The sequence below is a fragment of the Pan paniscus genome, chromosome 1 (genome assembly GCF_029289425.2).
Source record: "Pan paniscus chromosome 1, NHGRI_mPanPan1-v2.0_pri, whole genome shotgun sequence".
Classification (NCBI taxonomy): Eukaryota; Metazoa; Chordata; class Mammalia; order Primates; family Hominidae; genus Pan; species Pan paniscus.
Genome location: NC_073249.2, coordinates 113367939 through 113439184, shown reverse-complemented (window position 1 = coordinate 113439184; position 71246 = coordinate 113367939). Strand labels below are relative to the sequence as shown.

General features: G+C 44.3%; 1 protein-coding gene, 1 long non-coding RNA gene and 1 other non-coding gene across 3 annotated transcripts; 1 reads left to right on the top strand and 2 right to left on the bottom strand.

Annotated features, from left to right (window-relative positions):
* Positions 1-15829: 15829 nt before the first annotated feature.
* LOC134730803 (neuroblastoma breakpoint family member 12-like) lies at positions 15830-58588 on the top strand. Its single transcript, XM_063606285.1, has 42 exons — positions 15830-16222; positions 18740-18949; positions 20728-20833; positions 21669-21883; positions 22935-22995; positions 23459-23670; positions 24610-24715; positions 25551-25765; positions 26817-26877; positions 27341-27552; positions 28492-28597; positions 29433-29647; positions 30699-30759; positions 31223-31434; positions 32374-32479; positions 33315-33529; positions 34581-34653; positions 35117-35328; positions 36268-36373; positions 37209-37423; positions 38475-38547; positions 39011-39222; positions 40165-40270; positions 41106-41320; positions 42372-42444; positions 42908-43113; positions 44395-44446; positions 46734-46906; positions 47621-47729; positions 48344-48520; positions 48659-48831; positions 49551-49602; positions 50200-50372; positions 51082-51133; positions 51764-51936; positions 52651-52759; positions 53374-53550; positions 53689-53861; positions 54581-54632; positions 55230-55402; positions 56115-56223; positions 56831-58588. Exons 2-42 carry the CDS (start codon positions 18817-18819, stop codon positions 57072-57074), a joined length of 5898 nt encoding a protein of 1965 aa, XP_063462355.1. The 5' UTR covers positions 15830-16222; positions 18740-18816; the 3' UTR covers positions 57075-58588.
* LOC134730812 (uncharacterized) lies at positions 16418-18607 on the bottom strand. The gene is made up of 2 exons (XR_010112780.1): positions 18491-18607; positions 16418-16725 (listed from the first exon to the last, which is right to left on the bottom strand). It is a non-coding gene; the product is annotated as an uncharacterized LOC134730812 (long non-coding RNA).
* A 2095-nt stretch (positions 58589-60683) lies between the features above and the next one.
* Positions 60684-60757, bottom strand: TRNAN-GUU (transfer RNA asparagine (anticodon GUU)). Its single transcript has one exon. It is a non-coding gene; the product is annotated as a tRNA-Asn (tRNA).
* Between the last annotated feature and the right edge of the window lie 10489 nt (positions 60758-71246).

Here is a 71246-nt window from a genome sequence, read left to right as displayed (position 1 = left end):
TGACCCTTTCATGATTCCTTTAGGCAAATGGTCTCTAAGTTTTATTATTTTTATGTATCACATTTTATTGTAATTTTTTTTTACACATATCTCACCTGAATAGATTGTGGGTTTTTCTAGGTGGGTCTGAGCTTTATTCAAAAGTGTTTATTAAATTAGATGAGAAAAGGAGGAACATTCTTCATTTTTTCTCCTGCTTTAAGCACTAAACCAAGAGTTCTATAAATGCAATAAGCAAAAAAGTGAAACATGTACTCAGAAAACTATACTGGATCAGTTAGTGTAGAATACTGTTATATTAATTTTTCATTGTATTAGGGTTCTCTAGAGGGATGGAACTAATGGAATATATATGTATGTATATATATTCCAACCCAAAGTGTCTTGGTGGCAATCTTAATATATATATATTGGCAATCTTTATATATATATAAAGGAGAGTTTGTTAAGTATTAATTCACATGATCACAAGGTCCCACAATAGGCTGTCTGCAGGCTGAGGAGCAAGGAGAGCCAGTCTGAGTTCCAAAACCGAAGAACTTGGGGTTCGATATTTGAGGGCAGGAAACATCCAGCACGGGAAAAAGATGTAGGCTGGGAGGCTAGGCCAGTCTCGCTTTTTCATGTTTTTCTGCCTGCTTTATATTTGCTGACAGATGATCAAATGGTGTCCATCCAGATTAAGGGTGGGTCTGCCTTCCCCAGCCCACTGACTCAAATGTTAATCTCCTTTGGCAACACCTTCACAGACACACCCAAGATCAATACTTTGTATCCTTCAATTCAATCAAGTTGACACACTCAGTTTTAACCACCACAAATCTACCCCTTGTCAACTTGAACCCATACACATCTCCTGAGATCACACATAATCTTCAAATAAAGACAATAATTAGGTCATAATTACACCTAATGTTGTACAACTATTCTTCGTACATCCGGAAACACACCAGTCCCCAACTGAAACACTCTTACATAAAGTTAACGATACTTAAATGCTGATGTGAAGTCAATAAATCTTATGTCACATGATAAAGGAGAAAGGAAATAAAATGAAGATATTTTCTTAGTACAAGTGTGTGCAAGCACAGACATGTTTTTAATAAAAGAAGGAGGAAATACTGAGGACAATTACAGTCCTCATTTCTGCAGCTGGTCACATGGTAGTAGCTGGTATTGATGACTACCTTCTTCTACCCATTTTGTATTCCTTTTGCCTTCAGCAAACACCTCAGCAGGTTGTGTTTTTTTTTTTTTTTTTTTTCCTGATGGAGAGGCCCAAACCTTCATTCATCCAGGCGGGACCATTTGTAGTCCCGCCTGGATTGGGCTGTTGTAGTTGCCCATTGACCTTAATCACAGGGCATGGTAATACTAAGAGACACCCTAATGGATCTCCTGTATTCCATGAATACTCTTTCTTACCTCCGTTCTGGAGGAGTAGACTGATTTCATCTTGATAGCCTGGGTCTTGATAGCCTTGATGTCCCAGCCAACACTGTAACGCCTTTCTTAGCCTGTTTACTTAAAGGTAGGAACCCAAAGTGTCCTGGTGGCAATCTTAACTACCAGTTGAATGGAATTGTTGTTGTGTCTTCTGGTGGCAGCGTTCCTCCATCTGGAACTAAGACCTCTAGGCCAGCAGAACTTAATGTTGCGGGAACAGGAAGCGAACATTTTGCTAGTGGATCACTAGGGGTGATGGTGAGTGGTACCACTTCCATTTCCACCCCTTGATTCCTGGACCTGTGAATCCTGGCTATGGGAGAAACAATACCACATATTGGACGCTGATTCAGAGCATACACAGCCTTCTTGAGAACTTTGCCCCAACCCTGCAAAGTATTCTCACCTAGTTGGCATTGTAATTGTGACTGCAAAAGGCCATTCCACCGTTTTGCTTCAGGATGTTGGGGAACATGGTAAGACCAGTGAATTCCATGAGCATGAGCCCACAGCTGCACTTCTTTAGCCATAAAGTGAATGCCTTGGTCAGAGGCAATGCTGTATGGAATACCATGACAGTGGATAAGGCATTCCATGAGTCCGCGGATGGTAGTCTTGGCAGAACCATTGCATGCAGGATAGGCAAACCCATATCCAGAGTAAGTGTCTATTCCAGTAAGGACAAACATCTGCCCTTTTCACAATGGAAGAAGTCCAACATAATCAACCTGCCACCAAGTAGCTGGCTGATCACCCTGAGGAACAGTGCCATATCAAAGGCGCAGTGTTGGTTTCTGCTGCTGGCAAATTGGGCACTCTGTGGTGGCAGTAGCCAGGTCAGCTTTCCACCGGCCCATCTTGTTTTCTGCACTGGGAAGGTGGGGCATGAGCACAAATGTTAGGACCTGAAAGGTGGTGAACTCTGCCTAGGCAGGGCAAAGCCAAAGGAAACTCTGGTGGAGGTCCGTAGCAGTCCTGATGTGCAAATCGGTCATCCAACCTGGGTGTAGGGGCGAAAGACTAATTGAACCATCTAGTAGCTGGTTCCCTCCAAAGTTTCCCTCGGGATAGCTGGCACTCTCGCAAAAACCCCACTCTTGGTACCAATTTACTGTATTAGTCCATTTTCACGCTGCTGATAAAGATATCCCCGAGACCGGGAAGAAAAGAGGTTTAATTGGACTTACAGTTCCATATGGCTGGGGAGGCCTCAGAATTATGGTGGGAGGCAAAAGGCACTTCTTTCGTGGTGGTGGCAAGAGAAAATTAGGAAGAAGCAAAAGCAGAACCCCTGAGAAACCCATCAGATCTCATGAGACTTATTCACTATCATGAGAATAGCACAGGAAAGACTGGCCCCCATGATACAGTTACCCCACTGGGTCCCTCCCACAACACATGGGAATTCTGGGAGATACAATTCAAGTTGAGATTTGGGTGGGGACACTACCAAACCATATCATTCATCAAAAGGTGTTGGTGGGGTAGACGGTAGTTAGGATGATCCATTATCTCCATCATGACGATGATGGTATTGATGATGTAAGTCACTGAAAATATTTGGTGTTATAAGAATAATTTCTTCCTGATTGTCAGTTTTGAGTTGTTTTGCTATTAGGAGGCAAAGTAGGGGGACATATACCCACTTAAAATATTTTAATTCTGGCTAGTGGAAATGACAGTAATGCCTTCTTCATAATTAAAATGTCACTCTGAAATGGTCCCAAATTAAAACTTTTTCCTTTGTTGTTAAGAAGGATCTCTTCTTGGTGTGTTCTGCAAGATTCTGATCACTTTTTTTTTTTTTTTTTTTTTTTTTTTTGAGATGGAGTATTGCTTTGTCGTCCAGGCTGGAGTGCAGGGCGCAATCTGGGTTCACTGCAAGCTCCACCTCCCGGGTTCACGCCATTCTTCTGCCTCAGCCTCCTGAGTAGCTGGGACTACAGGCACCTACCGCCATGCCCGGCTAATTTTTGTATTTTTAGTAGAAATGGGCTTTCACCTTGTTAGCCAGAATGGTCTGGATCGCCTGACCTCATGATCCACCCACCTCGGCCTCCCAAAGTGCTGGGATTACAGGTGTGAGCCACCACACCCGGCCGATTCTGATCATCTTTTATACATATGCTATTTTTGTCTATCACTTTAGTAATCATCACAGATCAAGGTCATCCTTTTGGTTTTTGTGATAGCGCTATACCTCAGTCAGCTTACTAGCTCATCTCCACTCAGAGATGAAGAAGCAGAGGCAGCAAGTTAGTGCCTATACATAATATATATGGAAACCAAATTCAGGGTTGATTCTTTCTTTCTCCCTTTCTTTCTTTCTTTCTTTCTTTCTTTCTCTCTCTCTCTCTTTCTCTCTTTCTCTCTCTTTCCCTCTCTCTTTCTTTCTTTCTTCTCACTCTGTTGTTTAGTACAGTGGCGCAGTCTCGGCTCACTGCAACCTCCACCTCTTGGGTTCGAGTGATTCTTGTGCCTCAGCCTCCCAGGTAGCTGGGATTACAGGCATGCGCCATGAAGCCCGGCTAATTTTTGTATTTTTAGAAAAGATGGCGTTTTACCATGTTGGCCAGGCTGGTCTCAAACTCCTAACCACAAGTGATCTGCCCACCTCAGCCTCCCAAAGTGCTGGGATTACAGGCATCAGCCACCACTTCCGGCCCAGAGATCTTTCTGTTTCAGTTGTGGGCATCACTCTGAAAATCACACTTGCTAGAAGTGAGCATTTATATCTCTTCTCCACTGTAAATAAGTGCCTCTTAGTGACATGAGTGGAAAGACAAGAAGAATTGCAGTTCCTTCATTTTCTGTCTTAGCTCCCTGAGATGTATATGCTGTGCCTAAATTTGTGTTATAGTTTTCTCCTTTGATTTGACATTCCTTGATAGGCAGAGAGCACTTTTCTGTGCTCATATGTCACATCTCGCATCTTTTTCCCTTATAGAAAAACTCTTGTGTCTCCCATTTACCTTTCTATGAGGTCAGAGATTTAGATACTTTCCTAGACAATCAACTGGAGTATTAACAAATTCAAGGAGTTCTCGCCATCCCATTACTGGGTGTATACCCAAAGAATTATAAATCGTGCTGCTATAAAGACGCATGCACACGTATGTTTATTGCGGCACTATTCACAATAGCAAAGACTTGGAACCAACCCAAATGTCCATCAATGATAGACTGGATTAAGAAAATGTGGCACATATACACCATGGAATAATATTCAGCCATAAAAAATGATGAGTTCATGTCCTTTGTAGGGACATGGATGAAGCTGGAAACCATCCTTCTCTGCAAACTATTGCAAGGACAAAAAACCAAACACCGCATGTTCTCACTCATAGGTGGGAATTGAACAATGAGAACACTTGGACACAGGAAGGGGAACATCACAAACCGGGGCCTGTCATGGGGTGGTGGGATGGGGGAGGGATAGCATTAGGAGATATACCTAATGTAAATGACGAGTTAATGGGTGCAGCACACCAACATGGCACATATATACATATGTAACAAACCTGCATGTTGTGCACGTGTACCCTAGAACTTAAAGTATAATAATAATAATAATAATTCAAGGAGTTCTCATCTCTGTAGTTTAAATAATAAGCGACTTAGACTAATGACAACAAAAAGCCAGCCATGTGAATACCAAATTTACTAGTTCTGTGAGGATATTTTTTTCTCTTTCTCTTTCTGCCTCAAAGAATCTGCTTTGCTTCCCCTGGCATCATGATTTAGTTTTCAACCCGTCAGAGTCTTCCTGCTAGTGCTGGTACTTTCCTACTTGAGAAAGTCCACGGAATACCTTCTAGACCTCTGTCCTCCTGATGGCTTCTATTTCATTTGTTATATAGGGACCCAGAGGTCCTTCATCATTTTCAAACACATCAACAGATATTTATAGCAAGGCCACAATTAATAAAATGTTTCCCAGAATATATGTGTGTGTTACATTTAGAGGAAACAGAAGTAGTATTGACTTGTTTCTATCACCAGAGGCCTATTTAGTAACTATATTTTGTGGAAAATATCGATATATTTTATCCATTCAACAGACATGATTTGAGAGCATACCATGGAGACCCAACCCTGCCAGTGTGGCAGGTCGTATAATGGAAGAAAATAGCAAACTCGGTGTATCTGTGTTTGCGCACATGTATGTATGTGAGGGGCACTAAGGATGACTTTACAGAGGTTGGAACTTTTGAGTAGAGTTGCCAAGATAGGTGAGAGTTCACTAGGAAAACAGAAGGGAAGTTGATTTTTTTTTTTTTTTTGAAATGGAGTCTTGCTGTGTCGCCCAGGCTGGAGTGCAGTGGTACAATCTCAGCTCACTGCAACCTCCGCCTCCTGGGTTCAAGTGATTCTTCTGCCTCAGCCTTCCAAGTAGCTGGGATTACAGGTGCGTGCCACCATGCCCAGCTAATTTTTGTATTTTTAGTAGAGACAGGGTTTCACCATATTGGCCGGGCTGGTCTTGAACTCCTTACCTCATGATCTGCCTGCCTCGGCCTCCCAAAGTGCTGGAATTACAGGTGTGAGCCACTGCTCCTGGCCCGAAAGTTGATATTCAAACAGGAGCAGCATATGCAAAGACAGTGAGCTCTGAGAGAGTAGATGGATCCAGACTCCTATTGCTGATAGCGTCCTGCAGGATTGGGCTTCAATGTGACTAACGTACAATTGCCTCCAGGTGCTCCACCCCACTGAGTCCTTGTGTCTCTGCTGAGGTCCTTGGAGAGTTGCTGGAGAGGGCTCTGTGTCAGATGACCTTGAGGGGCTCTGATTTAGCCTTTTGTAAAATGCAAAGAGTTGAGGTCTTCTCCACGCAAGAGCTCGCTGATGTCAATGAGGTATTGAGGATGGGGCCATCTCCTATTTCTGTGGCCAGTACTGAGTTTTGTTATCCTTCCTTTAGGTAAGGAGTGCCAATGGACCGATGCCTGCCTGTCTCATCCCTGTGCAAATGGAAGTACCTGTACCACTGTGGCCAACCAGTTCTCCTGCAAATGCCTCACAGGCTTCACAGGGCAGAAGTGTGAGACTGATGTCAATGAGTGTGACATTCCAGGACACTGCCAGCATGGTGGCACCTGCCTCAACCTGCCTGGCTCCTACCAGTGCCAGTGCCCTCAGGGCTTCACAGGCCAGTACTGTGACAGCCTGTACGTGCCCTGTGCACCCTCGCCTTGTGTCAATGGAGGCACCTGTCGGCAGACTGGTGACTTCACTTTTGAGTGCAACTGCCTTCCAGGTAAGGAGCTCCCTAGTGTCCCAGGATTAGGGGACAAACCCCTAGCACAGGAGGTAGTGGGTGTGGCTCAATTGCTTTTTTTAGGAAGCGCAAGGAAAAAGGGAAGTGAGAATTTTGTGTGGGGTGGGTTGCTAGTGAGGGAGGAGTTTTATGGGCCCACCGTGGTCCATAAACTGAGCAGGGGATAATTTAGCATGTCAGGGTTTGTGATGATGAGTGGCTAGAAAATTGTTTATTGTCCCTTTTGTAGAAACAGAAATAAGAGGAACAGAGCTCTGGGAAAGAGACAGGCAAGTCTGGAATGGAAAAGAACACGATGAGAATTAGACACTGGAAAATATGTATGTGTGGTTAATAAAGTGCTTTAAACTGAATTGACATTAACAGTAGGTGATCAACTTTCCTATGTGCTTGTGCTTTTGCTTTTGATGGAGTAATTCATTGTTTTCTTATCCACCTAAATGCACCCAGCTGCCCTTGATTTTCTCTGGGCTACTGGCCTTCACAACCCTCTCCCATGTACCCTCTCTGACTTTGGGGTAACCCTCCCCTAACTTAAAGCTAGAGAATTCTGAAACTGAGGAGGGGATCCTCTGTTAATCAGTGAGCACTTTTTGATGAGCTGATAGATGATATATGAGAGACTATGCGTGGCACAATACTTTGTTACACTCTTCACTGATACAAGTGTTCTAGAGTGCACACACAACCCAAAGATAGAAACAAAAAGAGGAGCAGTGTCGGGGAGCTTGGGGCCTGGTGTTCCATGGAGAGGGAGAAAGGAACAAGCCTGGCCAATTCATTCAACTCCTTATAAAAATGATGAGGAGGCTGAAAACCAAGAATTTTGATTGGGAACAGAATACAAGCAGCTGGAGCAGATGAATTACTAAGCAACAAAGATCCTGTTTTTATACAAATATCCTTAGTACAAAAACAAAAGAAGGAAAACTGTAGGGGGGAGTAATGTGCTAAGTAAGCAGAATTGCCTGAAAAAGAAGTTGTTCTAGTTACTCTTTCAGAGTGGGAATCTTAGATTCTGGTATTGTGGATATGGTTCACATATAATGGGATTGTGTGTTTTATTTTGGAGGGATTAAAGGTCATAGGTTGGTCCTCAGTATAAAATCAACTGGTAATTTATTCATTTCATTTGGTAAAAATGTATTGACTGCCTGCTATGTTCTAGGCACCATGCTATGTATTTGGAATACAGCTATACAAAGCATTGTCACATAATTGAAATGAAAACTTTGTATTATTTAAGTCACAAGAACAAGCTATTTAATTATATTACTTTTAGTTTCTCTTTTAATGAAGAATAGATAATGCTATCATTCTAGATACTAAATAAGTGTTTTCTTAACATAATATTACTATCCACTTTATCTTGTAGAAGAAATAACTAAAATACATCTGTCTTCACTCCTGTATTTGTTTGCATTTTAAGGGTTAAAGACAGAAATAGAAATGTAAACAACTTTATTTTGAAAATATTTCAACATTGCAAATATCTCTGGGTCTGATATTCTAGTAATCTAATTGGCTAGTAATTGATGTTAGTGTGATTTATTGTTGAAGGCTAAATGTGTTTTTCAGTTTCAAGAAAATTGCTTTTAATAATTGCCTAGAACAAGAGGTTGATTTGGCAGCAAGATATTGACGGGAAGTTAGAGAAGTCAATAAAGGAAGTTTTTAGCTGAGAGAGAGTGATTATTCACTCCCATAGCCTCTGCATTGTTATCCATTAGCCACGATAAGAACCTTAGGGAATTCTGAGAGTGTGTCCAGGAAAGGATCTGTCAAACTAGAATCGTATCTCCTCCTTGAGAAAGGAAATAACCAAGGATTCCGCAGCTGAGAGGCTGCCAGGGCTAGTGAAATAGAGTAACGAAATCTTGACTGTCTCTTATTCTCTGGTTGTAGTTTAACACAAGACACTTATTTACTCACTGATGGTGTGTGTGTGTGTGGGAGGGGAGATTAGCATGAGGGGTGGGAATGGGGAGATTTGATGAAGAGAAAACTAACATTTTTTTGGTGATTCAGGAACTGTGCCAGGTACTTCCATGCTTATTAGCTCAATTCCACAAAAATCTTGGGACCAGGTATTATTTTTCAAGTCTTCCCACATGAAGTAACTGAAGTTTGGAGATGTTAAGTGATTCACCCAAAGTTGTACAGCTAATATGTGGTTAGGCTGGGTCCTGAAACCGAGGCAGTTTATTTTCAAAGCCTTTGCTTTGTGCATCTTACTGCACCACATTGCACTGCACATCTGCTTCCTGAAAGCACTTTGTAGGTGTGTAAAACTTTTCGTTAAATGCTTTAAGCTGTTTGGGTTAAAAATATATGTTCATGTTATAAGAAAACCAAGACACTCCTAATTATAATCAAATAGTACTTTTTACATATCAATATGTGTGTGTGTGTATATATGTGTGTATATATATATATATATGGCGTTGTGCAGATGTTTAAAAGTAGTTACATAGACTAGTTCTTGCTTTTCAGGGTCCCGTAATCTAAACCAGATGCCTTCAGCTTTGGATAAATATATAGAAGGAAATTTAAAGAGAATTCAAAATAATAGATGATGCAGTGACACTGTGAATAAATGTTATTTATACAGTTTGTAAGATTTCATGCTCATTGTTCGTATGTCCCAGGTGGAGTTCAGAAAATATTCACTTCATTTCCACAAAGGGAAATAGTGCCTAGAGATGGTTTTCTTTTAAAAAGTCCTTTTCATAATGCAGTGCCCTTCCTTCCATTGCCCTTCATTCCATTGCTTCCCATGCTTGTCAAGAGACTAAAATGTTACTTATAGTAATAGTCACTATCTCAATGTAAATAGCACCCTTATTTGATGAGAATTATTATTTCAGTTCTAAAAATGGGGAAACAAAGTCAGCAGGAGGCAAAGTAGCTTGTTAAAGTATTGTGCAACTTTCAAATGGTTGCTTCCACTGCATTTCACGTCTTGGCACTTCTAATTGAGGGTTACTCTAACCACCCTATTTAAAATTGTAACTGTCCCCCACCCCCTTAATTACTAACCCTGGTCTACTTTTTGTTTTCTTTTTCTGTAACTCTTATCTTCTTACTATATAATTTATACTATATAATTTACTTCATTATGTCTATTGTTTATTGTCTGTCTTTTCCAAATTCTACTGCCTCTTACCCTCTCCAGAATGAAAACTAGTATCTTTGTTTTTGTTTACTGATGTAACCCAAACACCTACAAACAGTGCCCAGTATATACTAGGCCCGCAAATATATATTGGCTGACTGACTATATGGTTTAGTATCATGTCATAGTATTGAGACTGTAACTTTGGTCTTCTCATTTTCTTCTTTGTATTGTGCGTCCTAGACTTAGTTTGGCCTCTCCTTTTGTCCTTGTATACTCTTAATACTGGATAAGAATTTTGGAGTCTTTTTCAACTCTGAGTCAGTGAATGCCACATAACTTAGTGACTATATTTAAATGGTTAATTTACAATTCTTTCCCTGCAAAGGATACTGTAGTCACTGTGAGTATTTTAGTATTATTGTAGGACTCAAGAGGGAATTAAAACTACAAAAATGACTCGTCTTGTATGACACAGAAAGAAATGTTTCTTCACAGAGGGAGGAGAAAAATATCTTCAAGAGAGAACTAATAGAATCAAATCAATGAACCATGTCTCATCTTTTTGGATAAGTAACTGTTAGTAATCCAGACACTTCATGAGCTTTCATTATGTAAAGTCTTTAGCAGAAGCTAAAGGAGGGACACCAACCACAGTAATTTTAATTTAAGAACAAAATGGAGCATGAAAATAAATTATTAAATCATTTACTCCCACTATTTTTGGGTTAGGGCCAATAATGGGGAGAGAAAGAGGTAGACTAGTTTTGTGTTTGTGGCTATTTTAATAGAGTAGCACAAGTAATCAAAAAACAGTAGGCTGTTTTGAATTTACTGGCTGTCCCTTATGAGTTCACAGTTAGATTGGACTGTCCTCAATGTACTTTCTTTTTTTTTCTTTCTTTCCCACATATCTTTATTTCTCTGATTTTGTTTAAACTTCATAAAGAGCTCTCTGATCTTTCCTTTCCAAACAATGAAGGTTTATCCTTTGTAAACTACCTCTGTACTCCACAGGCTGATGATATGTGATATCCCTATATCATTAAAGTAAATCCTAAGCACATTCTGTGGCTTTTGTGTCTACTCTGTTGTTGCTGAGCTTATGAACTATTAGAAATAATTCCCTCTTGCATTTTCACACATGGGGAATGTGATGTTCTCTTGGGTATTATGCTAATCGTATTTTGGCAGGTTTCTCTGGAGCAGATGCAGAAATGATCATACCACTTTCCAGGGTGTATTATTTTAGCTCCTTTGACTTGGGCCCTAAGTCTGTTTTACCTGATGTTCCTGAAAGATGTTCCTGATGTCCCTCACTGTTCTTTCATGCTGGATGCTCTTGCCTATGCTGCCTCCTCAGCTATCACCCTCTCTTCCCCTTTTTAATGTAGAACTCATTCTTAATGATTTGTCAAAGGCACCCTATTTCACTGAAATGCCTTCTATATTCCCTACCCTCCAAGTGGATTGTAGACCTTCTAAGGTCTTTTGACATCTGCATATCTCTAGCACAGCACTTATCACGGTGATTATTTATCTGTTCATCTTTCCAAGTAGACACTCTCATTTTAAATCCCTACCCTAGTCGCCAGCATCCCCAGCATAGTGCCTGTCATAAAATGGTGCCACAATGAAAATTTGAAAAATGAATGAATTGAACGTGATAAACATAGATGAGAATCCTATATTCTACAATTTTTTAAATGTACTGAAATTATTCTTTTTGAATCCTCCTATTTATTTCTGTGACTTCTTTGGTGACAAAGTTAGAAAAAAGTGGAGGTCAGTAGGGAGATATGAAGGGACGCCGGTGGGAGCAGTGAGCCTGGGCGGGTGATGGAGTGGGAGATACGTGGCACAGGGGTCAGTGAGTTAATCTGGGCTCATTCAGAGAATGGAAGGTGTGTGCCAAGAAAACTGGTTGGATAGGGATAGGTCAGGGATTCCCTCTTGCATTCTCACACTTGGGGGCTTTTGTCATTTTCTTTTCTTTTTTTTGAGACGGAGCATCGCTCTTTCTCCCAGGCTGGAGTGCAATGGCGCTATCTCGGCTCACTGCAACCTCCACCTCCCGGGTTCAAGCTATTCTCATGTCTCAGCCTTCCAAGTAGCTGGGACTACAGGTGCCTGCCACCATGCTCAGCTAATTTTTGTATTTTTAGTAGAGATGGGGTTTCACCATGTTGGTCAGGTTGGCCTCGAACTCCTGATCTCAGGTGATCCACCTGCCTCGGCTTCTCAAAGTGCTGGGATTCCAGGCATGAGCCACCATGCCTGGCCACATGTGTCATTTTCTTGGGTGTTATACTGATCGTATATTTGCAGGTTTGCTTTTGTGACAGACTTCTTCTGGGGGAAAAAAAGTATCCTTCTATCTTTTTACTTTTGTCCAGTTCCAGGTATCCCTGTTTTTTTCTTCACTCTTCCTTCCTTGTTCATGGGAGTTTTTCTTGAGGACTTCAAGCCCAGCTTCGGAGAATCCTGGTTGTGTCATCTCATCTCCTTTCTGCTCTCTTCTCTACCTAGGCTTTCCACCCTCACACCTCCCGGGGTCTGAAAATGGAAAGATAAGGGTGTTTCCCTGAAAGTTGCTCTTCTGTGTGGGGATGACAGGTTCTAAAGACTCTTTTCTTGTCCCTGCCCTCATTGCCATGATTAATCAGTTAAGTGGCCCGAGGTTTTGTAACAGCACAGTCTTAAAATGCTTCTCCCAAGTTTAATTTCTCTCCATTTGACCTTTTAAGGATGTGAATTGGCTTTAAGCAGTAGACTCCCTTTAGTACGGCACTGTGAGCCTCTCAGTGAATCTGCTACATCCATTCCACCCACGGGTCTGGAAACTTGTCTGTTTACATTTCCCTAAAAACCTAAGATATATTTTTAAGAAGTGCCTTGTAACTTTTCATATAGCCTTTCCCCTACTTTGGGCAGACTGTTTCTTACAGGAATTTGGTAGATCTTTCCAAAGAGCATTCTGTATCTCTATTTTTAAAGCATAAATCCTGTCAACTTTGGAGGAGAAGTGATTTGGCTTGAGTTTTCTCAGACATGGGAACTTTTGACCTAAGTTTGTATTTTACATTGTTGAAAGGGAACTCCAGGATCCCAGAAAACATATGGACTGCAATTGGGTAAAGTTTCTGTTTCAGTACTTATTCCTACTTACTAGCCTTTTAATCTTGGTCAAGTCAGCCATGTGGCTCTCAACTTCCTCATCTGTAACATAAAAGGATTAGAGTAGACAATCTCTAACAAATGCTATAATACCACTGACAAATAAAAATATTAGCTAATATGTGTAAGGCACTGTGTTTAGTGCTTTTTCCCTTAATACAATAGCTTTGAGATATAATTTATATACCATACAATTTACTTCTTAAAAAAGTACACAATTCAGTAATTTTAGTAGATAGGAGTAACCATCACCACAGTCAATTCTAGAATATTTTTATACATCAGAAGAAACCCTTTACCCATTATCAATTACTCTCCATTCCTCCTAACTCCCTCCCAGCCCTAGGCAACTACTAGTCTACTTTCTGTCTTTATTTGCCTCTTCTGGACATTTCATACAAATGGAAACATGCAGCATGTAGTAATTTATGACAGCTTCTTTCACTTAGCATGAGGTTTTCAAAGTTCATTAATGTGGTAGCATTTATCAGTACTCTGTGCCTTTTTATGGCTGAATAATATTTTATCATATGGATTTACCACATTTTATCATTTTATTTATCCATCATCAGTTGATTGACATTTGAGTTGCTTCTACTTTTTGAGTAATATCAATAATTCTGTTATGAACATTCTTGTATAATTTTTTGGTAGACATTTATCTTCATATTTCTTGGATATATACCTAGGAGCAGAATTGCTGCGTCAGATGGTAATGCTGTTTAACCTTTTCAGGAACTGTCAGACTGTTCTGAAGTGGGTACATTATTTTACATTCCAACCAGCAGTGTATGAGAATTCCAGTTTCTCCACATCCTCATCAACAGTTGTTATTGTCTGTCTTTTTTATTATATTCATCTGTAATGTGAAGTGTTTATCTCATTGTGGTTTTGATTTACATTTCCCTGATGGTTGATGATTTTCAACATCTTTTCATATACTTATTAGTCATTATGTATCTTCTTTGGAGAATGTCTGTTCAGATCCTTTACCTACTTTATAGTTGGTTTATCTTTTTAATATTGAACTGTAATAGTTTTTAAAAAATATATCCTAAGTACAAGTCTGTTATCAGATAATATGATTTGCAGATATTTTCTGTCATTCTATGTACTGTCTTTTCACATTCTTGATGATATACTTTTCAGCCCAAATGTTTTTAACTTGATGGGATACAATTTATTTTTTCTTTTGTTGCTTGTGCTTTCAGTCATATTTGTGAAAACTTTGCTTATCCCACATTACAAAGATTTACTATTTCTAAGTGATTTATAATTTTACCACCTACCTTTAGGTCTCTGATCCATTTTGAGTTAATTTTTATGTGCGAGGAGGGAATCTAACTTGATTCTTTTACATGTGGATATTTAGTTGTCCCAGGACCATTTGTTGAATTAAGTGCCCAGAACAAGTACATCTATGTATAGAGAAAGTAGATTAGTGGTTGTCAGAGACTGCAAGAAGGGGGGAATTGGAGAGTGACTGCCCATAGGTACAGGCATGCTTTTTGGCATTATGAAAATATTCTGGAATTAGGTAGTGGTGATGGTTGCAGAACTTTTGGAATATGGTAAAAGACATTGAAATATATGCTTAAAAATGGTGATTTTTGTGATATATGAATTATACTGTAGAAATAATAATAACAGTAATAAAGCAAGGTGTCTTTCCATATCTCCATGCCTTGTATTTTCATTAAAAAAAAAAAAAAGAATTTCAGGGCCAGGCTCAGTGGTTTACTCCTGTAATCCCAGAACTTTTGGAGGCCTAGGTGGGAGGATCGCTTGAGGCCAGAAGTTCAAAACCAGCCTGAGCAACATAGCAAGACCTTGTCTCCATGAAAAATAAAAAATTAGCCAGAAATGGTGATGTGTGCCTAGAGTTCCAACTACTTGGAAAGCTGAGGCAGGAGGATCGCTTGAGCCTAGGAGTTCAAGGTTGCAGTGATCTATAATCACCACTGCACTCCAGCCTGGGTGACAGAACAAGACCCTGTCAAAAAAAAAAAAAAAAAAAAAAGGCATCTCACTTTAATAGTAAGAGGCCAGAATATGATGCTGGCAGCATGTTGTGAGGAAATGTATTAGATGAAAGAAGTTAAATTCCAATTCTCCTTTTTTCAGAAATGAGGTATAGCGGAGAGAAACACGTACTTGGAAAGAGTTGACCCTGCTGAATTGGAAAATGTGGGAAGGGGATGGGGAAGAGGCTGCTCCACCTGAGATCTGGCTCCAGGACTTACAGCAAGGGGAACTTGGGCAAGTTACAGACTCTCTATGCCTCAGTTTCTTTATCAGCAAAACAGAATCATCCCATAAACTATAAGGTCGATGGTATCAGCGGGTCCCCAAACTGACTGCACATCTGAGTCATGTTAACAAACACATTCCAGGCCCCACCTGAGCCCTCTGAATCAGAATCCCTGTAAGGAGGACGATGAACTTGAATTTGCACTGACTTTCCCAGCTGTTTCTTACTCTGATCAACTTGGGGGTAGGACCCATTGAGCTGCATCACATCATTCCAAAGCCAAAACACAACAGCAGGACAAGAATATTTTCAAGGTAGTCTCTAAAGCAGAGGAGAAACTGTTGAGGGAACCTAGAAGTAAAGGAGATCTGGCTTGCTGGGCTCCATTTGAACTTTGAGTACAACAGAGACATGAGCCCTTCGGGACACATGCCTGAGGTAGTGACAGTCCAACTTTGGAAGAGTGGAAGCCCTAGTTTCAAATTCAAGCATGCTTTGAGTAGAAATTAAGTTTACCTCTTTTTGCACAGCAACATGGCCAATCCTTCCTAAGCTGCTCAGCTTACAAGAAAAGGAATCATACTGCTAAGAATTCAAACTTCAGCAGTCATAGGTAAGTAAGGAAGTCTTATAAACCTATTCTAGCCACCTAACCAGAAACTCGAAATTTAGCAGGTTCTTTCAGTTTCAGGACAGTTGTGTTCACTAGATCAGAGGCATTGAGACATGAAGAACAGACCCTTAAAAAGGGAAAGTGTTCCCTTCAGTTTGAGGACATCACTGGAACATTAGGGAAGTGGGAACACAGCTGCTCACTCTACAGTGTGGGTTGCCTTTGTGTCTGGAATGTGTCTGATGTCCTGATCCCTGTGCACATTTCAGGGAGCCTTGGGAGGACCCCAAATCACTGATGGAATTGGGCAGTGCATGGAGATGGCTCAGCAGGACGAGGGTAAATGCAGGGGCAAGTCCAGGTCATACTGAGAGACAATGAGTGGCGCTGATGAGGACAACGATAAAATCAAAAGTTTGTGCTTCATCTTCAAAAACTCAAGCTGATAACAAACTTGGCCTTATGAGAAATAATAAGTATTTTTCTATTTACATGAGAATTTAATCTCAAAACAGAAATCAGAAAAATATGAAGTCCAGGGCATAAAACCTAAAACTATTGCTCATATTTATTGTTTCTAAATAGAGCAAAGTGTAAAATCTTCTCCATAAGACATACATTGTGGTTATAAAAAGGCAAAAGTCTTAGTGAGAATCATTGGTATTCCATAGAAGAGTGAATGAAACACAGCCAAGGGAAGACCCACGTCTCATACTTCTCTTGTACATTCCAAAGTTCCAGGGAAATTCCAGGTGATAGAGGTTATTTCCCATACTGTTAAAGCAAGGTTTCAGACACTTCTGAATTTTGGTCCCAGTACTCTAGAAGGGCACACCTCTGTCCTGGAAAATAATACAGGAATGAATACTCTTCCCGTGACCCATTCTGCTCATTCTTCCAGCATCACAAAAACCAAAAACTGGAAATATGGCCAAATACGTGATTAGCTGTCCCTCATCTTCAGGTTTCTTATCTGTTACTTATAGATGATAGCATTACCTTAAGGATTATGATGAAGATACAATGTCCAAATATAAACACAGTTTTGAGCAAAATACCTTGTACGAATTGGTCAATGAATAATTAGTAAATATGTGAATATTTACTGGATTGTATGGATCCTATGAATAATTACTGAATAATTATTGTGATTGCTTTTATTGGCAGTGCTGAAAACTCATCCCTTTGTGACCTCAAGTAACCCATGACACTTTGTGAACCTGCAGTTTTTTCATGTAGAAACTTGACAGATTTTCATTCTGACACAGAATGTCAGGTCTCCCAGACCCTAGAAAATACATTGACTTAAAGGCTTTGATACATCTCAAAGCAGTATCCTTACAGTGTCACTGGAAGATGGTGCGGGCTGCAGAGAGGGATGCTTTCAAATGGGATTAACCAGTCCTCCTTCCTTCACTTCCACATGAATGCTGGGCAGCCCAGGGTCAACCCACTGCACCCTCAACTCAGGCAAGTCCAGCAGCCAATCTTAGGAGACCTGGGCTACAGAACAGTCTCTCAAGTTCCAGGCTCACAAAACCTAGGTGGGGATGAAAACTGAGAAAGCGAAGAGGTGGTTCAGGGGGTCACTCTTTCCTACTTGTTCCTCTCACCTCAAACTCACCTTCTACTGCACTGCAACACTGAGGATCGCCAAACAACCCTGACCATAACCTTGATCTTGCCATGTTCTGTTAGTGGAATGCAACCCAAAATCAATGGTGTTAGGTCATCTTAACAAAATATATTTCAAACCATATTCCATAAGAACTGCTCGTGGCCCTGTTCTTTTCAGTATATGGGAAAACAAAATGGAAACAACAAAATAGCATGAGGTTTACAAAACTTCCCTAGATAGATGGTCACACATGTTTTCAGGAGACCTCTATATAAATGACTTTGATCACTTGATACCTTGAAAAGAGGTCTTGTGGCACTAGAATGACATCTATAAGTGACAAGTATAAAATGTAGTGCTCAGTGACATTAAAAAACAAATCAACCCACATAGAGGAAGAGCTTTGGACGTAGGGATGTCAAACTGGTGTAGAATGTAATGAAAACCCAAGAAGGTGCCCCAGTAAGAAAGAAGAAATCAGTCTAACAATGGGATGCAGCAGCAAGAATACTGAGACAGGAAAGAAAACATTTAAAAAAAATGAATTATTCACTTTCTAGTGGATACAGAAAAAACTGCAGAAGACCCGGAGGATATCAGGGCAGGCTAAAAGTTTGATATCTTACACTTGTGGAAAAGCCTTAAGCTCTGTTTTAACTGAGAGCAGGTGGGGTGACTTCATGACTACCATTAAGAAAATATAACCTGTTGGGAAACTGTTTCTGCCTTGATGATGTTGTACAGACAAGAGATAAACAGTGAGGAATATGCTTAGATGTATTGGGAAAGACACGGGTCTGTGGCATTGTCACTAGGGTACACGAATACTGAGAGTGAATGCTGAAGGAATGATCCCCATTGGTGGTGACCCTCAGGTGAGACTAGGGTGCCTGTGTTTCAGCAAAGCCTGGGCAATTCGAATGCAGGGCTCCTAAGATTCCGTGACACCCCCACCTTCTAATTCTGTTATGGCAACTGCAGATGGTTACCTGGCACGCTGGCCACATTCTACCTCACTCTTATCAGAGTCTGAGGTACTGGCAGTGCTTTCAGCTCTGTGTTCAGGCACCTCGAACCTTGTTTTTGCGGTGAAGGATCCTAAAGTGTTGTGGGGAGTGATCACATTTTTCACAACAGTAAGTTAAGAATTTCAGTTACTGACATCCCTCAGTCCTGATTAAACCTATTTGATTTCACCAGTTTTTAACCCATCATGTGTTTGCCTTTCTTCTCCCCAGTCCCTGGCCCCACCTCTTCTGCCACAAACGTCAGCATGGTGGTATCAGCTGGCCGTTTGTCCAGCGAGTAGGCAGAGATGAACATTCTAGAAATCAACGAGAAATTGCGCCCCCAGCTGGCAGAGAAGAAACAGCAGTTCAGAAGCCTCCAAGAGAAATGTTTTGTAACTCAACTGGCCAGCTTCCTGGCCAACGGACAGAAGAAATACAGTAAGATCTATAGGCTCACCATCATGAAAGTGATGAATGATGTCCTGTCTTCTCTCTGAGACACTAAATGCTCTCTCCATCAAAAATAATTTCATCCTTCCTGTACTTCTAGGAAAACAGAAATGGGTATTTTAACATTTTGTCAAAGTTGGAAGACAGAGGTACCAAAGTATTTAGCAACTTTCCATGTTTGCAATCAGGTGGGGGTGGGACTAGAGTTAAACTGCCATTTATTGATTTCTGACACAGGCACAGAATGACCTGTTTTCTCCAAGAGGCTCAATCGTGTTTTCAAGAATCGTCTCTGTACCATATAAGATCCTGCAGACAAATAACATCTAGTCTGTTGTTCTAAATGTCTGAGACTAGTGAACTTTTATTCAGTTCAAGTTTCTGTTGAGGCCCAACAGGCAAAGCTCTGTTCTAGTGACTCTGAGGGAAACTTGGTGATAGTAGCCAGTACCTGCTCTGAGGGGCTTCAGGAGGAGTCTACTCCTAATAGAACCTGTGCTGTCTATAAGTGACAGCATCAAGAGCAGGGAGTAGGGGCCGTGCATGGTGGCTCACTCCTGTAATCCCAGCACTTTGGGAGGCTGAGGTGGGCAGATCATGAGGTCAGGAGTTTGAGACCAGCCTGGGCAACATGGAGAAACCACATCTCCGCTAAAAATACAAAAAGTAGATGGGCGTGGTGGCAGGTGACTGTAATCACCCCTGCTCAGGAGGCTGAGGCAGGAGAATCCTTTGAACCCAGGAGGCTGAGGTTGCAGTGAGCCAAGATTTTGCCATTGCACTCCAGCCTGGGCGACAGGGCAAGACTGTTCAAATAATAATAATAATAATGACAAATAAAAATAAGAATAAAAAGCAGAGAGTAGCTTGGTGAGAGTGAGGTCCTGCTTCCTGGGGCACAGAGTCTTGTTGCTAAAGAGGAAGAAAGATCGCACCCGAGAATGTGTGGAGACAGCAGTGCAGTGTACAGAGCAGGGACCGTGGGCCTGTCTCCTGGGCTCCATCCAAGTTGCTTGTCGTGTCTGTCCCTCAGTTACCTCACCTGTTCAGAGGGTACTACAATAATACCTACCTCTGTAAGTTGCTGCAGTGAATTACATGAGCTATTTCTTGTCAATCTCCTAGAACATTTATTGGCACACAGTAAACACTATCAATTAGTTCTTCATTCTGCTGTTTCTAAATTAAAACAAACTTTATTAGCATTTGGGCATATTTCCTTCATGGCCTTATGGTGTTATGTGTCACACTTTATGCTTCAGATATGATTCTTAAAATCATAACTGAAGATATGATTTAAAAATCAAAGATTTTAAAAACCTTTCGCATAGTTGTCCTTGAAATTCCCAGTAAAAGGGAAACCATCAGTCCCATAGTCCTAGGGGCCTTCCCGACTGTACAAGAAATCACTACTCATGCCCCAGTGCAGTGTTTTAGAGGAGAGGCTGCAAGGCTTGGGAAAGTGGCCCCGCATTCAGAGTCAGACCTCAGGGACTGTGAATTCTGACTCCACTTCGTTGTGGTTGAATCATCTTGTCAGCTTCCTTGATGTGCCCTTGAGGTTCTCTTTCTTCATCTCTAAATTTTGGAGGATCAGATGCCAGAAAGGCAGGAGACTGAAGAGTAAAGATGTGGAAATCCCTGTCTAGACCCTGGTACTGGGGAGAGTTTTGTCCTTGGGATGGACCTGGCTCCTGCCCTGTAGGCAATGACCACAGCAGCATGTCCAGCCTTCCACTGAGGCAGGCGTGTCTGTCTTTTCTCAGGATATGAAGAGTGCGAAGACCTCATAAAATCTATGCTGAGGAATGAGCGACGACAGTTCAAGGAGGAGAAGCTTGCGGAGCAGCTCAAGCAAGCGGAGGAGCTCAGGTGAGGGGACCCCATGGGGGCAGGCAGGGGGGCAGGTGTGTACATCTCTGAAGTACAACAGCTCGGTGGGGAGAAATAAGAACGAAGCTGGGCCAGGGGAAGGGCAGGAATTGCCATGGCAGGCTCGCAACACACAAGTATTTATCAAGCAGAGAAGAAGTATAATAAAAATGTATGGGTTGCAGTTGTTTGTCAGGGCCTTGTTTTCTCTTTTTCGAGCAAGTAATTGTTGATGTGAAATTTACATAACACAAAATTAACCAAAGGAGTGTGAACCACACAGCAGCATTCAGTATACTCAAAATGGTGTGCCGTCACCACCCCACTTACCCTGAGTGAGAATCACCTCCTGACTGACTGCGGCTTCTCATTCTTTCACTCAATCAATGTTGCCTTCTCGACCCTGTCATTCTTTTCTTCTTTCGTCTTTTCAATTCGCCCCATCTGCATCTGGCCTCATTTCTGTACATGGCTTTGTATCTAGTGGCCGCAAGATGCACTATGTGTATTTTCACATGGAAATGTCCATGGCCAGAGTGAGGAACTGAAAGGATGTCTTTTTGAAACGGAATTAGGAAGACACCTACTTTTGTTTACAGAAGGGAAAGATGAATGGAACATCATCGAGGATCTTGCAGGAGCCCTCTCTGATACAGAGGAAGCCTGTAAACCATTTTCTATTCTTTCTCTTGGCCACAGACATTCCTTTCAACATGTGCTGACCTTCTGCTTGAAGGTCTCCTTGAGGACATTGTCTCAGAAGGCTCTGTTGCAATATTTGAACGGATCACTCAACCCTTTCTACTCTTAAATTTTCTCTACCGTCTCACCTTAGGCAATATAAAGTCCTGGTTCACTCTCAGGAACGAGAGCTGACCCAGTTAAAGGAGAAGTTACGGGAAGGGAGAGATGCCGCCCGCTCATTGAATGAGCATCTCCAGGCCCTCCTCACTCCGGATGAGCCGGACAAGTCCCAGGGGCAGGACCTCCAAGAACAGCTGGCTGAGGGCTGTAGACTGGCACAGCAACTTGTCCAAAAGCTCAGCCCAGGTAAGGTGGCCATAGGCCCTGATGACCCAAAACCCCAGGCTTATGAGAGGCTCCAGACCTCCATACTTTCACAATGACAGTTGTATCAGTGGGGTTTTTTTCTGCTACACCTATGTGGCCATGACACGACCAGGACTTCCTGGGTAAGAACAGAGATGGGAAACCCATGGGTTTGGAGGTCACAGTATTGCAAGTGTCCCTCCTTCCTTGATGGAAGGTGGTCTTTGGAGCAAGAGGCAGCATCTATCTAGTTTTAAAGGACAGGAAGGAGGCTGTGATGGGAGGGCGCTTGTTGGAGTGAAAAGAGCTCTGGGCTAAGAATGAAGGTTCCCAGGCTGTCTTTTTGGCAATGTTCTTAGTAAGTGTCGGTGAGTGAGTGATTTATCTTTCCAGAGTTTCTCTCTCTCCATGTGCAAAGGCAGACAAATTGTCTCTTGCAAGGGTCTGAAGCATCCAAATATGGGAACACTTACGAATGCTTTTCAAAATGAGATGAAGCCCCTCTCCATGTGGTGTTGGAGAAGGCACTTGATGTGGGGGCATTTGGTGGTAGGAAGTGCTTCAGACTGGAGCACTCCCCATGGATAGAATGTCCCTGAATAACACAGCAGAAGCCACATGGAGGGCCTGTGCAGTCTCATGACGCATAGAGGACTGTGGGACAAGTTTGTCCTCTCCTAAGAGAAAGAATGAGGTTTGAAATGCGAACTGTGACAGGACACCAAGCCTGTTCCTGGGAATCAGATCTGTGGCAGGATGGGGGAGACAGCTGCCAAAGTCCAGAGAGAGGCTGCACAAGCCTCCAGTGATATGGGAAGCAAAAGGTCTTTTCAGTATTTGGCCACATCTTGATGGTGGCCCTCCACATCAGAAATGCATTGCCCGATGGATCAGGAAACCATGCCAGGGCATTTTGTGAAAGATAAAACATGAGAGTTTTCAGTACAATGCTGAACCATACGTAGATGTTCATGTCTCTGTGCACGTTGGGCTGACTGTGCTTGCGGAATGTGAAGTGGGAAATATCTGAACGAACATTTTGTATTTATAGAAAATGACGAAGATGTTCAAGTTGAGGAGGCTGAGAAAGTGCAGAAATCATCTCCCCCCAGGTAACACTGAATACTCAGGAGCAAGTAATGGGTGGTAACACATGAAAATGTCTAGGAGGCACACCCTCTCTGGCATCTATGGTGGGCCAAAAGCCCGCATCCCCTTGGCCACAGTATGTGAAATTGAACCCAGCTTAGACACAGGGTGCGGCAGCTGTCGTGTTTCTCTATGTGTGCCAAGTGTCATGTCTGTACCATACAGGGATAGCTGAGTCTTCATCCTCCTCAGCTCCTATCTGTCCAGTGCACTGAACACCAGCTGCTCTCTTCCTCTCTGGCTCCCATGGCAGCCATGCTCTGTTGCAGAGAGAAGAGGAGTGCCTGTTCCCTCTTTAAGGGAACCTCCATTTTGCTTTCTGGGACCACTCTCTTAATGCCGCCTGTCAAAACCAGCTAGGACTCCCTGGGGCCCAATCCCTCTGTGTTTAATCTTCTGTCATCTCTGTCCCACCTGGCTCAACAGGGAGGTGCAGAAGGCTGAAGAGAGCAAAGTCCCTGAGGACTCACTGGAGGAATGTGCCATCACTTGTTCAAATAGCCACGGCCCTTGTGACTCCAACCAGCCTCACAAGAACATCAAAATCACATTTGAGGAAGACGAAGTCAACTCACCTCTGGTTGTAGACAGAGAATCCTCTCATGGTGAATGTCAGGATGCTCTAAACATTCTCCCAGGTAGCCTCTATTTTCCTTGTGTCTCATACCTCTGTCTAGGCTATGGAAGATCAATTCTGAGGACAGGCTGTATATACACATATTGTTATTGTTTTAGTCAGAAACTAGGATGGAGCTAGGTGCTGTGACTCACACATATAATCACAGCACTTTGGAAGGCCCAAGTGGGAGGATGACTTGGGTTCAGGAGTTGAAGACCAGCCTGGACAATATGGTGAAACCCATCTTTACAAAGAATACAAAAAATTAGGCAGGCATGGTGCTGCATGCCTATAGTCCCAACTGCTCAGGAGACTTAGGTGGGAGGATCGGCTGAGACGATCCTATCTATTAGTTCTTCATTCTGCTGTTTCTAAATTAACACAAACTTTATTAGCATTTGGGCATATTTCCTTCATGGCCTTATGGTGTTATGTGTCACACTTTATGCTTCAGATATGATTCTTAAAATCATAACTGAAGATACGATTTAAAAATCAAAGATTTTAAAAATCTTTCGCATAGTTGTCCTTGAAATTCCCAGTAAAAGGGAAACCATCAGTCCCATAGTCCTAGGGGCCTTCCCGACTGTACAAGAAATCACTACTCATGCCCCAGTGCAGTGTTTTAGAGGAGAGGCTGCAAGGCTTGGGAAAGTGGCCCCGCATTCAGAGTCAGACCTCAGGGACTGTGAATTCTGACTCCACTTCGTTGTGGTTGAATCATCTTGTCAGCTTCCTTGATGTGCCCTTGAGGTTCTCTTTCTTCATCTCTAAATTTTGGAGGATCAGATGCCAGAAAGGCAGGAGACTGAAGAGTAAAGATGTGGAAATCCCTGTCTAGACCCTGGTACTGGGGAGAGTTTTGTCCTTGGGATGGACCTGGCTCCTGCCCTGTAGGCAATGACCACAGCAGCATGTCCAGCCTTCCACTGAGGCAGGCGTGTCTGTCTTTTCTCAGAATATGAAGAGTGCGAAGACCTCATAAAATCTATGCTGAGGAATGAGCGACGACAGTTCAAGGAGGAGAAGCTTGCGGAGCAGCTCAAGCAAGCGGAGGAGCTCAGGTGAGGGGACCCCATGGGGGCAGGCAGGGGGGCAGGTGTGTACATCTCTGAAGTACAACAGCTCGGTGGGGAGAAATAAGAACGAAGCTGGGCCAGGGGAAGGGCAGGAATTGCCATGGCAGGCTCGCAACACACAAGTATTTATCAAGCAGAGAAGAAGTATAATAAAAATGTATGGGTTGCAGTTGTTTGTCAGGGCCTTGTTTTCTCTTTTTCGAGCAAGTAATTGTTGATGTGAAATTTACATAACACAAAATTAACCAAAGGAGTGTGAACCACACAGCAGCATTCAGTATACTCAAAATGGTGTGCCGTCACCACCCCACTTACCCTGAGTGAGAATCACCTCCTGACTGACTGCGGCTTCTCATTCTTTCACTCAATCAATGTTGCCTTCTCGACCCTGTCATTCTTTTCTTCTTTCGTCTTTTCAATTCGCCCCATCTGCATCTGGCCTCATTTCTGTACATGGCTTTGTATCTAGTGGCCGCAAGATGCACTATGTGTATTTTCACATGGAAATGTCCATGGCCAGAGTGAGGAACTGAAAGGATGTCTTTTTGAAACGGAATTAGGAAGACACCTACTTTTGTTTACAGAAGGGAAAGATGAATGGAACATCATCGAGGATCTTGCAGGAGCCCTCTCTGATACAGAGGAAGCCTGTAAACCATTTTCTATTCTTTCTCTTGGCCACAGACATTCCTTTCAACATGTGCTGACCTTCTGCTTGAAGGTCTCCTTGAGGACATTGTCTCAGAAGGCTCTGTTGCAATATTTGAACGGATCACTCAACCCTTTCTACTCTTAAATTTTCTCTACCGTCTCACCTTAGGCAATATAAAGTCCTGGTTCACTCTCAGGAACGAGAGCTGACCCAGTTAAAGGAGAAGTTACGGGAAGGGAGAGATGCCGCCCGCTCATTGAATGAGCATCTCCAGGCCCTCCTCACTCCGGATGAGCCGGACAAGTCCCAGGGGCAGGACCTCCAAGAACAGCTGGCTGAGGGCTGTAGACTGGCACAGCAACTTGTCCAAAAGCTCAGCCCAGGTAAGGTGGCCATAGGCCCTGATGACCCAAAACCCCAGGCTTATGAGAGGCTCCAGACCTCCATACTTTCACAATGACAGTTGTATCAGTGGGGTTTTTTTCTGCTACACCTATGTGGCCATGACACGACCAGGACTTCCTGGGTAAGAACAGAGATGGGAAACCCATGGGTTTGGAGGTCACAGTATTGCAAGTGTCCCTCCTTCCTTGATGGAAGGTGGTCTTTGGAGCAAGAGGCAGCATCTATCTAGTTTTAAAGGACAGGAAGGAGGCTGTGATGGGAGGGCGCTTGTTGGAGTGAATAGAGCTCTGGGCTAAGAATGAAGGTTCCCAGGCTGTCTTTTTGGCAGTGTTCTTAGTAAGTGTCGGTGAGTGAGTGATTTATCTTTCCAGAGTTTCTCTCTCTCCATGTGCAAAGGCAGACAAATTGTCTCTTGCAAGGGTCTGAAGCATCCAAATATGGGAACACTTACGAATGCTTTTCAAAATGAGATGAAGCCCCTCTCCATGTGGTGTTGGAGAAGGCACTTGATGTGGGGGCATTTGGTGGTAGGAAGTGCTTCAGACTGGAGCACTCCCCATGGATAGAATGTCCCTGAATAACACAGCAGAAGCCACATGGAGGGCCTGTGCAGTCTCATGACGCATAGAGGACTGTGGGACAAGTTTGTCCTCTCCTAAGAGAAAGAATGAGGTTTGAAATGCGAACTGTGACAGGACACCAAGCCTGTTCCTGGGAATCAGATCTGTGGCAGGATGGGGGAGACAGCTGCCAAAGTCCAGAGAGAGGCTGCACAAGCCTCCAGTGATATGGGAAGCAAAAGGTCTTTTCAGTATTTGGCCACATCTTGATGGTGGCCCTCCACATCAGAAATGCATTGCCCGATGGATCAGGAAACCATGCCAGGGCATTTTGTGAAAGATAAAACATGAGAGTTTTCAGTACAATGCTGAACCATACGTAGATGTTCATGTCTCTGTGCACGTTGGGCTGACTGTGCTTGCGGAATGTGAAGTGGGAAATATCTGAACGAACATTTTGTATTTATAGAAAATGACGAAGATGTTCAAGTTGAGGAGGCTGAGAAAGTGCAGAAATCATCTCCCCCCAGGTAACACTGAATACTCAGGAGCAAGTAATGGGTGGTAACACATGAAAATGTCTAGGAGGCACACCCTCTCTGGCATCTATGGTGGGCCAAAAGCCCGCATCCCCTTGGCCACAGTATGTGAAATTGAACCCAGCTTAGACACAGGGTGCGGCAGCTGTCGTGTTTCTCTATGTGTGCCAAGTGTCATGTCTGTACCATACAGGGATAGCTGAGTCTTCATCCTCCTCAGCTCCTATCTGTCCAGTGCACTGAACACCAGCTGCTCTCTTCCTCTCTGGCTCCCATGGCAGCCATGCTCTGTTGCAGAGAGAAGAGGAGTGCCTGTTCCCTCTTTAAGGGAACCTCCATTTTGCTTTCTGGGACCACTCTCTTAATGCCGCCTGTCAAAACCAGCTAGGACTCCCTGGGGCCCAATCCCTCTGTGTTTAATCTTCTGTCATCTCTGTCCCACCTGGCTCAACAGGGAGGTGCAGAAGGCTGAAGAGAGCAAAGTCCCTGAGGACTCACTGGAGGAATGTGCCATCACTTGTTCAAATAGCCACGGCCCTTGTGACTCCAACCAGCCTCACAAGAACATCAAAATCACATTTGAGGAAGACGAAGTCAACTCACCTCTGGTTGTAGACAGAGAATCCTCTCATGGTGAATGTCAGGATGCTCTAAACATTCTCCCAGGTAGCCTCTATTTTCCTTGTGTCTCATACCTCTGTCTAGGCTATGGAAGATCAATTCTGAGGACAGGCTGTATATACACATATTGTTATTGTTTTAGTCAGAAACTAGGATGGAGCTAGGTGCTGTGACTCACACATATAATCACAGCACTTTGGAAGGCCCAAGTGGGAGGATGACTTGGGTTCAGGAGTTGAAGACCAGCCTGGACAATATGGTGAAACCCATCTTTACAAAGAATACAAAAAATTAGGCAGGCATGGTGCTGCATGCCTATAGTCCCAACTGCTCAGGAGACTTAGGTGGGAGGATCGGCTGAGACGATCCTATCTATTAGTTCTTCATTCTGCTGTTTCTAAATTAACACAAACTTTATTAGCATTTGGGCATATTTCCTTCATGGCCTTATGGTGTTATGTGTCACACTTTATGCTTCAGATATGATTCTTAAAATCATAACTGAAGATACGATTTAAAAATCAAAGATTTTAAAAATCTTTCGCATAGTTGTCCTTGAAATTCCCAGTAAAAGGGAAACCATCAGTCCCATAGTCCTAGGGGCCTTCCCGACTGTACAAGAAATCACTACTCATGCCCCAGTGCAGTGTTTTAGAGGAGAGGCTGCAAGGCTTGGGAAAGTGGCCCCGCATTCAGAGTCAGACCTCAGGGACTGTGAATTCTGACTCCACTTCGTTGTGGTTGAATCATCTTGTCAGCTTCCTTGATGTGCCCTTGAGGTTCTCTTTCTTCATCTCTAAATTTTGGAGGATCAGATGCCAGAAAGGCAGGAGACTGAAGAGTAAAGATGTGGAAATCCCTGTCTAGACCCTGGTACTGGGGAGAGTTTTGTCCTTGGGATGGACCTGGCTCCTGCCCTGTAGGCAATGACCACAGCAGCATGTCCAGCCTTCCACTGAGGCAGGCGTGTCTGTCTTTTCTCAGAATATGAAGAGTGCGAAGACCTCATAAAATCTATGCTGAGGAATGAGCGACGACAGTTCAAGGAGGAGAAGCTTGCGGAGCAGCTCAAGCAAGCGGAGGAGCTCAGGTGAGGGGACCCCATGGGGGCAGGCAGGGGGGCAGGTGTGTACATCTCTGAAGTACAACAGCTCGGTGGGGAGAAATAAGAACGAAGCTGGGCCAGGGGAAGGGCAGGAATTGCCATGGCAGGCTCGCAACACACAAGTATTTATCAAGCAGAGAAGAAGTATAATAAAAATGTATGGGTTGCAGTTGTTTGTCAGGGCCTTGTTTTCTCTTTTTCGAGCAAGTAATTGTTGATGTGAAATTTACATAACACAAAATTAACCAAAGGAGTGTGAACCACACAGCAGCATTCAGTATACTCAAAATGGTGTGCCGTCACCACCCCACTTACCCTGAGTGAGAATCACCTCCTGACTGACTGCGGCTTCTCATTCTTTCACTCAATCAATGTTGCCTTCTCGACCCTGTCATTCTTTTCTTCTTTCGTCTTTTCAATTCGCCCCATCTGCATCTGGCCTCATTTCTGTACATGGCTTTGTATCTAGTGGCCGCAAGATGCACTATGTGTATTTTCACATGGAAATGTCCATGGCCAGAGTGAGGAACTGAAAGGATGTCTTTTTGAAACGGAATTAGGAAGACACCTACTTTTGTTTACAGAAGGGAAAGATGAATGGAACATCATCGAGGATCTTGCAGGAGCCCTCTCTGATACAGAGGAAGCCTGTAAACCATTTTCTATTCTTTCTCTTGGCCACAGACATTCCTTTCAACATGTGCTGACCTTCTGCTTGAAGGTCTCCTTGAGGACATTGTCTCAGAAGGCTCTGTTGCAATATTTGAACGGATCACTCAACCCTTTCTACTCTTAAATTTTCTCTACCGTCTCACCTTAGGCAATATAAAGTCCTGGTTCACTCTCAGGAACGAGAGCTGACCCAGTTAAAGGAGAAGTTACGGGAAGGGAGAGATGCCGCCCGCTCATTGAATGAGCATCTCCAGGCCCTCCTCACTCCGGATGAGCCGGACAAGTCCCAGGGGCAGGACCTCCAAGAACAGCTGGCTGAGGGCTGTAGACTGGCACAGCAACTTGTCCAAAAGCTCAGCCCAGGTAAGGTGGCCATAGGCCCTGATGACCCAAAACCCCAGGCTTATGAGAGGCTCCAGACCTCCATACTTTCACAATGACAGTTGTATCAGTGGGGTTTTTTTCTGCTACACCTATGTGGCCATGACACGACCAGGACTTCCTGGGTAAGAACAGAGATGGGAAACCCATGGGTTTGGAGGTCACAGTATTGCAAGTGTCCCTCCTTCCTTGATGGAAGGTGGTCTTTGGAGCAAGAGGCAGCATCTATCTAGTTTTAAAGGACAGGAAGGAGGCTGTGATGGGAGGGCGCTTGTTGGAGTGAAAAGAGCTCTGGGCTAAGAATGAAGGTTCCCAGGCTGTCTTTTTGGCAGTGTTCTTAGTAAGTGTCGGTGAGTGAGTGATTTATCTTTCCAGAGTTTCTCTCTCTCCATGTGCAAAGGCAGACAAATTGTCTCTTGCAAGGGTCTGAAGCATCCAAATATGGGAACACTTACGAATGCTTTTCAAAATGAGATGAAGCCCCTCTCCATGTGGTGTTGGAGAAGGCACTTGATGTGGGGGCATTTGGTGGTAGGAAGTGCTTCAGACTGGAGCACTCCCCATGGATAGAATGTCCCTGAATAACACAGCAGAAGCCACATGGAGGGCCTGTGCAGTCTCATGACGCATAGAGGACTGTGGGACAAGTTTGTCCTCTCCTAAGAGAAAGAATGAGGTTTGAAATGCGAACTGTGACAGGACACCAAGCCTGTTCCTGGGAATCAGATCTGTGGCAGGATGGGGGAGACAGCTGCCAAAGTCCAGAGAGAGGCTGCACAAGCCTCCAGTGATATGGGAAGCAAAAGGTCTTTTCAGTATTTGGCCACATCTTGATGGTGGCCCTCCACATCAGAAATGCATTGCCCGATGGATCAGGAAACCATGCCAGGGCATTTTGTGAAAGATAAAACATGAGAGTTTTCAGTACAATGCTGAACCATACGTAGATGTTCATGTCTCTGTGCACGTTGGGCTGACTGTGCTTGCGGAATGTGAAGTGGGAAATATCTGAACGAACATTTTGTATTTATAGAAAATGACGAAGATGTTCAAGTTGAGGAGGCTGAGAAAGTGCAGAAATCATCTCCCCCCAGGTAACACTGAATACTCAGGAGCAAGTAATGGGTGGTAACACATGAAAATGTCTAGGAGGCACACCCTCTCTGGCATCTATGGTGGGCCAAAAGCCCGCATCCCCTTGGCCACAGTATGTGAAATTGAACCCAGCTTAGACACAGGGTGCGGCAGCTGTCGTGTTTCTCTATGTGTGCCAAGTGTCATGTCTGTACCATACAGGGATAGCTGAGTCTTCATCCTCCTCAGCTCCTATCTGTCCAGTGCACTGAACACCAGCTGCTCTCTTCCTCTCTGGCTCCCATGGCAGCCATGCTCTGTTGCAGAGAGAAGAGGAGTGCCTGTTCCCTCTTTAAGGGAACCTCCATTTTGCTTTCTGGGACCACTCTCTTAATGCCGCCTGTCAAAACCAGCTAGGACTCCCTGGGGCCCAATCCCTCTGTGTTTAATCTTCTGTCATCTCTGTCCCACCTGGCTCAACAGGGAGGTGCAGAAGGCTGAAGAGAGCAAAGTCCCTGAGGACTCACTGGAGGAATGTGCCATCACTTGTTCAAATAGCCACGGCCCTTGTGACTCCAACCAGCCTCACAAGAACATCAAAATCACATTTGAGGAAGACGAAGTCAACTCACCTCTGGTTGTAGACAGAGAATCCTCTCATGGTGAATGTCAGGATGCTCTAAACATTCTCCCAGGTAGCCTCTATTTTCCTTGTGTCTCATACCTCTGTCTAGGCTATGGAAGATCAATTCTGAGGACAGGCTGTATATACACATATTGTTATTGTTTTAGTCAGAAACTAGGATGGAGCTAGGTGCTGTGACTCACACATATAATCACAGCACTTTGGAAGGCCCAAGTGGGAGGATGACTTGGGTTCAGGAGTTGAAGACCAGCCTGGACAATATGGTGAAACCCATCTTTACAAAGAATACAAAAAATTAGGCAGGCATGGTGCTGCATGCCTATAGTCCCAACTGCTCAGGAGACTTAGGTGGGAGGATCGGCTGAGACGATCCTATCTATTAGTTCTTCATTCTGCTGTTTCTAAATTAACACAAACTTTATTAGCATTTGGGCATATTTCCTTCATGGCCTTATGGTGTTATGTGTCACACTTTATGCTTCAGATATGATTCTTAAAATCATAACTGAAGATACGATTTAAAAATCAAAGATTTTAAAAATCTTTCGCATAGTTGTCCTTGAAATTCCCAGTAAAAGGGAAACCATCAGTCCCATAGTCCTAGGGGCCTTCCCGACTGTACAAGAAATCACTACTCATGCCCCAGTGCAGTGTTTTAGAGGAGAGGCTGCAAGGCTTGGGAAAGTGGCCCCGCATTCAGAGTCAGACCTCAGGGACTGTGAATTCTGACTCCACTTCGTTGTGGTTGAATCATCTTGTCAGCTTCCTTGATGTGCCCTTGAGGTTCTCTTTCTTCATCTCTAAATTTTGGAGGATCAGATGCCAGAAAGGCAGGAGACTGAAGAGTAAAGATGTGGAAATCCCTGTCTAGACCCTGGTACTGGGGAGAGTTTTGTCCTTGGGATGGACCTGGCTCCTGCCCTGTAGGCAATGACCACAGCAGCATGTCCAGCCTTCCACTGAGGCAGGCGTGTCTGTCTTTTCTCAGAATATGAAGAGTGCGAAGACCTCATAAAATCTATGCTGAGGAATGAGCGACGACAGTTCAAGGAGGAGAAGCTTGCGGAGCAGCTCAAGCAAGCGGAGGAGCTCAGGTGAGGGGACCCCATGGGGGCAGGCAGGGGGGCAGGTGTGTACATCTCTGAAGTACAACAGCTCGGTGGGGAGAAATAAGAACGAAGCTGGGCCAGGGGAAGGGCAGGAATTGCCATGGCAGGCTCGCAACACACAAGTATTTATCAAGCAGAGAAGAAGTATAATAAAAATGTATGGGTTGCAGTTGTTTGTCAGGGCCTTGTTTTCTCTTTTTCGAGCAAGTAATTGTTGATGTGAAATTTACATAACACAAAATTAACCAAAGGAGTGTGAACCACACAGCAGCATTCAGTATACTCAAAATGGTGTGCCGTCACCACCCCACTTACCCTGAGTGAGAATCACCTCCTGACTGACTGCGGCTTCTCATTCTTTCACTCAATCAATGTTGCCTTCTCGACCCTGTCATTCTTTTCTTCTTTCGTCTTTTCAATTCGCCCCATCTGCATCTGGCCTCATTTCTGTACATGGCTTTGTATCTAGTGGCCGCAAGATGCACTATGTGTATTTTCACATGGAAATGTCCATGGCCAGAGTGAGGAACTGAAAGGATGTCTTTTTGAAACGGAATTAGGAAGACACCTACTTTTGTTTACAGAAGGGAAAGATGAATGGAACATCATCGAGGATCTTGCAGGAGCCCTCTCTGATACAGAGGAAGCCTGTAAACCATTTTCTATTCTTTCTCTTGGCCACAGACATTCCTTTGAACATGTGCTGACCTTCTGCTTGAAGGTCTCCTTGAGGACATTGTCTCAGAAGTCTCTGTTGCAATATTTGAACGGATCACTCAACCCTTTCTACTCTTAAATTTTCTCTACCGTCTCACCTTAGGCAATATAAAGTCCTGGCTCACTCTCAGGAACGAGAGCTGACCCAGTTAAAGGAGAAGTTATGGGAAGGGAGAGATGCCGCCCGCTCATTGAATGAGCATGTCCAGGCCCTCCTCACTCCGGATGAGCCGGACAAGTCCCAGGGGCAGGACCTCCAAGAACAGCTGGCTGAGGGGTGTAGACTGGCACAGCAACTTGTCCAAAAGCTCAGCCCAGGTAAGGTGGCCATAGGCCCTGATGACCCAAAACCCCAGGCTTATGAGAGGCTCCAGACCTCCATACTTTCACAATGACAGTTGCATCAGTGGGGTTTTTTTCTGCTACACCTATGTGGCCATGACATGACCAGGACTTCCTGGGTAAGAACAGAGATGGGAAACCCATGGGTTTGGAGGTCACAGTATTGCAAGTGTCCCTCCTTCCTTGATGGAAGGTGGTCTTTGGAGCAAGAGGCAGCATCTGTCTAGTTTTAAAGGACAGGAAGGAGGCTGTGATGGGAGGGCGCTTGTTGGAGTGAAAAGAGCTCTGGGCTAAGAATGAAGGTTCCCAGGCTGTCTTTTTGGCAATGTTCTTAGTAAGTGTCGGTGAGTGAGTGATTTATCTTTCCAGAGTTTCTCTCTCTCCATGTGCAAAGGCAGACAAATTGTCTCTTGCAAGGGTCTGAAGCATCCAAATATGGGAACACTTACGAATGCTTTTCAAAATGAGATGAAGCCCCTCTCCATGTGGTGTTGGAGAAGGCACTTGATGTGGGGGCATTTGGTGGTAGGAAGTGCTTCAGACTGGAGCACTCCCCATGGATAGAATGTCCCTGAATAACACAGCAGAAGCCACATGGAGGGCCCGTGCAGTCTCATGACGCATAGAGGACTGTGGGACAAGTTTGTCCTCTCCTAAGAGAAAGAATGAGGTTTGAAATGCGAACTGTGACAGGACACCAAGCCTGTTCCTGGGAATCAGATCTGTGGCAGGGTGGGGGAGACAGCTGCCAAAGTCCAGAGAGAGGCTGCACAAGCCTCCAGTGATATGGGAAGCAAAAGGTCTTTTCAGTATTTGGCCACATCTTGATGGTGGCCCTCCACATCAGAAATGCATTGCCCGATGGATCAGGAAACCATGCCAGGGCATTTTGTGAAAGATAAAACATGAGAGTTTTCAGTACAATGCTGAACCATACGTAGATGTTCACGTCTCTGTGCACGTTGGGCTGACTGTGCTTGCGGAATGTGAAGTGGGAAATATCTGAACGAACATTTTGTATTTATAGAAAATGACGAAGATGAGGATGAAGATGTTCAAGTTGAGGAGGCTGAGAAAGTGCAGAAATCATCTCCCCCCAGGTAACACTGAATACTCAGGAGCAAGTAATGGGTGGTAACACATGAAAATGTCTAGGAGGCACACCCTCTCTGGCATCTATGGTGGGCCAAAAGCCCGCATCCCCTTGGCCACAGTATGTGAAATTGAACCCAGCTTAGACACAGGGTGCGGCAGCTGTCGTGTTTCTCTATGTGTGCCAAGTGTCATGTCTGTACCATACAGGGATAGCTGAGTCTTCATCCTCCTCAGCTCCTATCTGTCCAGTGCACTGAACACCAGCTGCTGTCTTCCTCTCTGGCTCCCATGGCAGCCATGCTCTGTTGCAGAGAGAAGAGGATTGCCTGTTCCCTGTTTAAGGGAACCTTCATTTTGCTTTCTGGGACCACTCTCTTAATGCCGCCTGTCAAAACCAGCTAGGACTCCCTGGGGTCCAATCCCTCTGTGTTTAATCTTCTGTCATCTCTGTCCCACCTGGCTCATCAGGGAGGTGCAGAAGGCTGAAGAGAGCAAAGTCCCTGAGGACTCACTGGAGGAATGTGCCATCACTTGTTCAAATAGCCACGGCCCTTGTGACTCCAACCAGCCTCACAAGAACATCAAAATCACATTTGAGGAATACGAAGTCAACTCACCTCTGGTTGTAGACAGAGAATCCTCTCATGGTGAATGTCAGGATGCTCTAAACATTCTCCCAGGTAGCCTCTATTTTCCTTGTGTCTCATACCTCTGTCTAGGCTATGGAAGATCAATTCTGAGGACAGGCTGTATATACACATATTGTTATTGTTTTAGTCAGAAACTAGGATGGAGCTAGGTGCTGTGACTCACACATATAATCACAGCACTTTGGAAGGCCCAAGTGGGAGGATGACTTGAGTTCAGGAGTTGAAGACCAGCCTGGACAATATGGTGAAACCCATCTTTACAAAGAATACAAAAAATTAGGCAGGCATGGTGCTGCATGCCTATAGTCCCAACTGCTCAGGAGACTTAGATGGGAGGATCGGCTGAGACGATCCTATCTATTAGTTCTTCATTCTGCTGTTTCTAAATTAACACAAACTTTATTAGCATTTGGGCATATTTCCTTCATGGCCTTATGGTGTTATGTGTCACACTTTATGCTTCAGATATGATTCTTAAAATCATAACTGAAGATATGATTTAAAAATCAAAGATTTTAAAAATCTTTCGCATAGTTGTCCTTGAAATTCCCAGTAAAAGGGAAACCATCAGTCCCATAGTCCTAGGGGCCTTCCCGACTGTACAAGAAATCACTACTCATGCCCCAGTGCAGTGTTTTAGAGGAGAGGCTGCAAGGCTTGGGAAAGTGGCCCCGCATTCAGAGTCAGACCTCAGGGACTGTGAATTCTGACTCCACTTCGTTGTGGTTGAATCATCTTGTCAGCTTCCTTGATGTGCCCTTGAGGTTCTCTTTCTTCATCTCTAAATTTTGGAGGATCAGATGCCAGAAAGGCAGGAGACTGAAGAGTAAAGATGTGGAAATCCCTGTCTAGACCCTGGTACTGGGGAGAGTTTTGTCCTTGGGATGGACCTGGCTCCTGCCCTGTAGGCAATGACCACAGCAGCATGTCCAGCCTTCCACTGAGGCAGGCGTGTCTGTCTTTTCTCAGAATATGAAGAGTGCGAAGACCTCATAAAATCTATGCTGAGGAATGAGCGACGACAGTTCAAGGAGGAGAAGCTTGCGGAGCAGCTCAAGCAAGCGGAGGAGCTCAGGTGAGGGGACCCCATGGGGGCAGGCAGGGGGGCAGGTGTGTACATCTCTGAAGTACAACAGCTCGGTGGGGAGAAATAAGAACGAAGCTGGGCCAGGGGAAGGGCAGGAATTGCCATGGCAGGCTCGCAACACACAAGTATTTATCAAGCAGAGAAGAAGTATAATAAAAATGTATGGGTTGCAGTTGTTTGTCAGGGCCTTGTTTTCTCTTTTTCGAGCAAGTAATTGTTGATGTGAAATTTACATAACACAAAATTAACCAAAGGAGTGTGAACCACACAGCAGCATTCAGTATACTCAAAATGGTGTGCCGTCACCACCCCACTTACCCTGAGTGAGAATCACCTCCTGACTGACTGCGGCTTCTCATTCTTTCACTCAATCAATGTTGCCTTCTCGACCCTGTCATTCTTTTCTTCTTTCGTCTTTTCAATTCGCCCCATCTGCATCTGGCCTCATTTCTGTACATGGCTTTGTATCTAGTGGCCGCAAGATGCACTATGTGTATTTTCACATGGAAATGTCCATGGCCAGAGTGAGGAACTGAAAGGATGTCTTTTTGAAACGGAATTAGGAAGACACCTACTTTTGTTTACAGAAGGGAAAGATGAATGGAACATCATCGAGGATCTTGCAGGAGCCCTCTCTGATACAGAGGAAGCCTGTAAACCATTTTCTATTCTTTCTCTTGGCCACAGACATTCCTTTGAACATGTGCTGACCTTCTGCTTGAAGGTCTCCTTGAGGACATTGTCTCAGAAGTCTCTGTTGCAATATTTGAACGGATCACTCAACCCTTTCTACTCTTAAATTTTCTCTACCGTCTCACCTTAGGCAATATAAAGTCCTGGTTCACTCTCAGGAACGAGAGCTGACCCAGTTAAAGGAGAAGTTATGGGAAGGGAGAGATGCCGCCCGCTCATTGAATGAGCATGTCCAGGCCCTCCTCACTCCGGATGAGCCGGACAAGTCCCAGGGGCAGGACCTCCAAGAACAGCTGGCTGAGGGGTGTAGACTGGCACAGCAACTTGTCCAAAAGCTCAGCCCAGGTAAGGTGGCCATAGGCCCTGATGACCCAAAACCCCAGGCTTATGAGAGGCTCCAGACCTCCATACTTTCACAATGACAGTTGCATCAGTGGGGTTTTTTTCTGCTACACCTATGTGGCCATGACATGACCAGGACTTCCTGGGTAAGAACAGAGATGGGAAACCCATGGGTTTGGAGGTCACAGTATTGCAAGTGTCCCTCCTTCCTTGATGGAAGGTGGTCTTTGGAGCAAGAGGCAGCATCTGTCTAGTTTTAAAGGACAGGAAGGAGGCTGTGATGGGAGGGCGCTTGTTGGAGTGAAAAGAGCTCTGGGCTAAGAATGAAGGTTCCCAGGCTGTCTTTTTGGCAATGTTCTTAGTAAGTGTCGGTGAGTGAGTGATTTATCTTTCCAGAGTTTCTCTCTCTCCATGTGCAAAGGCAGACAAATTGTCTCTTGCAAGGGTCTGAAGCATCCAAATATGGGAACACTTACGAATGCTTTTCAAAATGAGATGAAGCCCCTCTCCATGTGGTGTTGGAGAAGGCACTTGATGTGGGGGCATTTGGTGGTAGGAAGTGCTTCAGACTGGAGCACTCCCCATGGATAGAATGTCCCTGAATAACACAGCAGAAGCCACATGGAGGGCCCGTGCAGTCTCATGACGCATAGAGGACTGTGGGACAAGTTTGTCCTCTCCTAAGAGAAAGAATGAGGTTTGAAATGCGAACTGTGACAGGACACCAAGCCTGTTCCTGGGAATCAGATCTGTGGCAGGGTGGGGGAGACAGCTGCCAAAGTCCAGAGAGAGGCTGCACAAGCCTCCAGTGATATGGGAAGCAAAAGGTCTTTTCAGTATTTGGCCACATCTTGATGGTGGCCCTCCACATCAGAAATGCATTGCCCGATGGATCAGGAAACCATGCCAGAGCATTTTGTGAAAGATAAAACATGAGAGTTTTCAGTACAATGCTGAACCATACGTAGATGTTCACGTCTCTGTGCACGTTGGGCTGACTGTGCTTGCGGAATGTGAAGTGGGAAATATCTGAACGAACATTTTGTATTTATAGAAAATGACGAAGATGAGGATGAAGATGTTCAAGTTGAGGAGGCTGAGAAAGTGCAGAAATCATCTCCCCCCAGGTAACACTGAATACTCAGGAGCAAGTAATGGGTGGTAACACATGAAAATGTCTAGGAGGCACACCCTCTCTGGCATCTATGGTGGGCCAAGAGCCCGCATCCCCTTGGCCACAGTATGTGAAATTGAACCCAGCTTAGACACAGGGTGCGGCAGCTGTCGTGTTTCTCTATGTGTGCCAAGTGTCATGTCTGTACCATACAGGGATAGCTGAGTCTTCATCCTCCTCAGCTCCTATCTGTCCAGTGCACTGAACACCAGCTGCTGTCTTCCTCTCTGGCTCCCATGGCAGCCATGCTCTGTTGCAGAGAGAAGAGGATTGCCTGTTCCCTGTTTAAGGGAACCTTCATTTTGCTTTCTGGGACCACTCTCTTAATGCCGCCTGTCAAAACCAGCTAGGACTCCCTGGGGTCCAATCCCTCTGTGTTTAATCTTCTGTCATCTCTGTCCCACCTGGCTCATCAGGGAGGTGCAGAAGGCTGAAGAGAGCAAAGTCCCTGAGGACTCACTGGAGGAATGTGCCATCACTTGTTCAAATAGCCACGGCCCTTGTGACTCCAACCAGCCTCACAAGAACATCAAAATCACATTTGAGGAATACGAAGTCAACTCACCTCTGGTTGTAGACAGAGAATCCTCTCATGGTGAATGTCAGGATGCTCTAAACATTCTCCCAGGTAGCCTCTATTTTCCTTGTGTCTCATACCTCTGTCTAGGCTATGGAAGATCAATTCTGAGGACAGGCTGTATATACACATATTGTTATTGTTTTAGTCAGAAACTAGGATGGAGCTAGGTGCTGTGACTCACACATATAATCACAGCACTTTGGAAGGCCCAAGTGGGAGGATGACTTGAGTTCAGGAGTTGAAGACCAGCCTGGACAATATGGTGAAACCCATCTTTACAAAGAATACAAAAAATTAGGCAGGCATGGTGCTGCATGCCTATAGTCCCAACTGCTCAGGAGACTTAGGTGGGAGGATCGGCTGAGACGATCCTATCTATTAGTTCTTCATTCTGCTGTTTCTAAATTAACACAAATTTTATTAGCATTTGGGCATATTTCCTTCATGGCCTTATGGTGTTATGTGTCACACTTTATGCTTCAGATATGATTCTTAAAATCATAACTGAAGATATGATTTAAAAATCAAAGATTTTAAAAATCTTTCGCATACTTGTCCTTGAAATTCCCAGTAAAAGGGAAACCATCAGTCCCATAGTCCTAGGGGCCTTCCCGACTGTACAAGAAATCACTACTCATGCCCCAGTGCAGTGTTTTAGAGGAGAGGCTGCAAGGCTTGGGAAAGTGGCCCCGCATTCAGAGTCAGACCTCAGGGACTGTGAATTCTGACTCCACTTCGTTGTGGTTGAATCATCTTGTCAGATGATTCCTTGATGTGCCCTTGAGGTTCTCTTTCTTCATCTCTAAATTTTGGAGGATCAGATGCCAGAAAGTCAGGAGACTGAAGAGTAAAGATGTGGAAATCCCTGTCTAGACCCTGGTACTGGGGAGAGTTTTGTCCTTGGGATGGACCTGGCTCCTGCCCTGTAGGCAATGACCACAGCAGCATGTCCAGCCTTCCACTGAGGCAGGCGTGTCTGTCTTTTCTCAGAATATGAAGAGTGCGAAGACCTCATAAAATCTATGCTGAGGAATGAGCGACGACAGTTCAAGGAGGAGAAGCTTGCGGAGCAGCTCAAGCAAGCTGAGGAGCTCAGGTGAGGGGACCCCATGGGGGCAGGCAGGGGGGCAGGTGTGTACATCTCTGAAGTACAACAGCTCGGTGGGGAGAAATAAGAACGAAGCTGGGCCAGGGGAAGGGCAGGAATTGCCATGGCAGGCTCGCAACACACAAGTATTTATCAAGCAGAGAAGAAGTATAATAAAAATGTATGGGTTGCAGTTGTTTGTCAGGGCCTTGTTTTCTCTTTTTCGAGCAAGTAATTGTTGATGTGAAATTTACATAACACAGAATTAACCAAAGGAGTGTGAACCACACAGCAGCATTCAGTATACTCAAAATGGTGTGCCGTCACCACCCCACTTACCCTGAGTGAGAATCACCTCCTGACTGACTGCGGCTTCTCATTCTTTCACTCAATCAATGTTGCCTTCTCGACCCTGTCATTCTTTTCTTCTTTCGTCTTTTCAATTCGCCCCATCTGCATCTGGCCTCATTTCTGTACATGGCTTTGTATCTAGTGGCCGCAAGATGCACTATGTGTATTTTCACATGGAAATGTCCATGGCCAGAGTGAGGAACTGAAAGGATGTCTTTTTGAAACGGAATTAGGAAGACACCTACTTTTGTTTACAGAAGGGAAAGATGAATGGAACATCATCGAGGATCTTGCAGGAGCCCTCTCTGATACAGAGGAAGCCTGTAAACCATTTTCTATTCTTTCTCTTGGCCACAGACATTCCTTTGAACATGTGCTGACCTTCTGCTTGAAGGTCTCCTTGAGGACATTGTCTCAGAAGTCTCTGTTGCAATATTTGAACGGATCACTCAACCCTTTCTACTCTTAAATTTTCTCTACCGTCTCACCTTAGGCAATATAAAGTCCTGGCTCACTCTCAGGAACGAGAGCTGACCCAGTTAAAGGAGAAGTTATGGGAAGGGAGAGATGCCGCCCGCTCATTGAATGAGCATGTCCAGGCCCTCCTCACTCCGGATGAGCCGGACAAGTCCCAGGGGCAGGACCTCCAAGAACAGCTGGCTGAGGGGTGTAGACTGGCACAGCAACTTGTCCAAAAGCTCAGCCCAGGTAAGGTGGCCATAGGCCCTGATGACCCAAAACCCCAGGCTTATGAGAGGCTCCAGACCTCCATACTTTCACAATGACAGTTGCATCAGTGGGGTTTTTTTCTGCTACACCTATGTGGCCATGACATGACCAGGACTTCCTGGGTAAGAACAGAGATGGGAAACCCATGGGTTTGGAGGTCACAGTATTGCAAGTGTCCCTCCTTCCTTGATGGAAGGTGGTCTTTGGAGCAAGAGGCAGCATCTGTCTAGTTTTAAAGGACAGGAAGGAGGCTGTGATGGGAGGGCGCTTGTTGGAGTGAAAAGAGCTCTGGGCTAAGAATGAAGGTTCCCAGGCTGTCTTTTTGGCAATGTTCTTAGTAAGTGTCGGTGAGTGAGTGATTTATCTTTCCAGAGTTTCTCTCTCTCCATGTGCAAAGGCAGACAAATTGTCTCTTGCAAGGGTCTGAAGCATCCAAATATGGGAACACTTACGAATGCTTTTCAAAATGAGATGAAGCCCCTCTCCATGTGGTGTTGGAGAAGGCACTTGATGTGGGGGCATTTGGTGGTAGGAAGTGCTTCAGACTGGAGCACTCCCCATGGATAGAATGTCCCTGAATAACACAGCAGAAGCCACATGGAGGGCCCGTGCAGTCTCATGACGCATAGAGGACTGTGGGACAAGTTTGTCCTCTCCTAAGAGAAAGAATGAGGTTTGAAATGCGAACTGTGACAGGACACCAAGCCTGTTCCTGGGAATCAGATCTGTGGCAGGGTGGGGGAGACAGCTGCCAAAGTCCAGAGAGAGGCTGCACAAGCCTCCAGTGATATGGGAAGCAAAAGGTCTTTTCAGTATTTGGCCACATCTTGATGGTGGCCCTCCACATCAGAAATGCATTGCCCGATGGATCAGGAAACCATGCCAGGGCATTTTGTGAAAGATAAAACATGAGAGTTTTCAGTACAATGCTGAACCATACGTAGATGTTCACGTCTCTGTGCACGTTGGGCTGACTGTGCTTGCGGAATGTGAAGTGGGAAATATCTGAACGAACATTTTGTATTTATAGAAAATGACGAAGATGAGGATGAAGATGTTCAAGTTGAGGAGGCTGAGAAAGTGCAGAAATCATCTCCCCCCAGGTAACACTGAATACTCAGGAGCAAGTAATGGGTGGTAACACATGAAAATGTCTAGGAGGCACACCCTCTCTGGCATCTATGGTGGGCCAAAAGCCCGCATCCCCTTGGCCACAGTATGTGAAATTGAACCCAGCTTAGACACAGGGTGCGGCAGCTGTCGTGTTTCTCTATGTGTGCCAAGTGTCATGTCTGTGCCATACAGGGATAGCTGAGTCTTCATCCTCTTCAGCTCCTATCTGTCCAGTGCACTGAACACCAGCTGCTGTCTTCCTCTCTGGCTCCCATGGCAGCCATGCTCTGTTGCAGAGAGAAGAGAATTGCCTGTTCCCTCTTTAAGGGAACCTCCATTTTGCTTTCTGGGACCACTCTCTTAATGCCGCCTGTCAAAACCAGCTAGGACTCCCTGGGGTCCAATCCCTCTGTGTTTAATCTTCTGTCATCTCTGTCCCACCTGGCTCATCAGGGAGATGCAGAAGGCTGAAGGAAAGGAAGTCCCTGAGGACTCACTGGAGGAATGTGCCATCACTTGTTCAAATAGCCACGGCCATTATGACTCCAACCAGCCTCATAGGAAAACCAAATTCACATTTGAGGAAGACAAAGTCGACTCAACTCTCATTGGCTCATCCTCTCATGTTGAATGGGAGGATGCTGTACACATTATTCCAGGTAGCCTCTGTTTTCCTTTTTTCTCATACCTCTCTCTAGGCTGAGGAAGATAGACTCTGAAGACAGGCTCTATAAACACAAATTCATTTGAATAAAAAACTATGATGGGTTTCTAAACAGATATCAGGGAGTTTTTTTGTCCTTCTCAGCTAATGTCATGCCTTTGTCTGCCAGTCCCCAGTATCAAGTTACTCAACCCCAGGCAAGTGTGACAATCTCATAGTCACCTGAGTGCAGGAGGTGCACAGGCAGTATCTGTCAGGCCTCCTAGCTTCAATTCAGTATCTCTTGTCATCTGTGATTAAGTCATCTGTACCTGAACAATGTCCATGGAGTTTCTATGCCTGTTTAAGGAAGCTGGCAGCCTTGCCTTTGTATTTGGAAATATTGTTCCCCAGGCTTCACTGCTCTCAGCTTTCATCTGGATCTCCTTTAAGTCAGCTTGCTTAGCTGCACAGTCACCCTGAAATCAGGACGGAAACTTTTCTTCTTTACTTTGCTGATATATTTCCATAAAGGAAGGCTGGACCCTGGTTTTCCACCCTGTCAATGCAATGGCTGATCCAATGTTTCTTTGTAGCATCGTGGATTTTTTTTTTTTTTTTTCGATGGAGTCTTGCTCTGTCACCCAGGCTGGAGTGCAGTGGCACCATCTTGGCTTGGTGCAACCTCTGCCTCCCAGGTTCAAGTGATTCTCCTGCCTCAGCCTCCTGAGTTGCTGGGACCACAGGTGCACAACATCACATCTGGCTAATTTTTGTATTTTTAGTAGAGACAGGGTTTCCCCATATTGGCAAGTGTAGTCCTGAACTCATGACCTCAAATGATTCACCTGTCTTGGCCTCCCAAATCACAGATTCTTTTTAAAGCAAGAGTTGTTCAAATTTATCTATCAGTCGTGTTTCATGTATAGATGCCTCTAAACGTTTAATGTCCATGTTACCTGGTGATATAAGTCCGTACTGCAGCAACACTCTTAGAAAATTGTTTGACCAATTTTTGGAGATTTTTTTGGGGAAAAAATTTTGTTTAACTTTGACTCAGGTAGGGAATATGGCATTATGGTCTACACGTAGAGGGAGATTTTGGCCTGTGGATCTGGAAAGCAGGGTCATCTAATTCTCACCAAAGTTAATCTAGGACACCCTAGAATATTCCTGTCAGAATCCTTATTCTTGCACTGAGAATAGTTACGTCCTTGTGCTATGACTGGACAGTGATTTCCTCATATGTGAAGTATGAATTGCTTAATGTGACCTGCTTCTCTGAATTTATTTACAGAAAATGAAAGTGATAATGAGGAAGAGGAAGAAAAAGGGCCAGTGTCTCCCAGGTAATGTTATGGAATTGTTGGCTGTTAATTCAGTAGTGACATCTGGAGATTGTAGGTTTAGGGAAAATGAGGAAGTGATGAATAGAACTATTTCTTCCATTCACCCAGCTACAAATTGTGCAGATTTACAATGTTGTATGTTATTTGTGGCACTTGTATTGGTTTTAATTTCATAGTCCTCTCAAGATAGGAACTTGCCATCAGATGAGCCAGGTGAACTAGCCAAACAGGGTTTTCTTGTTGATCTTTTCAAAAAACCAGCCCTGGATTCATTGATTTTTGGAAGGTTTTTTTGTGTCTCTATCTCCTTTAGTTCTGCTCTGATCTTAGTTACTTCTTGTCTTCTGCTAGCTTTTGAATTTGTTTGCTTTGCTTCTCTAGTTATTTTAATTGTGATGTTAGGGTGTCAATTTTAGATCTTTTCTGCTTTCTCTTGTGGGCATTTAGTGCTATAATTTTCCCTCTACACATTGCTTTAAATGTGTCCCAGAGATTCTGGTATGTTGTGTCTTTGTTCTCATTGGTTTCAAAGAACATCTTTATTTCTGCCTTCATTTTGTTATTTTCCCAGTAGTCATTCAGGAGCAGGTTGTTCAGTTTCCATGTAGTTGTGCGGTTTTGAGTGAGTTTCTTAATCCTGAGTTCTAATTTGATTGCACTGTGGTCTGACAGTTTGTTGTGATTTCCATTCTTTTGCATTTGCTGATGAGTGCTTTACCTCCAACTATGTGGTCAATTTTGGAATAAATGTGATGTGGTGCTGAGAAGAATGTATATTCTGTTGATTTGGGGTGGAGAGTTCTGTAGATGTCTTTTAGGTCTGCTTGGTGGAGAGCTGAGTTCAAGTCCTGGATATCCTTGTTAAGCTTCTGTCTCATTGATCTGTCTAATATTGACAGTGGGGTGTTAAAGTCTCCCATGATGATTGTGTGGAGTCTAAATCTCTTTGTAGGTCTCTCAGGACTTGCTTTATGAATCTGGGTGCTCCTGTATAGGGTGCATATATATTTAGGATAGTTAACTCTTCTTGTTGAATTGATCCCTTTACCATTATGTAGTAGCCTTCTTTGTCTCTTTTGATCTTTGTTGGTTTAAAGTCTGTTTTATCAGAGACTAGGATTGCAACCCCTGCCTTTTTTTGTTTTCCATTTGCTTGGTAGATCTTCCTCCATCCCTTTATTTTGAGCCTATGTGTGTCTCTGCATGTGAGATGGGTTTCCTGAGTACAGCACACTGATGGGTCTTGACTCTTTATCCAATTTGCCATTCTGTGTTTTTTTAACTGGGGCATTTAGCCCATTTACATTTAAGGTTAATATTGTTATGTGTGAATTTGATCCTGTCGTTATGATGTTAGCTGGTTATTTCGCCCGTTAGTTGATGCAGTTTCTTCCTAGCGTCAATGGTCTTTACAGTTTGGCATGTTTTTGCAGTGGCTGGTACCGGTTGTTCCTTTCCATGTTTAGTGCTTCCTTTAGGAGCTCTTGTAAGGCAGGCCTGGTGGTGACAAAATCTCTCAGCATTTGCTTCTCTGTAAAGGACTTATTTCTCCTTCACTTATGAAGCTTTGTTTGGCTGGATATGAAATTCTGGGTTGAAAATTCTTTTCTTGAAGAATGTTGAAGACGCTGGAGAGGATGTGGAGAAATAGGAACACTTTTACACTGTTTTTGGGACTGTAAACTAGTTCAACGATTGTGGAAGGCAGTGTGGCAATTCCTCAGGGATCTAGAACTAGAAATACCATTTGACCCAGCCATCCCATTACTGGGTGTATACCCAAAGGATTATAAATCATGCTGCTGTAAAGACACATGCACACATATGTTTATTGCGGCACTATTCACAATAGCAAAGACTTGGAACCAATCCAAATATCCAGCAATGAGAGACTGGATTGGTTGACCATACCTCAAAGGCTGTATTCTCATGGTAACTGCAGGGAAACTTGAGCACATTTTTTGCAAAATTATTGAGGACATGCTTTTCATGGTCACTGCTCACTGTGTGTCCTGAGAGCACAAATACAGAGTGTCCTTTGACTCCCTCATCAGTGTGTCACCTGACGAATTCACTGAGCTCACTCTGTGTGTGTGTGTCTATCTCTTTTGTTGTTTTCTACCTGGCCCTGTTCTATCCCAACATAAAGGCAATAATTTGTTACCTCATTGATGGATCTATCCTTTTACTTTTCAAACTCTTCCTTACGTTAGCCATGAAATCTAGCTGGGGCTGTGTGGTTTCTGATTCCCCCTGGCTTATTCTTTACTTTTTCCCACTTTTCCAGGCTCAGCAGGGAGCTGCTGGATGAGAAAGGGCCTGAAGTGTTGCAGGACTCACTGGATAGATGTTATTCAACTCCTTCCAGTTGTCTTGAACAGCCTGACTCCTGCCAGGCCTATGGAAATTCGTTTTATGCATTGGAGGAAAAACATGTTGGCTTTTCTCTTGACGTGGGAGGTGAGTACCTTTCTATGAAGGTGATAAGGATCCACTGAGTCTTCCATATAAAGATCATATTCCTGCTCCAAGTGGCCATTACTGAGCTGAGAGATGTCATTGCTGCAGTGAGGACCTATAGGCACATGTAGGTTGAATGAAACTCTAGTTCTACCTGGAAGCCCAGACATGGGATGGGTCAGTGAGCATGGCTCTCTTCCTAGTCTCAGGCCATACCTGTGGCACTCTGATTCTACTCTCATGACATTGGACCTGGGCAGATGTGACAAATTCAGAGAACTATGATTTTGACTCAAGGGTTTGTAGATTTCCTTTTTCACTCTAATTTCAGTGTCTAAAGTCCTCACAACCATGAACAATCTGAGTATTTGATGAGACAGGGCTAAATATTGCAGTTTTTCTCCTAGAAATCATTTGAGGGTATTTGCTTTAAATTGATTGGAAAAATATGGCATAACTGTTTGCACAAACTTGGGACAAATGATATTGGGATAACGATCTACTAGAATAGGGACATTTTACCCACAGTTTCTGGGAGAAAAACTGAGGAATTTCTATCATGACCAGCCTTCAGGCCTCCTGAAATATATCTCTCACAGTGTCCTATTCTTATGCTGAGGAGCCTGAGGTCCCTGTGTGAGGATTAGACAGTGGATTGTTATGTGTGTAGGGGAATCAGCTTAATGTGTCTGTCCATGTCTGAATGTATTGCAGAAATTGAAAAGAAGGGGAAGGGGAAGAAAAGAAGGGGAAGAAGATCCAAGAAGAAAAGAAGAAGGGGAAGAAAAGAAGGGGAAGAAGATCAAAACCCACCATGCCCCAGGTAACTTTAAGCAATTGTGGATGCTTAATTCTGTGTTAACACCTGGAGGCAACAGATTCAGGGAAACCAGAGTGTGTTTGATGTCACGTTTTCAACGAAGGCTGAATTACTCCTACTGTCATTGCTGTTGGTTTTCATTGCAGTAGATGTTTAGGTTTCCATTTCTTCCTCCCCTTATCATTTACTAACGTACCATAGGTTGACCATACTTCAAAAGCTGTACTCTCATGGCCACTGCATCGAATTTTGAGCATATTTTATGGAAAACTATTGAGCTCACTCTTTTCATGATCACAGTTTGCTGTGTGTCATGAGGGCACTAACTCAGAGTGTCCTTTTACTCCCTTACCAGTATGCCACCTGGCCAATTCACTAGCTCACTTTCTCTCTGTCTCTGTCTCTGTCTCTCTCTCTCTGTCTTTCTCTTTCATTGTTTTCTACCTGGCCCTGTTCTATCCCAACATAAAGGCAATAAATTTTTTTTTTTTTACCTCATTAATGGATCTATCCTTTTTCTTTTCTAACCACTTCCTTATGTTACTTCTGAAATCTAGTGGGGCTCTGTGGTGTCTGATTTTCCCTGGCTGCTTCTTTAGTTTTGTCTCCTTTTCCAGGCTCAACGGCATGCTGATGGAAGTGGAAGAGCCTGAAGTCTTACAGGACTCACTGGATAGATGTTACTCGACTCCGTCAATGTACTTTGAACTACCTGACTCATTCCAGCACTACAGAAGTGTGTTTTACTCATTTGAGGAACAGCACATCAGCTTCGCCCTTTACGTGGACAATAGGTTTTTTACTTTGACGGCATTAATGGATCTATCCTTTTTCTTTTCTAACCACTTCCTTATGTTATTTCTGAAATCTAGTGGGGCTCTGTGGTGTCTGATTTTCCCTGGCTGCTTCTTTAGTTTTGTCTCCTTTTCCAGGCTCAACGGCGTGCTGATGGAAGTGGAAGAGCCTGAAGTCTTACAGGACTCACTGGATAGATGTTATTCAACTCCTTCAGGTTGTCTTGAACTGACTGACTCATGCCAGCCCTACAGAAGTGCCTTTTACGTATTGGAGCAACAGCGTGTTGGCTTGGCTGTTGACATGGATGGTGAGTACCTTTCTATGAAGGTGATAAGGATCCACTGAGTCTTCTGGTTAGGGTCATATTCCTACTGCAAGTGGCCCTTACTGAGCTGAGAGATGTCATTGCCACAGGGAGGACCTATAGGCACGTGTAGGTTGAATGAAACTCTAGTTCCACTTGGAAGCCCAGACAAGGGATGGGTCAGTGAGCAAGGCTCTCTTCCTAGTCTCAGGCCATGCCTGTGGCGCCCTAATCCTACTCTCAAGATGTTGGATCTGGGCAGATGTGACGAATTCACACAACTCTGATTTTGTCTCAATTTTGTAGATCTTGTAGATTTCATCCTTCACTCTAATTTCAGCGTCTAAAATCCTCGCTACCATGAACAATCTGAGTATTTGATGAGACAGGGCTGAATAGTGCAGTTTTTCTCCTAGCAACCATTTGGGGGCATTTGCTGTAAATCGATTGGAAAAATATGGCATAACCATTTGCACAAACTTGGGACAAATGATATTGGGATAGCGATCTACCAGAATAGGGAATTTTACCCACAGTTTCTGGGACAAAAACCAAGGACTCTCTATCGTGATCAGCCTTCAGGCCTCCTGAAGAATATCTCTCACAGTGTCCTATTCTCATGCTGAGGAGCCTGAAGTCCCTGTGTGAGGATTAGACAGTGGATTGTTATGTGTGTAGGAGAACCAGCTTAATATGTCTGTCCATGTCTGAACTTATTGCAGGAATTGAAAAGTACCAAGAAGTGGAAGAAGACCAAGACCCATCATGCCCCAGGTAACTTTGAGCAATTATGGATGCTTCATTCTGTGTTGAGACCTGGAGATGCCAGGTCCAGGGAAAACAAGAGTGTGTTCAATTTCATGTTTTCAACGAAGGTTGAATTACTCCTACTGACATTGCTGTTGGTTTTCATTGCAGTAGATGTTTAGGTTTCCATTTCTTCCTCTCCTTATCATTTACTAACTTACTGTAGGTTGACCATACCTCAAAGGCTGTATGGCAACTGCATGGAATCTTGAGCAAGTTTATGGAAAATTATTGAGCCCACTCTTTTCATGATCACTGTTCGCTGTGTGTCCCGAGGGCACTAACTCAGAGTGTCCTTTGACCCCTTCATCAGTGTGTCACCCGGCCAATTCGCTGAGCTCACTTTCTCCTCTCTCTCTCTCTCCCTCTCCCTGTCTTTCTCTTTCATTCTTTTCTACCTGGCCCTGGTCTATCCCAACATAAAGGCAATAATTCATTACCTCATTAATGGATCTGTCCTTTTTCTTTTTAAACAGTTCCTTATGTTAGCCATGAAATCTAGCTGGGGCTGTGTGGTTTCTGATTCCCCCCTGGCTTATTCTTTACTTTTTCCTACTTTTCCAGGCTCAGCAGGGAGCTGCTGGATGACAAAGGGCCTGAAGTCTTGCAGGACTCACTGGATAGATGTTATTCGACTCCTTCAGGTTATCTTGAATTGCCTGACTTAGGCCAGCCCTACAGCAGTGCTGTTTACTCATTGGAGGAACAGTACCTTGGCTTGGCTCTTGACGTGGACAGTGAGTACCTTACTATGAAGGTGATAAGCCTCCACCTGGTCTTCCAGATAGGGGTGATATTCCTGTTCCAAGTGGCCCTTACTGACCCGAGAGATGTCATTGCCGCAGGCAGGACCTATGGGCGCATATAGGTTGTAATGAAACTGTAGTCTCAGTTGGAAGCCTAGACATGAAATGGGTCAGTGAGCAAGGCTCTATTCCTAGTCTCCAGCCATGCCTGTGGCAACCTGAGCCCGCTCTCAGCACATTGGACCCAGGCAGATGTAAAAAATTCACAGAACTATGATTTGGACTCAAGGGTTTGTAGATTTCCTCCTTCATTCTAATTTCAGTGTCTAAAATTCTTGCATCCATGAACGAGCTGGGCATTTGATGAGACAGGGCTGAATACTGCAGTTTTCCTCCTAGAAATCATCTGGGGCATTTTCTTTGAACTGATGGGAACAATAAGGCATAACTGTTTGCACAAACTTGGGATAAATGATTTTGGGATAACGATCTACCAGAATGGGGATATTTCACCCTTGGTTCTGAGATGCAAACCAAAGAATATCATGACCAGCTTTCAGGCCTCCTGAAGTATATCTCTCACATTGTCCTGTTCTCATGCTGAGGAGCCTGAGATCCCTGTGTGGGGATTAGACAGTGGACTGTTACGGGTGTAGGTGAATTGGCTTATTTAGTCTGTCCCTGTCTGAATGTATTGCAGGAATTAAAAAGAACCAAGAAGAGGAAGAAGACCAAGGCCCACCATGCCCCAGGTAACCGAGCAATTGTGAACAGCTACTTCTGTGTTGACATCTGGAGACTCCTGGTTCAGGGAAAACAGAGCGGGCTGACATTAACGATTACATCTTTTCAACCAAGCCTGAATTATTCCTAGTAACATTGCTGTTGGTTTTCATTGCAGTAGATATTTAGGTTTCCATTTCTTCCTCCCCTTATCATTTACTAACCTACTGTAGGTGGACCAGACTTCAGAAACTGTATTCTCGTGGCGACTGCATGGAAACTTGAGCACATTTTATGGAAAATTATTGAGCGCAGTCTTTTCATGATCACTGTATGCTGTGTGTCCTGAGGGCACTAACTCAGAGTGTCCTGTTACTCCCTCATCAGTGTGTCACCTGGACAATTCACTGAGCTCGTTCTCTCTCTCTGTGTGTGTGTGTGTCTGTGTGTGTGTGTGTGTGTCTATCTGTCTTTCTCTTTCATTCTTTTCCATTTGGCCCTGTTCTGTCCCAACATGAAGGCAATAATTTGTTACCTCATTAATGGATCTATCCTTTTACTTTTTTAACCACTTCCTTATGCTACCCATGAAACCTAGTTGGGGCTCTGTTGTGTCTGATTCCCCCTGGCTTATTCTTTACTTTTTCCTCCTTTTCCAGGCTCAGCAGGGAGCTGCTGGAGGTAGTAGAGCCTGAAGTGTTGCAGGACTCACTGGATAGATGTTATTCAACTCCTTCCAGTTGTCTTGAACAGCCTGACTCCTGCCAGGCCTATGGAAGTTCGTTTTATGCATTGGAGGAAAAACGTGTTGGCTTTTCTCTTGACGTGGGAGGTGAGTACCTTTCTATGAAGGTGATAAGGATCCACTGAGTCTTTCATATAAAGATCATATTCCTGCTCCAAGTGGCCATTACTGAGCTGAGAGATGTCATTGCTGCAGTGAGGACCTATAGGCACATGTAGGTTGAATGAAACTCTAGTTCTACCTGGAAGCCCAGACATGGGATGGGTCAGTGAGCATGGCTCTCTTCCTAGTCTCAGGCCATACCTGTGGCACTCTGATTCTACTCTCATGACATTGGACCTGGGCAGATGTGACAAATTCAGAGAACTATGATTTTGACTCAAGGGTTTGTAGATTTCCTTTTTCACTCTAATTTCAGTGTCTAAAGTCCTCACAACCATGAACAATCTGAGTATTTGATGAGACAGGGCTAAATATTGCAGTTTTTCTCCTAGAAATCATTTGAGGGTATTTGCTTTAAATTGATTGGAAAAATATGGCCTAACTGTTTGCACAAACTTGGGACAAATGATATTGGGATAACGATCTACTAGAATAGGGACATTTTACCCACAGTTTCTGGGAGAAAAACTGAGGAATTTCTATCATGACCAGCCTTCAGGCCTCCTGAAATATATCTCTCACAGTGTCCTATTCTTATGCTGAGGAGCCTGAGGTCCCTGTGTGAGGATTAGACAGTGGATTGTTATGTGTGTAGGGGAATCAGCTTAATGTGTCTGTCCATGTCTGAATGTATTGCAGAAATTGAAAAGACGGGGAAGGGGAAGAAAAGAAGGGGAAGAAGATCCAAGAAGAAAAGAAGAAGGGGAAGAAAAGAAGGGGAAGAAGATCAAAACCCACCATGCCCCAGGTAACTTTCAGCAATTGTGGATGCTTAATTCTGTGTTAACACCTGGAGGCAACAGATTCAGGGAAACCAGAGTGTGTTTGATGTCACGTTTTCAACGAAGGCTGAATTACTCCTACTGTCATTGCTGTTGGTTTTCATTGCAGTAGATGTTTAGGTTTCCATTTCTTCCTCCCCTTATCATTTACTAATGTACCATAGGTTGACCATACTTCAAAAGCTGTACTCTCATGGCCACTGCATCGAATTTTGAGCATATTTTATGGAAAACTATTGAGCTCACTCTTTTCATGATCACAGTTTGCTGTGTGTCATGAGGGCACTAACTCAGAGTGTCCTTTTACTCCCTTACCAGTATGTCACCTGGCCAATTCACTAGCTCACTTTCTCTCTGTCTCTGTCTCTGTCTCTCTCTCTCTGTCTTTCTCTTTCATTGTTTTCTACCTGGCCCTGTTCTATCCCAACATAAAGGCAATAAATTTTTTTTTTTTTACCTCATTAATGGATCTATCCTTTTTCTTTTCTAACCACTTCCTTATGTTACTTCTGAAATCTAGTGGGGCTCTGTGGTGTCTGATTTTCCCAGGCTGCTTCTTTAGTTTTGTCTCCTTTTCCAGGCTCAACGGCATGCTGATGGAAGTGGAAGAGCCTGAAGTCTTACAGGACTCACTGGATAGATGTTATTTGACTCCGTCAATGTATTTTGAACTACCTGACTCATTCCAGCACTTCAGAAGTGTGTTTTACTCATTTGAGGAACAGCACCTCAGCTTCGCCCTTTACGTGGACAATAGGTTTTTTACTTTGACGGCATTAATGGATCTATCCTTTTTCTTTTCTAACCACTTCCTTATGTTACTTCTGAAATCTAGTGGGGCTCTGTGGTGTCTGATTTTCCCTGGCTGCTTCTTTAGTTTTGTCTCCTTTTCCAGGCTCAACGGCGTGCTGATGGAAGTGGAAGAGCCTGAAGTCTTACAGGACTCACTGGATAGATGTTATTCAACTCCTTCAGGTTGTCTTGAACTGACTGACTCATGCCAGCCCTACAGAAGTGCCTTTTACGTATTGGAGCAACAGCATGTTGGCTTGGCTGTTGACATGGATGGTGAGTACCTTTCTATGAAGGTGATAAGGATCCACTGAGTCTTCTGGTTAGGGTCATATTCCTACTGCAAGTGGCCCTTACTGAGCTGAGAGATGTCATTGCCACAGGGAGGACCTATAGGCACATGTAGGTTGAATGAAACTCTAGTTCCACTTGGAAGCCCAGACAAGGGATGGGTCAGTGAGCAAGGCTCTCTTCCTAGTCTCAGGCCATGCCTGTGGCGCCCTAATCCTACTCTCAAGATGTTGGATCTGGGCAGATGTGACGAATTCACACAACTCTGATTTTGTCTCAATTTTGTAGATCTTGTAGATTTCATCCTTCACTCTAATTTCAGCATCTAAAATCCTCGCTACCATGAACAATCTGAGTATTTGATGAGACAGGGCTGAATAGTGCAGTTTTTCTCCTAGCAACCATTTGGGGGCATTTGCTTTAAATTCATTGGAAAAATATGGCATAACCATTTGCACAAACTTGGGACAAATGATATTGGGATAACGATCTACCAGAATAGGGAATTTTACCCACAGTTTCTGGGAGAAAAACCAAGGAATCTCTATCGTGATCAGCCTTCAGGCCTCCTGAAGAATATCTCTCACAGTGTCCTATTCTCATGCTGAGGAGCCTGAAGTCCCTGTGTGAGGATTAGACAGTGGATTGTTATGTGTGTAGGAGAACCAGCTTAATATGTCTGTCCATGTCTGAACTTATTGCAGAAATTGAAAAGTACCAAGAAGTGGAAGAAGACCAAGACCCATCATGCCCCAGGTAACTTTGAGCAATTATGGATGCTTCATTCTGTGTTGACACCTGGAGATGCCAGGTCCAGGGAAAACAAGAGTGTGTTCAATTTCATGTTTTCAACGAAGGTTGAATTACTCCTACTGACATTGCTGTTGGTTTTCATTGCAGTAGATGTTTAGGTTTCCATTTCTTCCTCCCCTTATCATTTACTAACTTACTGTAGGTTGACCATACCTCAAAGGCTGTATGGCAACTGCATGGAATCTTGAGCAAGTTTATGGAAAATTATTGAGCCCACTCTTTTCATGATCACTGTTCGCTGTGTGTCCCGAGGGCACTAACTCAGAGTGTCCTTTGACCCCTTCATCAGTGTGTCACCCGGCCAATTCGCTGAGCTCACTTTCTCCTCTCTCTCTCTCTCCCTCTCCCTGTCTTTCTCTTTCATTCTTTTCTACCTGGCCCTGGTCTATCCCAACATAAAGGCAATAATTCATTACCTCATTAATGGATCTGTCCTTTTTCTTTTTAAACAGTTCCTTACGTTAGCCATGAAATCTGGCTGGGGCTGTGTGGTTTCTGATTCCCCCCTGGCTTATTCTTTACTTTTTCCTCCTTTTCCAGGCTCAGCAGGGAGCTGCTGGATGAGAAAGGGCCTGAAGTCTTGCAGGACTCACTGGATAGATGTTATTCAACTCCTTCCAGTTGTCTTGAACAGCCTGACTCCTGCCAGGCCTATGGAAGTTCGTTTTATGCATTGGAGGAAAAACATGTTGGCTTTTCTCTTGACGTGGGAGGTGAGTACCTTTCTATGAAGGTGATAAGGATCCACTGAGTCTTCCATATAAAGATCATATTCCTGCTCCAAGTGGCCATTACTGAGCTGAGATGTCATTGCTGCAGTGAGGACCTATAGGCACATGTAGGTTGAATGAAACTCTAGTTCTACCTGGAAGCCCAGACATGGGATGGGTCAGTGAGCATGGCTCTCTTCCTAGTCTCAGGCCATACCTGTGGCACTCTGATTCTACTCTCATGACATTGGACCTGGGCAGATGTGACAAATTCAGAGAACTATGATTTTGACTCAAGGGTTTGTAGATTTCCTTTTTCACTCTAATTTCAGTGTCTAAAGTCCTCACAACCATGAACAATCTGAGTATTTGATGAGACAGGGCTAAATATTGCAGTTTTTCTCCTAGAAATCATTTGAGGGTATTTGCTTTAAATTGATTGGAAAAATATGGCATAACTGTTTGCACAAACTTGGGACAAATGATATTGGGATAACGATCTACTAGAATAGGGACATTTTACCCACAGTTTCTGGGAGAAAAACTGAGGAATTTCTATCATGACCAGCCTTCAGGCCTCCTGAAATATATCTCTCACAGTGTCCTATTCTTATGCTGAGGAGCCTGAGGTCCCTGTGTGAGGATTAGACAGTGGATTGTTATGTGTGTAGGGGAATCAGCTTAATGTGTCTGTCCATGTCTGAATGTATTGCAGAAATTGAAAAGAAGGGGAAGGGGAAGAAAAGAAGGGGAAGAAGATCCAAGAAGAAAAGAAGAAGGGGAAGAAAAGAAGGGGAAGAAGATCAAAACCCACCATGCCCCAGGTAACTTTCAGCAATTGTGGATGCTTAATTCTGTGTTAACACCTGGAGGCAACAGATTCAGGAAAACCAGAGTGTGTTTGATGTCACGTTTTCAACGAAGGCTGAATTACTCCTACTGTCATTGCTGTTGGTTTTCATTGCAGTAGATGTTTAGGTTTCCATTTCTTCCTCCCCTTATCACTTACTAACGTACCATAGGTTGACCATACTTCAAAAGCTGTACTCTCATGGCCACTGCATCGAATTTTGAGCATATTTTATGGAAAACTATTGAGCTCACTCTTTTCATGATCACAGTTTGCTGTGTGTCATGAGGGCACTAACTCAGAGTGTCCTTTTACTCCCTTACCAGTATGTCACCTGGCCAATTCACTAGCTCACTTTCTCTCTGTCTCTGTCTCTCTCTCTCTCTGTCTTTCTCTTTCATTGTTTTCTACCTGGCCCTTTTCTATCCCAACATAAAGGCAATAAATTTTTTTTTCACCTCATTAATGGATCTATCCTTTTTCTTTTCTAACCACTTCCTTATGTTACTTCTGAAATCTAGTGGGGCTCTGTGGTGTCAGATTTTCCCTGGCTGCTTCTTTAGTTTTGTCTCCTTTTCCAGGCTCAACAGCGTGCTGATGGAAGTGGAAGAGCCTGAAGTCTTACAGGACTCACTGGATAGATGTTATTCGACTCCGTCAATGTACTTTGAACTACCTGACTCATTCCAGCACTACAGAAGTGTGTTTTACTCATTTGAGGAACAGCACATCAGCTTCACCCTTTACGTGGACAATAGGTTTTTTACTTTGACGGTGACAAGTCTCCACCTGGTGTTCCAGATGGAAGTCATATTCCCACAATAAACAGCCCTTATTAAGCCGAGAGTTGTCATTCCTGCAGGCAGGACCTATAGGCACGTGAAGATTTGAATGAAAGTAGAGTTCCATTTGGAAGCCCAGACATAGGATGGGTCAGTGGGCATGGCTCTATTCCTATTCTCAAACCATGCCAGTGGCAACCTGTGCTCAGTCTGAAGACAATGGACCCATGTTAGGTGTGACACATTCACATAACTGTGCAGCACATGCCGGGAGTGATCAGTCAGACATTTTAATTTGAACCACGTATCTCTGGGTAGCTACAAAATTCCTCAGGGATTTCATTTTGCAGGCATGTCTCTGAGCTTCTATACCTGCTCAATGTCAGTGTCATCTTTGTGTTTAGCTCATCCAAAATTGTTACCCTGGTTTCAATGAACCTAACCTCATTCTTTGTGTCTTCAGTGTTGGCTTGTTTTAGCTGATCCATCTGTAACACAGGAGGGATCCTTGGCTGAGGATTGTATTTCAGAACCACCAACTGCTCTTTACAATTGTTAACCCACTAGGCTCCTTTGGTTAGAGAAGCCACAGTCCTTCAGCCTCCAATTGGTGTCAGTACTTAGGAAGACCACAGCTAGATGGACAAACAGCATTGGAAGGCCTTAGCCCTGCTCCTCTCAATTCCATCCTGTAGAGAACAGGAGGCAGGAGCCGCTGGCAGGAGACAGCATGTCACCCAGGACTCTGCCGGTGCAGAATATGAACAATGCCATGTTCTTGCAGAAAACGCTTAGCCTGAGTTTCATAGGAGGTAATCACCAGACAACTGCAGAATGTAGAACACTCAGCAGGACAACTGACCTGTCTCCTTCACATAGTCCATATCACCACAAATCACACAACAAAAAGGAGAAGAGATATTTTGGGTTCGAAAAAAGTAAACAGATAATGTAGCTGCATTTCTTTAGTTATTTTGAACCCCAAATATTTCCTCATCTTTTTGTTGTTGTCATGGATGGTGGTGACATGGACTTGTTTATAGAGGACAGGTCAGCTGTCTGGCTCAATGATCTACATTCTGAAGTTGTCTGAAAATGTCTTCATGATTAAATTCCGCCTAAACGTTTTGCCGGGAACACTGCAGAGACAATGCTGTGAGTTCTCAACCTCAGCCCATCTGCGGGCAGAGAAGGTCTAGTTTGTCCATCACCATTATGATATCAGGACTGGTTACTTGGTTAAGGAGGGGTCTAGGAGATCTGTCCCTTTTAGAGACACCTTACTTATAATGAAGTACTTGGGAAAGCGGTTTTCAAGAGTATAAATATCCTGTATTCTAATGATCATCCTCTAAACATTTTATCATTTATTAATCCTCCCTGTGTCTATTATTATATTCATATCTCTACACTGCAAATTTTGGGTCTCAATTTTTACTGTGCCTTTGTTTTTACTAGTGTCTGCTGTTGCAAAAGGAAGAAAACATTCTCTGCCTGAGTTTTAATTTTTGTCCAAAGTTAATTTTAATCTATACAATTAAAACCTTTTGCCTATCACTCTGGACTTTTGGATTGTTTTTTACATTCAGTGTAAAATAAAACATTTCATTTCCATGTTTATTTTCTAATCTCTTCCACATTGTAGGCTATGTTTACCATACGTAGCAGAATGTATTTACATTTCTTGGTTCTAGTCATTTGTATTCTTCGTGAGTGTGATTGTGATTGTGTGTGTGTGTGTGTGTCTGTGTCTGTCTGTGCATTTGGCATTTAGGAAGGGTTGTATAGCTCATGTTAAATATTGCACTAAAAATGTTTTTGATGGTTTTCCACCCTTTGAACTAGACACACTTCTAATATTTGGTTTATAGTTTTAAATTATAACTTTCAGCATCAAATATTTCCATACAACTGTCAATTACATGATGTGTTTTCTTTTTCCTACCTCCTTTACCTGCCACTTCTCATAATACTATTTGAACCTAAACATATACCGGTGACATTCTGTGATTATCTTCTTGCCCCTACCTTGGTTTTGGTTTTTGGTGCAGTTCAACGCTCTTGGTGTCTTTGTTTGGGACACCAAGAGCCTGGAACTGCAGGGCACCAGCTGGTAAGAATTAGGCTTTTTTGGCCGGGCGCGGTGGCTTATGCCTGTAATCCCAGCACTTTGCGAGGCCAAGGCGGGCGGATCACGAGGTCAGGAAATCGAGACCATCCTGGCTAACACGGTAAAACCCCATCTCTACTAAAAATAAAAAAAATTAGCTGGGCATGGTGGCGGGCGCCTGTAGTCCCAGCTACTCGGGAGGCTGAGGCAGGAGAATGGCCTGAACCCAGGAGACGGAGCTTGCAGTGAGCCGAGATCGCGCCACTGCACTCCAGCCTGGGCGACAGAGAGAGACTCCGTCTCAAAAAAAAAAAAAAGAATTAGGCTTTTTTTTTTTCCCTAAGGGTTAACAACAAACCAGCCCTTTGGAAAAACTTGCTTCACCACTGTTATCAACCAACGGCCTGATGCTTTCCCTCAGTTTTGTGATTTTGACAAAACAAGCAAGCAGCATTCCCTCCTGATAAGAGACCACCGACCTAGGAATGATTCTGGCCAGACTAGAGAAGATGCACAGTGAGGGTTTTCATGTCCTCTGCTTCAGCTTTTGATGTCAGAGGGCCACAAACTCCACTCTCAGATAATTGCTAATGCCACCATTTTATGAACATGGGCCCCATGGAGAGGCACGAAGCTCAATTGCACTTCTGCACATTTTTCCTCCTATAAATATTGCTATTGGAATATTATTTGGTACGGCTCCCGTGAAAGATACATTTGCAGAATGTACTCAAATTAGAAGCATCATGTAAACCCTATAATGCAGCAATAGTGCATCAACTTCCCTACACTATAGAAATATCTGTGGTGTAGACATTTCCACAATGACCAAAGGTATGTGTACAAGAAAGGTGGCTGCAGCATTCTTTGTAATCCTAAAACAATGAAACCTACCTCATCTCAAAAACTTTATTTTATTTATTTTTTTTTGAGATGGAGTCTCGCTCTGTTGCCCAGGCGGGAGTGTAGCGGTGCAGCCTCCACTGCAGCCTCCACCTCCCAGGTTCAAATGATTCTCCTGCCTCAGAATCCCAAGTACCTGGGATTACAGGCACATGCCACCATGCCTGGCTAACAAAAACATTTTGAAAAGGGTTAAATAAATCATGCACAAAGTGAGGAAAAATACTCTTTTCAAAAATGATGGAGAGGATCACTATGATGATGAATGATTCCACTGGTCACATTATTGATAGAGCAATCAGTAAATCCAGGCACATCCTCGGGATATTACTGACCTCCTATTATTAAAATATGAAAAAATGGAGGCATGTAAATTACTCGTTTAAGCGTATAATGGACTGAATTAGAATTTTTTCACACCAGAAGTGGGTTCCTAGGTCTCTGTTTCAGGATTCCTGAGTTACACACGTATAAACCCAGGATTTCAGGAGATACCCGGTTAAGAATCCGGTCGGGGAGGTGGGCTGGCCCTTGACATGGATAAGTCACAAATTAGTGGCTTAGGACTCCAGGAAGATAAAATCTTCCCCATTTATCTAGTGATTGACAATGCATGAATACTTTAAAAGCTCGAACAAGCGTCCCTGGGTGGGCTCGAACCACCAACCTTTCGGTTAACAGCCGAACGCGCTAACCAATTGCGCCACAGAGACAGGTACTGTCAGTTCTACTGGGCGCTATAGGAAGGGCGCACGCACGAAACTTCCTCCGTCCCTTGCATCCTCAGGGCCCGCCCGGCAGGACGACTGAGCAAGGCCTTGGAAGACCGGAGAGATTGGAGCGGTAAGTCGCGCTGGTCACGTTGGACACCTGCACGTTGGGAGATTCTGGGGCCAGAAGGATAGCTGAATGGCCTTCGCCCGCCCTGCCCCTCGCCTGCTTCAGAAACCCCCGGAAACGCCCCGGTTGAGACCCCGGCCCGAGCCGCCTGGGGGCCCTAGGGAGGCTGAACGCCCGGTGGCTCCCGGGATGGCTCTTCCCGTTCTTTGCGCCGCCTTCACCCAGTGAGGGAGCCTGTGCCCTCCCTGCCCAGTCGCTTTTGGGGCCGCTGCGGAGCTTCCGCTGCCATCTTCAGATCCTGTGTTCCGCACGGGGGCTCCACCAGGGCAGGGATCGTGGTGAGGGTGGCTCGTGGGTCCCCCTCGCGGGGAGCAGGGTCTGGCACTCACCAGGCCGCAGGACTAGGACTTGTCGAATGAATCCATCCTTTTAGCTTTTAGTCCTTTGAAGAGCCTTGAGAATGGAAATCATGAGAGATTTTTCCATGGGGAAGTTCCTTTTACAAAGCATTTATTTATGTTGACTTCTTGGCACCCCGCGGGGCGGCAACGGGCAGGGCCTCCAGTGCACCTTTTGCGCGGTGGAGCCGCGGGGGCTCAGCTGGGCGGTGGTCGGGTCCTGAAGCTGGAGGGCGGGAGCAGGGGAGGGGAAAAGCAAAAGCGGGGAAAGAAGCCGGGGAGCGGTGGACCAGACGTCCAGACCTCCTGAAAGGCTGGCGGGGAGGCACAGGCGGGATCTTCCGGAGGTGAGAATTTTTTTTTTATTATAGCAGAATGGGGAGGAATTGAGGGGAAAATGGAGATAGAACCTGAAAGAGCCCCAAACGCCAGAACCTGTAGCTCCCCAAGAATAAGATCTTCCAGAAGAACTAGACCCAAAACTAGCCGTTGGGGAACACCGAAGTCCTTGGAGGAGCAACATCCGCATGACCCTCTGTGTTCCTTTAGGCAAAAGGACTTGCTTCCATTGTTTGTTCAATTGTTTGTGTTTGTTAAATAAATAAAACGATTTTCATGTATCTTTGAAATTACTTTGGCGCTACTATTTTATGATTACAAATAATGTGGCAGTGGTCATTCTTGTACACTTCTCATTGGCCATTTGTGTATTTCTATAGGGTAGAGGCCTGGAGAGCAGTTGCTCCAGCATAGGGATTACACAGTTTTTGTTTGTTTATTTATTTATTTATTTATTTATTTTTGAGACAGAGTCTCGCTCTGTCACCCAGGCTGGAGTGCAGTGGCGCCATCTCAGCTCTCACTGCAACCTCCACCTCCCGAGTTCAAGCGAATCTCCTGCTTCAGCCTCCCAAGTAGCTGAGATTACAGGTCCGTGCGAGCCACCACATCGGGCTAATTTTTGTATTTTTAGTAGAGACGGGGTTTCACCGTTTTGGCCAGGCCGGTCTCAAACTCCTGACCTCAAGTGATCTGCCTGCCTTGGCCTCTCAAAGTGCTGGGATTACAGGCATGAGCCACCGCACCCAGCGATTACATGTTTTTTTTTTTTTATATATCATTCTATTTTCTTTCCTTATTTGGCTTATTAGCTGTAACTCTTTCTTTTGTTATGTCAGTGATGGCTTTAGGGTCCCTAGAATACATCTTTATCCGTCTGCCATCAAGTGATATTATACCTCCCCTTCTGGCCTTTATGCTAGTGTTGTCAGGGAATTTGATTTTGGACATGTTATAAACCCCAACATCCAAGTACGTACATAGCGATTTTCAGTCGTCTCCGTTTCTTTGTGTAGGTTCAGATTTCTGTTTGCTATCCTTATCCTTAGGCCTGGAGGACTCCTTTAATATTTCTTGTAGTGTGGCTCGGTGAATTCTGTCATTTTTTTGTATGTCTTTAAATGTCCTGATTTCAGTCACATTTTTTGAAAGATATTTCAATTTGGCATAGAATTCTAGAATAACTTTTTTTCTCTCAGTACTTTAGGATGTTGCCACTTTGACGCTTTGTCATGGATATATCTTTCCTGTCTTTGTAAACTTGGCATAAAGTGGGTTTCCTGTACTTGTTATATGATTTTTGGATTGTGTATTCAAATTAAAAGTATTAAATTAAAATTAAAATGGCCTGGGCGAGGTGGCTCTCACCTGTAATCCCAGCACTTTGGGAAGGGGAGGCAGAGGATCGCTTGAGACCCAGAGTTGGAGACCACCCTGGGCAAGATAGCAAGACCCTGTGTGTGTGTGTGTGTGTGTATGTGTCTGTATATATATACACATAAATATGTATATATATTATATGTATGTATGTATATATAAGTCCTACAGTCACCTTAAGTTCCACCAACAGTGCGCTTAAAGTAAAATGTGCCCAACCTGAGGCTCAAACCTACCTGCTGGCACACAATTTGTGTTTGTGAGACAATCTCAACAGCATTTGCTTTTTCTAGCATAGTGGTTTTCCTGTTTTCCTCACATGTGAAAGTCTTCAGTGCAAAACCTGTCAGAATTCATTTCCTTTGCTAAAATGTTTTAAAATAACTCTTACTTCAAGTAAGTGCATTAAAAATAAACTTCTCAGTTGCATCCCTGGAATCCATGGAAAGTCCAGGAGAGACAATCAAGTGCTACAGGATCAAGCCCAAACAGAACAGGACTAGGCATGGCTTCCTCACTAGGAGCCAGGCCAAAGTCATCTCCTTTGGTCTCCAATGGAGGCCAGAACTCGGTTCACCTGCAACGGGAGGACCTGGCCCAGAAGAGGTGGCCTTCATCTTCATGGTGCCTTCAGACAGGAAATCTAGGATTTCTTTTCTTCTCTTTGATCTACTTCCAACTCTCCCTTTCTATTTATTTATTTATTTATTTATTTATTTATTTATTTATTTATTTGAGACACAGTCTTGCTGTGTTGCCCAGGCTAGAGTGCAGCGGGGCAGTCTCAGCTCACTGCAACCTCCGCCTCCTGGGTTCTAGAGATTCTCCTGCCTCAGCCTCCTGAGTAGCTGGGATTACAGGCGCCCGTCACCGCGCCCGGCTACTTGTTGTATTTTTAGTAGAGACAGGGTTTCACCATCTTGGCCAGGCTGGTCTCGAACTCGTGACCTCGTGATCCACCCACCTCGGCCTCCCAAAGTGCTGGGATTACAGGCGTAAGCCACCACATCTGGCCCTCCCTTCCTATTTCTTCAAGACCTTTTTCGGATCCCTCCTGCGCAGGACCTAAACGGGTGGTGCCCTTACCCACTGGTCCCTCCCTGCCTGGTGTCTTCGGAGCCCTAGCTCACCCGGAACGTTACTGCCCGCCGGTGACAGCGAGAGGACCAAAGAGGGCAGCGGGTGCGGTGGGAACCACAGAGTCACCGCGCACCTGCGCCTCGCGGGCTCCTCGCAAATTGAATAAACGCCCCGTGAAGCTTCTCTTCAAGTCACAGGGAAGGGGAAGGTGGCTGCCGACCCGGCGGGAGAAGCCGGCCCTGCCCTTGGTCCTTGAAGACAGGTTTGGCCAGGCTGATTTTGACTGGTAGGCCCAAAGAAAAGCCTCAAGGGCAGAACAAACTCCGACAGGCTCCGAGATTAAGGCTTTCAAACGTCTGATCGTTTTCAGCTTGGTCAGTAAAATCGATCCCGCCTTTATCAGGAGATTCCTTTGCCAAAGTTCAGAGACCTGGGGTTCCTGCTGCTTGCCACACAGAAAACCAATCACTGAGACGGTTATTACCAAGGAAGAGGCTTTAATAGGGTGCTGCAGCGGAGGAGATGAGAACTCAGTCTCAAATCCATCTCCCTGACCAACCAAAACTAGAGGCTTAGATGGCAGGGAAAAAATGTGACAATGTGTAAGAAAACAGGAACTAGACCAGGCGCGGTGGCTCACGCCTGTAATCCCAGCACTTTGGGAGGCCGAGGCGGGCGGATCACGAGGTCAGGAGATCGAGACCATCCTGGCTAACACGGTGAAACCCCGTCTCTACTAGAAATACGAAAAGAAATTAGCCGGGCGTGGTGGCGGGCGCCTGTAGTCCCAGCTACTCGGGAGGCTGAGGCAGGAGAATGGCGTGAACCCGGGAGGCGGAGCTTGCAGTGAGCCAAGATAGCGCCACTGCACTCCAGCCTGGGAGGCAGAGGGAGACTCTGTCTCAAAAAGAAAAAAAAAAAAAAAAAGAAAAGAAAGACCACACAGATAGGCTCTTACTAAAAAGGAACTTAAGGTTAAGTTCTTTTTTAGGTGTGTGAGGTTGAGTGTTTTGACTTTTGGAGAAGCACAAAATCATCATCAGTTGCAGGTCTGGGGGAAAGCAGTGCATCATGTCGGCAGGAGCGTTACCTTTTGGGCCCCGCTCCTGCACGTGCACCAGCTTTCTCACCCCTTTTCCAGACCTCAGTCACTTGTCTCACCTGCCAAATGTGTACCATTTCCCGAAGTGCCCCTGAGTGCAAAAGACTATAAAACCCAGGGAGGAGAGGAGAAGTTTGAAAACTACCTCATGTCTTCCTCTGTTGAAAGCTGCAGTATTTTTGCGTTTGGGCAGCCTTTATTTAGAGAAGGCCCTAAGACTTTTCTTAGTTCAGTGAAGGGATTTTGTAAAGATAAATCCCAATTTACAGAAATGACTGTTCATTTTGACCAGAAGTCCTTTCTTGTGTCTAATTTAAGTTCTATCTGATGTAAGACTTGTTAGTGAAATGGTTACTGAGGCTGGTGGAAGAATTGAAGAACAGCATTTCTTCTGCAGCTCTTGAATGCAGGGGTGTGGCTTTTAGAAGGTCTTTGGCTACAGAAACAAACCTCTTCTGTTTTCTTTCTCTCCCCATTAAGCCAGAATGTTTCCTTTCTCATTGCTCTTCCTACCTTTCTTCCAACCCCCAATAAAAGAGTTTGGGCAAAAGAACTAGAAACTAAACTCCCAAGTCTCCAGTTTGCCATCCATGGTGGGAGTTCCATGGCTAGGCAGGGGCTGCCAATTTACTGCAGAGACAGCTGGCTACATATATGAGGATTCCTTGCGGTAAGCCAAAGTCCTTGGGCCCTGCATTTACTATATGGTTTTTAAAAGTGAGTGATTCAGAGCACTGCCTTTGACGGTGAACAGAGCTGGACTCCAGTCCTACCCCCATCTCTTAACCAGTTGTGGGAGTTTAAGCCAGTTTCTTAGAAGCGTTGTGCCTCGGTCCCGTTATCTGTTAAATGGAAATAGTCATGCTTACCTTATATGTTTGTTGAGATAATTAGATACAGTGCCCAGCACAGTGCTCAACACATTTTGGCTGCTATTAGCTATTGTTATGGGCACTCAGAATGGAGCACCCTCTTCCCACTCCTTTCTCTATCTGGGACAATTCAAGATGGGGCATGGGGAATGTTAGTAGCAAGAAGTAACCCCAGTGAGCTATTTTAGGGCTAGCCCTAGAGACTGGGATTCCTAGTTGGATTTTGCTTAGAAACAACATACAATGTTCTGAAACTATGATGAAATGAAAAGTGCAGGCCAGGCATGGTGGCTTATGCCTGTAATCCCAGCACTTTGGGAGGCCAAGGCGGGTAGATCACCTCAGGTCAGGAGTTCAAGACCAGCCTGACCAACTTGGTGAAACCCCGTCTCTACTAAAAATACAAAAATTAGCCAGGCATGGTGTTTTGTGCCTGTAGTCCCAGCTACTCGGGGGGCTGAGACAGAAGAATCACTTGAACCCAGGAGGCAGAGGTTGCAGTGAGCCAAGATCACACCACTGCACTCCAGCCTGGGCAACAGAGCAAGACTCCGTCTCAAAAAAAAAAAAATAAAGAAAGGAAACTTCATTCAGCTAGAGTCTATTGGACTTGGATTCTGAGCAGTTCTGCCCCTCACTGACTGTGTGATCCTGGGAAGTCTTGATGTCACCTGATGTCTCCCCATCACTGTCCCCATTGTGTCTTTGTTTCTTCCAATTGGTTTATGGTGGTTCTTTTTAACTTTCCCAGGAGAGGACTCCCTTTACCTGGAGAACAATAATGACAAAGTCTTGTAGGAGATTTTATAGGGGACAAAGAGCCTATCTGGCTTAAATGAAGAGAATGAAGTAGGAAACAGTCAAGAGAAACCTTTTTGTTTGATTGAGAAGTTTTGACCCTCCCAGAAAGTATATAGTGTTAACTGACCAACAATGAGCATCATTCCTGAATGAGGGTTGTCCTTGGCCCACTGATTCCACCTATAGTGTAGTTCCAGTGGTTGTGTAGGAATTCATGCAACAATCTATGGCAAACTGAATTACTTCTCAGAAAATTTTCTTTAGGACTTAGTATGTTGGCTTCATGCCAAGGGGAATGGCGGTATTGGGAAAACTGCAGATGTTCTGGAAGCAGAGCACTGGAGTTCAAATCTTGACTACTCCTCTTACAGGCAAATTACTAAATTTCTTTTAGCCTCTGTTTCCTTCTCTGCACGACAGCAATGATAGTACTTACTTCACAAGATTACTGTGAGCACCAAGTGGAATCATTTCTGCTGGAGAGAAGGAAACACTTCAGTTTTTAGAAGTCTAACTTATTTGGGTGGATGGGTAAAGGAAATGGCAATTTCATTTCCTCTGGGCCCTTTGGCCAATCAATGGACTGAACTTTATCCTTGGGGAACAGCTGTGGCTTTTTCATAAATTCAAACATCAGTCTAATTTTCCCAAGGTTCCTCCAGGTTTACTCTAAAGGGAGCCCCTTCTTTGAATTGTTGTTGGTCTGAAGAGGGACCAGCAGCTGCTTGCCTGCAAAAATGTATTGCAGCCTCTGTGGGCATTCCCTGGACACTGCACACACTGCTATCCCCAAGCAGTCACAAACTAGGATGCTTTGACAATGAGAGTTTGAATATTTTATGTATCTTGTTTTCCAATTATACTTAAAAACTCAATAAGCTGAGTAGTGGGAAGCTGAATTACTAGACTGGCAAAGGAATGAACAGAAAAACCTAAAAAATTTAAAAAGAGGATTAAGAAAACTGTCCTTGCTCAGTTTGGGAGCCTGGCTTACTTTTCTTAGTACTCTGCTGTTCCTGATACTGTTCAAGCTGGGGCACTGAAGATCTGGAACCATGTAGCTTGGATTTTCTTCAGACCAAAATACCTCGATGCTCATTTTTTTTTTCTTTTTTTTTTTTTTTTTGAGACAGAGTCTCACTCTGATGCCCAGGCTGGAGTGCAGTGGTGCGATCTCAGTTCACTGTAGCCTCTGCCTCCCAGGTTCAAGTGATTCTCGTGCCTCAGCTTCCCAAGTAGCTGGGATTACAGGCACCTGTCACCACATCCGGCTAATTTTTGTATTTTTAGTAGACAGATGGAGTTTTGCCATGTTGGCCAGGCTAGTTTTGAGCTCCTGACCTCAGGTGATCTGCCTGCTTTGGCCTGCCAAAGTGCTGGGATTACAGGCGTTGAGCCACCATGCCCGGCCTTGATGCTCATTTTGAACTATCAACTTACCTTCGATGCCTTTGTAGACTCATCCAACTACTTCTCAATAAATGGTCCAGGATTAATGGGTATTCATGTTCAGTGTAGGGCAGCTAATTCCAGAAATGTAAGCCAAATTAGCAAACTCTCCTAAAAAGGACATCCTATCTTCTGCTGAGCTGTCTTCCCAAGCTAGCCCACGTGTCTGAATTTGGGCATGAAAGAAGAGGAGCAGATGGGCTGGGGTCTGCCATGCAGGGCAAACTGGAGGGTTTTCTTGGCATATCTGTTCTTCAAATCTAGACTTTAGAATATGTGAGAAACAGTGACATTCTCACATTGGTCCCAAGCCATGGAGGAAATCCTGCCCCATTGAGAAGTGGAGACATTTCAGCCCTTGCATATCTCATCAGCAAACCACAGGGTTGGTGAAGGGACTGATGGAGTCCTTTTAAAGGTCTTGTGCCATTTTCTTGCCTTTTTATCTTTTTGTTCAAAGATAACTCTTGTTTTGTTTTCTATCTTGAGGCAAAATTGAAAACTTGGCCTACACATTGGTTTGGGCTAGAACTGGCCTCTAGGTGGCGATTCAGTATAGAGAATGGTGGTGGCTGGCATCACCTCAAGCCACCATTTCTCAGAGATACCATTATATAAGGGGATTCATGATAAATCAGGCGTCACAATAGAGGGACAGCTTGGCCTTTGTCACTGTTCAAGCTGGGATCCTGAAGAGGTTGGGGTGCATGGGGAGCAGCGAAAGCACCTAGTCTCAAGCAACATAACACGAGTTTAAGGCTCCCACTAGGATGGAGTCCAGAGTAGTTTGGCAACGGTTGCAAGGTTTGGGCTTGGCCTGCTAGGAGAGTGAGCCCTGAGCTTCAGGCTTGGTTCCCTCACTCCTGTGAGGCCTCGCTCAGGCTCACAGCCCCTGATGGAGCACTCAGCTTGGCGGCTGCCTGCCCCAGGTCTCCAGAAAAGGCAGACAGCTCCTAGCTGAAGTCCTCCCACTTTACTTCCCCTTCCTTCCCCCTGCCACTCCCTCTCTTCTCCTTCACCCCTCCTTCCCTTCTGCCTCCCGTTCCCTCTGCTTCCTCCTTCTTCCCCCTCTTCCCCACCTCCTAACACACCCCATTCTCACCTTCTGCTATTTACAAAGCCCTTTCCCCTGTGTGATCTCATTTGCTGCTCACAGACTCCTAGGGAAAAGGGACAGGTTGAGCCCTCCCTCACTCCCTGGCACACTTTGAGGACACAGTGCGGAAGTGCTTATAAAGATCCCGTTATCTGACTGTCACCACCAGCAAATAGTGAGTACCTTAGGGCAACTATTGAATTCAAATTAGTGCATGTTGCTTGGCATGGAGGAGGTCTCAAAATTATTTACTGAATGAATAAATATTTATAGTTGCAAAGAACTGAATCAAGGGACAGTAGGTGGTAGAGTCCATTCTAGAAGTTAGGCTTCATACTTGTAGGACCTACGACATTGCTGCACTAGGTACTAAATATGTCACCATTTTCTAGTAAAAAATACAGTATGTAAGTGCATAAAGGGACCCATGCAGAACTGTTTGCATATCTGGCTCTCAACCACATGAAACTACTCTGGCACCAGTCTGCTGTCTGTCAGGGGACACTAGGAGCTGTGGGTGGATCTAGGGGAGCAGCTGGCCTTTCTGAGGCCTTCCTTAAAGTATGGGATAGACACTGGGCCCCTCAGCTATCAAAACCCTTCTGTCTTTAGCTGATCTAACATATTGAGATAAAAAGCACCACCCAGTTATTACTCATCCCACTCCATTCCAATCCATGAATCAGCACTTTTTGTTTTTTGCTTAAATGTACATATTTCAGGCAGTTTAGGACTCTGCGATGAGACTATATAGGTTCAAATCCTAGCTCTACCACTTCCTAGCTGTTGAGGCTTGGGTAGGTCATTTAACCTCTTTGTGCCTCTATTTCTCATCTTTTAAATGATAAGAGTATTTAACTCATAACATTACTGTGGGGATTTAGAGAGTTAATATATAGAAAACAATGAGAACAATGCCTGGCAATAAGTCAGAGCTAGGAAGTGTTCACCCAATCTCTCGTTACGGTTTCCTGGGTTTGAGAATTGGTTTGTGTTCAACTGATGGAGGCACTTCATGATTTTGTAGAATTCCCTGGAATGCTCTCATTTTAGCTGTGAGGTTTCAACATTTTCCCACTCAGTTACAGCTTTCTTGAGGCCTAAAGAAGACAGGAAGCAACTTGAAGTGTATTTTTCTGCTAATGAGGGCTGTGGCATTTGTTTCTTATACAGCATCCCCAGGTGGCTCCAGACAGAATTCAAGGGCTTTTTTCTCTACGGCAGTGCTTACCACTTAACACACAGTAGGTATTAAATAAATGCTTGTGCCAGAAAGAGAGGAAGGAAGATGCAGTACAGAGGAAAACATTAATTAGTACATAGTAGTTTACACGGACAAGGTCCCAATGGGGTATACACTTGTTCCCTAAGATCTACTGACTAAGCATGAACATCACCAAGGAAATGCGATCAACTCAGAGGAGAAGGAGGGGGAGGAGAAGAGAGAAGAAACTGGAGCAGCCTGTTACCTGACTGAAGATATCAGGCTTTCCATTGCAAATGGTTCCATCAGCTCAGGCCAAGTGGAAAACCTTGCCGCTGCTCTGGGACATCCAAGGCATCTCCAATTGCTGTCTGCCCCAGAGTTTCATCCTTCCAGGGGTAGTTTGTCACTTGTTTTGTAGCCTCTATGGTACTCTTTCTTATGGCTAAAGACCAGCTAGCTCACCAGACATTTCTGTGGGTTTTGGCAGGAAATAGAGATGGGAGGCAGACAATGCTCTAGGGCGGTTCTTAGGAGAAACTTTTCTGACCTTGGCAGTCTTACTCCAATTTTCATGCCAAATTAGACTAATAATAGATCCTCACCCACAACCCAAATCCTCTAGCCTGAAAGGCTTAGAGTAG

Excerpts from the sequence above, each read along its gene's own strand:
- LOC134730803 (XM_063606285.1), top strand. The coding sequence starts at position 18,817 with ATGAACATTCTAGAAATCAACGAGAAATTGCGCCCCCAGCTGGCAGAG. Across the intron at positions 38,548-39,010 it reads CAGAAATCATCTCCCCCCAG|GGAGGTGCAGAAGGCTGAAG; the intron begins GTAACACTGAAT and ends CTGGCTCATCAG. Across the intron at positions 41,321-42,371 it reads TGTCCAAAAGCTCAGCCCAG|AAAATGACGAAGATGAGGAT; the intron begins GTAAGGTGGCCA and ends TTGTATTTATAG.